This window comes from Elaeis guineensis, chromosome 2 (assembly GCF_000442705.2).
Source record: "Elaeis guineensis isolate ETL-2024a chromosome 2, EG11, whole genome shotgun sequence".
Lineage (NCBI taxonomy): Eukaryota > Viridiplantae > Streptophyta > Magnoliopsida > Arecales > Arecaceae > Elaeis > Elaeis guineensis.
In genome coordinates, this window is record NC_025994.2 from 93972913 (window position 1) to 94045001 (window position 72089).

Genomic DNA, 72089 nt, shown 5'->3' on the forward strand with positions numbered 1-72089 from the left:
CTGAGACCTGCTCGCAGCATCATCCTGCGGCAATAGGAATCTTACCTTGCGACGTCGCCTCTCGTCCTCCTGAGTCTCCTGTCTCGTGCCCGATCCACCTCCTGTTGCTCCACCTCGCTCTGGGCTCCACCTGGCTCCCGAAGCTCCACCTCGCACTGGGCTCCCTGCTAGGTAATAATGTCTTCTGTTCCCCTTCTTCCCCTCCAGCACAATCCTATTGCCGCGTAGCACCCTCAGGATTCCTCCACCAGCTACCATCCTGTAGCCTCTCGAATCCAGTCTGCTAAGTGAGATAAGATTCCGCCTGAAATCGGATATGTATCGGACCTCCCCCAATCTCCTCACTGCACCGTCATGTGTCCTCCAGCTGACCGTCCCAATGCCTCTAATCGCACAGCTCGATCCATCCGGCAGATATACAGTGCCCTCACTGTTCTCCAGGGAGTCAAGCTGCTCCTCTCTGCAACATACATGATGGGGGCATGCAGAATCTAATATCCACTGCTGGGAAGAAGCAGATACCTCGTCAGATATCTCAAAGACATCTCCAATCACTGCCGACCGTCGCTACAACAGCCACCGTCCGATTTTTCAGTTGAGGGCAATCTCTGGCTAGATGCCCCAACTCTTCACACCGGTAACATCTGGTTTTGCTCAAGTCCCTCCTGGACTTAGACCGCCCTCGTTGCGATCTTCTGTCGTTCCGTCTACCGCCTCCTGCACCTCCAGAAGCCACCAAAGCTGAGCTATCGCCACCTGAGCTCGAAGCTGGGTTCTCCCTCATGAGAACCTCGTTCTGGAGTATCGCCGCGGTGACCTCGTCCATCTTGATAGTGCTCTTCCCCACTAAAAGAGCAGTCACCAAGGACTCGTATGAAGAGGGAAGCGACGCCAGCAAAACCAGCGCCCTGGTCTTCTCCTCAACGTTCTCGCCAACGCTGGGAAGGTCGGTGAGGATCTTCTGGAAGTGGCTTAGATGCTCCTGCACGCTCTGTCCCTCAGTCATCCGCAGTTGGTAAAACTGCCTCCAGAGGAAAAGAGTGTTGGTGAGAGACTTCGCCATGTACAACTCCTCGAGCTTCGACCACAGCACCGTCGGGGAAGTCTCGCTCAGCACATGGATCACCACCTCATCTGCCAGGTACATGCGGATGGTACTCACCGCCTGCATCTGTAGCTGTTTCCAATCCCGCACCTCCATGGTGGTCGGCTTCTCGTCGCACAAGAGAGCATCGATCAACCCCTGTTAGATGAGCATTTCCTTCACCCTTGCCTGCCACAAGGAGAAATTGCTCTTACCATCGAACTTGTTGATCTCCATCTTGATTGTTCCTGTTTTCTCCATCTTCAGTCTTGCTCACCACCGCTGCAATCTGCGTCCTTGTACCGCCTTGCTCTGATACCACTTGTTGGGTGGATGTCTGGCCAGGACACCACCTCCCAAGATCCTTTCAGTACCACGCGATGCAGCAGGAAGAAAGAAGAAACAAAACAAAAAGAAAACAATCAAAATACGTGGATCAGCCACAAAAGGGCTCGCCTCCACGGGGCATGCAAACTTCACTATGAAAAAGAAATTTTAGAAGAGGAGACCTCACCCTCAATCCTTGTACACCCAATTCTCTCTCATCTGAAGTTTTCCTCACAAAAGCTCTCTCTCTCTTGGAGACCCCCCTGAACCCCTGAAGAGCCTGGCGACCGCTGTCCAAGAGCCTCCAGCTCCTTCTCTCACAGCAGCCTCATGCCTCTCTCTCTCTCCTCTGGTTCGTACGGCCTTCGTACGGCAAGAAACCCGAGCACCTCGCCTTCTCTGTTCGTCTCAGGCCTTTTTAAAGGCTTAAACGTAGGTTTAAACTTGATTAGAGAGGGATTAGGAGTCCTAAACAAAGCCAAAAAACCCCCCGGACCGTCGGATCAAGACCGGGAGCCCGCTGGATCCTTAGATCGTGCTTCGGTCCACGGAATAGTTCCGTGGACCGCGAGAAATGCGTGGGAAACGCCCACGCGGTCCACAGGCCGCACCGTGGACCACCCGGTCCACGGTGGACCGGGGCAAAGGGCCGCGGGCCTGGGTCGCGCGTCCCGCGCGGGCCTGGGCCCGGGTCGCGCGTCCCGCGCGGGCCCAGGTCTCGCGTCCCGCACGGGCCCGGGTCGCACGTCCCGCGTGCCACCGCCTGCGGCCGCGCCGCTGCCGCCCGCCGCCGGATGCCGGCGGTCCTCCGCCGCCTCGATTCTCGTGCCAACTTCAAAAGCTCGTATCTCCTCCATCCGAGCTCCGTTTCGGGTGATCTTGGTCTCGTTGGACTCCGTTTTTCGCCGCGAGCCTCGCTGTAGGCTCAATGTGGGCTGAATCTCGAGGTATCAAATCCTAACAATGGCAAATATAAAAAAAAGTGAGGAGTCAGAGAAAGATGAAGAAGAAAAAAAAGCAGAAGGGAGTGAAGATGAAGATGAGAACATGGCACTACTCACTAACAGATTCAAAAAATTTTTCATGAAGAAAAATTTGAAAGAAAAAAATGAAGAAGAAAGATAAAAAAGAAATGTCACTTGCTATAAGTGCAACAAGAGGAGACACTACAAACTGGATTGCCCTCTACTTAATAAGAACCCCAAAAAAAATAAAAAGAGTACAATGTTAGGCATTTAGAAAAATAGTGACATCTCTATTTTGGACGAAGAGAAGAAATTGCAAATCTGTACCTTATGGCCAATGATAATGAAGTATATCTTGATGAAAACTCTTTCAAATTTATATTTGATGAGTTATTTGAAGCCTTCAATGATTTAGTGGATGAATTTAAAAAGTTGAAACTAAAAAATAATGAACTTAAAAAGTTTAATATATTTTTAGCTAAAGAAAAAAATAAAACATTGATTGAAAAAGAAAATCTCTTGAAAGAAATGAAAGTGTTAGATGAAGAAAAAGAAAATCTTTTAAAATCTAAAAAATCTATAATGAAAAAAAATGCCAAACTTAGAAAAGAGAGTGAAACATTAAAGCCTATACTTAAAAAATTCACTATTGTCTCACAAAAGCTTCAATTAGTTTTGAATAATTAAAAAACTATTTTTAATACAGTTGAAATTGGTTTCAACTCATTAAAAAAATAAAAAATAGTCAAAAGTGTATTTTTAAGAGCTTTTCATGAAAATCATTCGATTATTTGCTATAGATGTAACAAAGTAGGCTATAAAATTTTTGAATACAATATTAAGAAAATTAGTTATACTTTGGTTAAGCAAATTTAGATTCTAAAAGAAACCTTGAATACTAATTCCAATGAACCCAATATGACTTAGATATCAAAAATCAAGAAGTAATTTTATAGATGTACCAAGCATCTAAGGGTACGAAAAGAGTTAATTCTTGAAGATAGATGCTTTGGATTTGAAATAGATGGATGGTAATGTTTGATAAAAGCTAAATCTTTTTTACATCATACCATCATTACTTGCTGAATTTACATTACTTGTTGATTTTGATAAATTTTTGGTGCTTACAATAATCTAACTCTATAACTTGAATGCTTGAATGTATTGATAAATATGATCTCTTAATTTTTTGTATTATTTTAGTTATTATGAACATAAATTTTGCTTTAAGTTCAGCATTCTCTCTTAACTTTTTGTATCACATTATTATTTGAAAAACTTAAGTTAAAATAAGCTTGATTGCATATGAAAATGTTTGACTAAAAACCTTATAAATTAAATCTTGGGCATTCTCATAAGATATGTAATTATTGAAATATCTCAAAAATTGCATGATCTAAGAACTTCAAGATAAGCCATCTATTCGTAAAGAATCATGTACTTGATTTGTATGATTATATCTTAGTTTGACCCTTAAGGATTTGAAAATCTTCTGGTTGAACCTAATGTACACTTAGAGCTATTATCTAGTTTTTCTTTGATTTGATCTTATTTGATTTGATTGATTATCACATCCTTAATTGATTAATTTTTAATCTCCCAAATTGATTTGAATATCTTTCTTGATCATTAATTTGATTTGCCATTAATTCATATTCAATTTGTGTTAATTTTCTTTGGATCTAAACTCCTTAAACTATTTTCTGTATTAAGAAGTCAACTCTTGGATCTAGATGAGTCGACTCACAATTTTAAGAAGAAAAATAGTTCTGTGAGAAGCTGACTTCCAGTATTAATGGAGTCGACCTCTCTTTAGAAGCTGACTTTTAATTTAGCAAGAGTCGATCCATATGTCTGGGATGGGTTTATTAATTGAACATATCCCAAAATTCTGTTCATCCTTTCTCATTTCTTTCAAGCTGAAATCCTTTTCAAATTCCTCTCCCTTCAAAATTATATTGGACCTCCCTTATCCATTTTCACTTGATTCTTATGGTCTTTGTTCTCTAATGGCACCTCGAAAGTAGTTTGCCTGAAAGAGGATGTCCCATATAGAAATTTAAGAATTTAGGACTTTATTCTCCCATGCAAGAAAAACATGCTGATCGCTGTCGTAGGCGGTCAAGAATAAAAATCAACTCAAATTATATAGATAGGATGAGTAGAGATCGTTTCCACGGAGATCTAGGGTGATTATCTTTTTCTTTTTTTAGAAGAGATAAAAAGTGAATTGATTGTAGAAGGATTAACAAAAAATAGAATAGTAAAAAAAATTAACAGTGTAAATTAAATTATGAAAGAAAACAATTCAGAGAAATAACCCAGGAATTCTGAATCCACCATGCAAAGAGATTTATTTTCTTCTTTTTTTTATGTTGCAATATTATTTCTTGTGATTAAGATATTAGCATAGCTTATCTCTAAGGGGTACAGACTGTATCAGTAGATCACAGCTCGTTCTGTTGGAGTATAAACTATCTAAATTTAATTACAAGATTTAAGATTTTAATTTAACATATCACGATCTATCTCTTCAAAGTACGTACCGTATCCAGGGATCACAGCACGTCAATAGAGGGTATAGACCGTGTAGGCTGGATCAATATCTCAAAAAAAAAATAAAATAAAAATATAATTTTATTATATAAAAATTAAATATAAAAATAAAAATAAAAATTTATTTATAAATTTTATCATATTTTTAAATTAAAAAAATTTAATCACGCATCAAATTTTCTAGCTCCGTAACTTTTCCTTTCTCTTGAATCCTTAAAAAATTCTTCCGTTCCCATTCGCTGACCGCTTGTGCTGCCACTCACTCGATTCCCCTCTTCTGTTTCAGACTTCCGTATTTATAGAGCGCAGCATCTTCGAGTTATAGGCGACTACGGACTTTCAAATCCCACCATCTTCTATTTTGATTGGGATTTTAAAACTTCAGGCCACGTCCCAACGTCTTGTTTCGGGCCCGCTTGTAATCCTATGAGAACCGTACCAGTGTCGCACCCGCATACAAAGCCTTTCTCTGTTGCCTTTGAATCCGGGCCGAACCAAAAAAAATTCACTCAAAGCCTCTACCTCTTGTCTTACGTGAGATCCCAGCATCCATCAATACTTTGGGTTCCTGTGGGCCCCAACCATTTAAACCACCAAAGGTCCACTTGATTAGTTCACTCCACACTCACGTTATAGGCCTAATCCATGCTCTCCAGCTCCTGTTGCACCCATCTCTGGCTCACTTGCTTCTGAACTGCCGAAAGTACTCTCTTGGGCCGCAGTTAAACGTTCTTTAAGATCCGCTGTAGATCATGTGAAGACCTTCTTTGGGCCGTTGTTTAGGCTGGCTTTTAAATGATTTTGGGCCCATCTTTAGATCACCATTTAGAGTCCATTTTAAATTCAATTTATTTTTAATTTTCTTCCTTCTAACCTGCAAATCGGGCTCTTGTATTGGTGATCATTTTTCCTACAAAACATAAACAAAAAGCATCAATTCTTAAAAAATAAAAATTAACTAGTATATATTTTGATGCTTTTATTGGGATATTTAATGTACTTATCACATACCCACTATCCTAGATTAGTGAGAAAATTTTATGGTAACATGAAAGTGGAAGTTAGAAGTCAAATTTTCAAAGTGAAAGATGTACAGATTGAGAAGGATATTGATAATATTGGATGCACGCTACATGTACAGACCAATGTGAGTATCTTAAATTGTCTCAAACAGCGACACATTGAAATTTATATTGGATTGAGATGATATCGAGAATATCAGTGCCAGCCAACTGAGTGTGGAGATATGTATATCATATGATCAGTAGAAATTTTTTGTATCACATTCTTCAAAAGATTCTACTTTGTATGCCAGCACTCATGCTACAGCAGATGATAGGACCGAAGAGCCAGCAGACCAATAGAGTAGACAGAGACAACTCTACCTTCATAGATCGGGTATCCAGAGAGCAGCTCATGATTATCTAATAGACTAGATAAGGATGCAATTATTGAGAGTATTTCCATCAGGATCGTTATTTCAGTACTTGTGTAGAGCTTTAGAGGTATACTTTAGAGACACAATAGATGAGGTGAGATTTGTTAGAGGCTTTGTCTTTGGTCAGAGAGAAGTCAGAAAGATTGATTCAGGCACTTACTTCTGTGAGAGTTAATTAGGGACAGTCATTTGGAGATGCTTGACCACCCTCACCCTCTCAATCTGGATCTTCTTAGGGTTGTACTAACTCTTTTTCTTAGAATGCTAGGATTCATTTTTTAGATCTTTAGTGATCCTAGCAATCTATTTTTGATAGAGATATTTCTCATCCTTTTTGCATGCATTGATATTTTTTATCTTTACAATCATCTTTATAATCATGATTTAGCAATCAATAAAATATAACATTCTAATGATATTCAATGTGTGATATGATTATCTGTTTGATATTTACACTTGTATACTTTTTTGATTAAATATGTGCCTTGTTCATAGAACTAAAGGGAAGAAAAATACAAAGCTTATTTCTTTAAAATTGATTGAATATACATAATTTAGAAGAAAATGGGAGAGACTTAAGAAAAACAAATTTTTCTAGCATTAACTCTTAAAAATAAGGGGAGATATCAAAATTAAAAGCAATAATTAATCTCAAGGATGAAACTTTTTTGGAACTTAAAAAGAAATTGCTTTTTATTGCTTGATTTGTTCATCTTTAATTTGAATGTTCATGTGACTTTTGATTTGTCCATTTATACTTTTCAAGTTTTGATCATATCATTACTTTTTGATAATTAACTAATATCAAGAAATCATTTTTTATCTCAAAAATAAATTTATTAATGAACATTGATACTTTATTTTGATTGATTATTTTCAAAAAATTGAATTTGAAAAATGCTCTTTTTGAAAAATATTTCAAGAAAGCTGTCATTTATCTTTAAAACCAAATATTTAAAAAAAAATTAGTTTTAATCAATTGGTATCAGATATCTTACTATTTCTCTTGTATTTCACTGATTTATCTTAGGACAAAAAGAAAAAAATATCTTTATCTCAAATCTGATTTTATACAACTATATATTTTATATGATATTGTTTGAGATAAATTAAAAAGATTTCATACCTTTTGAACTTAACTTCTTGGTATTTCTTAAGAAAAGAAAGAAATAACTTTTTAAAGAATCATAGAAAATCTTTTTATGATTTGCTTTGAATGATCTATTAGTATCAAAAATTGAATTTGATAAATATTATTTTTAAATATTTATTTGGTATCAAGAAAACTTTCAAGCAAGCTATTATTTGATTTGATTTTTAAAATAATTGATATAAAGAAAATTATTTTACAGTTGGTATCAGATAACTCAAAAATATTTGTCTTTAGTATATTTTGCTCTTATACCATATTTTGCTCTAATATATTTATAATATATTTTTTAGATTTAATTGTTTGATACTTATTAAGAAAATGAAGAGATGAGTTTCCAAATGCTTGGCTTTGATACATTAAATTCTTTATACTAAAAAGCTCTATCCTTCTTGATTCCTTGAAGCTCAAAGCCTATTTGTAATTGAATTTAAAAATTTATTTAATATATCAAGTTTATTCTAAAAAAAAGATATATTTTTAAATCTATATTGATTAATATATATATATATATATATTTAGATTGCTACTATTTGAATTGAATCTTAAAATATTTGATATTAAGAAGAATTAAATTGATTATTTTTTATTTTAAATTGACTACTTTTTAAAAAAATAAACTTAAACTTCTTTCAATTGGTATCAAGTAAAATTTTTTAAAAATATTATCACAATTAGTATCATATAGTTTACTCTTGCTTTAAATCCATCGCTTTATCTTTTGGTAAAAGAAAAGTATGCTATATCTTAAATTTGAATTTTTATAACTATATTCTTGCTATTACATTATTTGAGATAAATTTTTATAATATATTTTTGAATGATCTACTTTAGTATCAAAAAGAAGAGAAGTATTTTTTAGACTATATTATTCAAAAAAAAAATTTCTTTATTGAATATTTAAAATCCAAAGTATTTTTAACTAAAATTGAGAAGTATTTTTATATCTATATTTTTGAAAAAAATGGAGAAGTCTTAGTTTGAATTTGAAAGTTAAATTCAAGTTGAAAATTTTGAATGGACGAGAACTCAAGTCAAATTTTAAAAATTAAATATATTTATTTTTGAATTTAAATTAATTTTAATGATATTTTTTAAATCTTTTTCTTAAGCCTTTTGATGCTATCAAAAAAGAGGAGAGTTGTGATAAGTATATGCTTAAAATGAAATAATTGGTATGCTCATATGTTTCTTGAGATCATATGAAATGAGCATCTTGGTATCAAATTTATAATTTCATTGAAGCATTCATGAAATATATGTTCATATGTGGTTATTTCATCACTTCATGATTCATATTAGCAATTTAATTGAAATGTATTATGTCTTATTTATGCATATACTCTAAATTTTATCATCATCAAAAAGAAAAAATTATCAAATTTTGAGTAATTATGATTCTAGTCATATATTTCAAGATTGAATGTAGGATTTTTTAGGTATTCAAAATAAAAATTTAAATTACCAAGCCAAAGCACTTTAAAGAACATATTTTTTCATGTTTGGCCAAGAAGAGTCAACTCTTGGTGAAGAAGAGTCAACTCTAACACGTTAGAAGAAGACTGGCATAGATTCGAGCCAACTCATAGAAGATTCAAGCTGACTTCATTCACAGGACAAAAAGATGAATTCTACATGTCTGAGATTGAGCTGACTTGTAGACTCTATGAGCCGACTCGAGATTATTTCGAGCCGACTCATGATACGGAGATAGTATAATCGCTAATTTTTTTATACTTTTTCAATGATTAGTTTTTATTTCTAACGGCTACTTAGCCCTTTCAACAGCTAAAATTATCTCTCCAGCTAACTTTAAGACTATAAAAGGCTAGAGAATCAATTAGGAAGGTAGCCAAGTGGATTAAAAAAAAAATCATCAAAGCAAGTGAGAATTATTGAATATCATTGAAAAGAAATAAAAAAGAGAGATTTGTGTACTGATTTCAAAGAGTAATCATCTCCTACTTCTTTCACATCTTCTCATACTTCAAAGAAGAAAAGGCAAAGCATCAAAAAGCAATCATTCAGTTAAGGGTAGTAATCAGATCAGATTGAGTCAGATATGGGTCGGGTTAGAAAATTATCAACCCAAATTCGATTTGTTTATTAATAGATCAAAATTTAGACCTAAATCTAGCCTGTTTATTAAATAGGTAACTTGACTTGACCCACTTAACCCATTTTTTGAATAGGTTAAATTAGTTAAATGGATTAAATAGGTTAAACAGGTCAATTTAGCTGGGTCAGAAATAGATTAAACAAGTTTTAAACAAGTTAGATGGGTTATATAGATTATTTGATCTAATTCGATCTGAATATTAAACAGATTAAATGAATCGACCTGTTTATGATCCAAATCCGTTTAACCTAAATCCAAACCTGTTTATGATGGATTGAACACGAGTCGGATTGGTGGGTCGAGTCATATTTTGTCGGTCCTATATTCAGCCTCTTTTTCGTACATTGAAGAGTTTATTTTTAATTTTATTTTTATGATAAAAATTTATACTTATATTTTATTTTTTTTATAAATTTTTTTGAAGAAAAAAACTTGGAGATAGGCCCATCCAAGGTCAAAATTGGATAAGTGTAGGTTTTTAGTTGGTGAGCCTGTAAAACCAACTGAATTGATTATGAATTCAAAAGACAATCAGTGTATACATTGTGGTTGATGATCCTAAAAAATTAATTGAGTTTGATTGTGCTTCTGGCTAAAACAATCACACTATAGTCGGATGATTATAGTAAAATTTTTAAGAAGCTATTGGAGAGTGGACGTAGGTACGGAGTTGCATAAAACCACTATAAATTTCTTTATCTTTATGATGTGATTGCTTTATTTTTTTTCTTGCTTTACTTATTTACTTTATATTCTTGTATTGTATTATTGAAAAATATGTCCTACAACCAATTATCTATTTGTAAACGATTGTGCTCTTTGTAATTTGTATATGAATTATTAATGAATAAAAATTATTTTTGGCATATTCATCATAAATGCGTATCTTTCTTTGAATTCTTATGTTATGATGAAGTCTTTAGAACTATAATATAATCGATAAAGAAAGATTTATTGAATAGTTCTTAAACTTATTCATGACTGAATAATACGTTATTAACAAAAATAATAACATTTATCGAGTATCGATTATTGTGTGCCATATAGATTGATTGTCCTCTTAATCAAAGAGTGTGGAGATATTGGTATGACATACAGGTGAGATGTAGGAGTATATCATCATTAAACGATAACTCATCTACGAAGTACTCTGCTGTCAAGAGCAGCTCACGAAGGATATGAACATAAGCATCCCTCCAACCTGAGATCACCACAGTGACTTGTAAGTAACTCACTGTACTTTGGTATCGGACTACCTGTATTTTTAATAAAGTGATGGAAGGCTACTGAGTACAGTCAAGTATTTATGAAGTTGGTGTGTGAGTTAAGATGAAATTGATCTCTCAAGATTATAGAAGTTAATGCATCACTGTGTCTCAATCTAGTAAAATCTTGATCAGGATAATTTATGTGATCTGTCATAGGATTTGAAAAAAAATAAAATATAATGTGGATGACTAATCTAAGATTGACAATTTAACCCTAGGCCATCCTAAGCATTATGGTCAAAGAGATAAATTATATGATAATCATATATCAAGGTTCTTAAATATTATTTTATAATTATTTAATCTATTCGGACATCGGGTATTATTACTAAATGGTCACTTCGATTAGTATAGGAAGGGATTCCTATACTATCGACTTAGTGTTCGAACCTATGGAGTCACGCACAAAGTCAAACAATACAGGAAAGAATTGACCTAATATCCATGTATTCAATTTGAAAGTATGAAACTTGATTGAACATATAGATTTACTTAATTAAAAATTAAGTTATGAGTTATATGAAATTAAACACTAATTATATCCAACTAGCATTGCACAATGAGGTGCAGATTTGATTTTGGAGATGAATTTGATCGAATCTATGATCTAAAAAAATATGAGAAATTAGATTCAAATCTTAGTTATTTTAGATCAGATCTAATTTAATTGGATTTGATTTTATTAAAACTAAATTGAATTAATTATCCAAATTAGACTTAGACTTAAATTCTAATTAGATTAGGATTAGCAGTCTTTTCAAATTTGGTTCGAATCAGATTCGAATTGGATTCGAATTCAATCCAAATCTGATCGAAATTGGATTTAGTGCACTAAGCCATGTTTTTCTTGCATTCTCTCACCTATTTGGTTGATGAAGATGGAGGAGGGGTCTCTTTAGGTGTGCGGCATAGAGAGAAAAGCGCCAATTGTGCACTAAGCCATGTTTTCTTTGCATTCTCTCACCTATTTGGCCAACCAAGATGGAAGAGGGGTCCCTTTGGGCATGCGGCATAGAGAGAGAGAGGCACAAGTTGGCACCTCTCCTACTTTCTTTAAGAATCCTCATGGTTTAGAAAGTTTAAATTTGATTCAAACTTGAAGTGTTCTACTCCTAACCTATGAAGGTATTTGATTTGATCTAGGACCTCTTATCTATTTAAAAAGGGGTTTGGAGAAGGTGAAAAGCAATTAAGCAATCAACCAAAGCGTGAAGTGTTCTCCCCTTGGGTGTCCCCTCTCCTCTTGGTGTGTTCTCTCGTTGGGCATCCCATCTCTTTAGCGTGGTGGCGTGTGGAGTCCTCCAAGGCATCGAGATCAAATCTCGAGGCTCTCCTCTATTTTTCTCTTGAAGAGTTTTTCATCCCTCTTTCCTACGTTGGTTGGCATATGAGCGAAATAGAGGGTCTGGACATCCGAATCTCACGAAGCAACGATCTTCAAGAATTAATCAGCCTCGATCATCTTTCCACTACACATTGAGGTAACTTTTATAAGAGTTATGAAAATTTTTAAATTAAAAATCTCTTCCTTCTTCTTGGCATGCAATCTGATCAGACAAATTTTTCGTTCATATATCACTACTTTTAGTTCTGCTGCTACACATAGCATGCACTTCATAGATCTTAAGATTGCTTAAATTGAAGCACATCATTGTTTAAATTTTAATTTGATTAAAATTTTTAAAAGAACCTAATCCACCCCCCTCTTAGGTTACTACCTTTTTGGGCAATATTCTCTGCTTCAAGATTCATGTAGGGGAACATTTAGGGATCTAGATCCTGATAAGGAGAGAGAGCTAGAGTCAATGTTTTCATGAGGAAGAGGGATAGAGAGAGAGAGAGAGCTGGAGTCTCAACCTTCCTCCACTCTGTACTCAATGTGAACTTGACTTCAAACCTTTCATATGAGACTTGATTTAACCTATTTGGAGGACCCTTGGGAATGGTTTTTATAGAGAGGGAATGGAGCTCATTGCAATTGGAGTCATGGGACGTATGATGGAGGTTGTTGAGAATAACACATGTATGTCCAAAAGATATGACAAGATGCATATCTCATGGTTGTAGAAGATGTTCTACCATTATGGGCTAACTGTAATCAAGGGGTGGAAGATTCAGACCATTAGATTTTAGATATTTTGCATATAGATTTCAAAATAATTTTGAAAAACAAGCAATGAAAGATTAAATTAAATCATATTTAATTTTACGCATGCATAAATCTAAATCTTATACCTATGGATCTAGTTCATACGATGATAAACAAGATAAAGAGTATCTAATTTTAGAGAATAAACTAACTTTGTGATTGAATTACATACCTTAATCACTGAATTTCTTTAGATCCGGATTTGAGGATGTCTCAGATTCTAGTATAGCCGTACACGTGTCCAATCTCTATGAATATCCACACGAGGTCTGATCTGATCGAAGGTTTGATCTCTTCAGAGTGCTAGCTCTCTTTCAGAGATCACTTCTTAATAGTTGGTTTGGATCTTCTTCAATCTCTAAGATTTTTTCAAGAAAGAAGAAGAAATAGGAGAAAGAAGAAAGACTAGAATATGAGAGAACCCTTCTCTCTTCTCTTCTCTCTAAAACCCAATGCCCAAGGGGAGACCCACACCCAAAAGCCATGCCCAAGAGGAGTTTTTAGATCCTTTTCGACATCCCAAAGCCCCTTTATTTAAATAGGTGGCGTCCAAGAGTTGTAGAGGGTTTAGGTTTTGACAAGGTCAACACCAAGTCCAACTGAGAGTTCGAATCAAAGCTGTTTCAAACTCAAACATGATCAAATCAAAATCTAATCCAAACAAGGGGCTAAGAGGTGGGGGGACACCTTTAGGCTAGTCCTCTCACAGACCAAATCCAATTTAGTGTGGACCTTAGGTGGCGTAAGGAGATTGGGTGGCGCAGTGGAGAGAGAATTCCAATCCAATTGGGATTCCTTAATTTACTGATTTAAATCTGAATTAAATCAAATCTAATCCTAACCAATTTATGATTAGGTTGCACTCAAATTAAGTTAATTTTTAGTCCAATTAAGAATCAAATTAAATCTAAATTAAATCTTAATCTAATTAAAAAATTGATTCAATGAAGTTGTAGTTAAACTAAAAATTTATCTTCTTATGTAATTGGGTTATCTCATAATCCAATTAGGCTTGATCTAATTAAATTTAAACTAAATTAAATTAAATCTAATTCAATTAGATCTGATTTGAATCTCATAGCTCAATCAGATTGAGCCAGACAGTAATCCAATTGCTAATTAATCCTTCTATGGTTCACTAACACTTAGTGAATTAGTAATCAAAATTTTTACATTATCAATTATATTAATAATTAAATTTTATTATAATTTATAATTATAATTCAACCATCTGATCAGTCAAGAATCTATTTTATATGTGACCCTATAAATTCTGTTCTATCTGGTAGTGAGATATATTATGATCTCCATCACAGTATCATTGAAACTCCTTTCAATGGATTGAAATAATTCTAACTGATACCCAATAAGGATCAGTGATCCAGAATAATTCTAGTGAGTTCTCATAATCTACTAGTGACGTCTAGTAGTATGTGATGGCAATCCAGCAGAATAGAAAATAGAATCCCTAAGTGTAATTATCGTATGATTCAGTTTCTCTATCATGAGTTTCGATAAGATGGAGGTTATGAAAACTCGTTTAATCCCAACATCTGTCATATGAAAAATTTGATTAGCTCAAGTCTAAAATATGATACTCATAAAAATTTCTTTCCATCAATCACCTAATTATAGTCATAGACTTATGGATTTAGCTTCTCAAATTTCATAAGACCACTCCTTATCTACTAAGGTCGATAGATCCCTTATAGACGCACACCCTACTCTTACAATGAATCTACTATAGCTAACATATACTACAAAAATTTAAATAGCTAGAAGATCATATTTATGTGCAGTCAAAGTACAGCAATCTCACTGTGAGCAGTTGAGGAACCGCATGTCAAAAAATTACTCAACCACTACAGCATCGAAAAGATCACTAATGAGTGAGTAGACATCCATGTAATCTCTCATATTATCATGCTCAGTGCCGATATTTTCTAACAATCACCTACACTCTCACTCAGTGTCTCTACACTATAAAATCGAGACTCGTCTATCTCAAAGGAAGTGATCCATGCGCTGATTTAATTTGATCAATCACCATCCCCATATTGATCTATTGATCAAAAATAATTTAGGAATTAATTATACATATCTTAAATTATAAACTCTTTAGAATATGTATCTTTAAATTATTAATTTTTTGGATAAGTTTTGGATACATAACATAAGAATGGATAAAAATTATCTATTTTATTAATAAATAAATTATTTAAGTATAAAAATATGTCCTAAAATTTATTACAATATGTTTGTCATATTGACTTCTAGGACATACATCTAACATAGACATCTCCGAATGCCTTTTGGAGTGATCACATGGTGGAAACTGGTTGATCAAGATGACAGTTTCATGGTAGACTCGTGATGAATTCTAATTGATCATTGTGCCACGTCAACTGTGGTTGATTCCAAGATGTATCAAAAATCAAAATAGCTCATCACTTGCATATAAAATTATAAGTGTTGCTGTCAATCTCTCCATCTGAGGTCAGTCACTGAGGTGGATGTGGTCGAGGTGAATTCATCGCTGGAGCTTCACCCAAGCACCTGTAAAATAAATCCACACTGGAGGGTGTTCTCCAGTGTAGACCCTCCGATGCTCAAGTCAGGAGATAGAGAATAATAAGAGGAGAGTGCTAGGAGTCGATTGATTATATATCCTGGAGGGTCCCGAAGTCTTAATTTATAAGAGAGGAGTTTGAGTCGTATCCGTCTCGGAGTCCTGGCAGTTTTCAGAGTTGTCACACAGATTGATTTGGAGAAGAATTTTTTTTTTACAGGAGATTTGATTGCAGAGGAGTTCCACCTTATTTGGACTTTCCCAATTTGGAGGAAGGATGAATCTGTTGGTGGAAGAAATAGTTCGGCCATAGCCGATCTAGCATAGGTCATATAAGCCGACTTATTATAGATCATCATGATCGAGGTACCAGAGTCCATGGAGCGAATACCTATCCTCTTGCTTGTCAAAGTAGGTTGGCAGTGTATGAGCTATGGTATGTCGTTTGAGGATGAGGTGAAGCGGGATTAGACTAAGGAATAAAGACTACTGCCAACTCGATAGGTTATACCAGGCGATCTTTATAGCTACCATTCAACCTGATAAATGCCATCTCCCATAGCTCGACCATACTGAGGTTGTGTTGGTCGAGGTCGAAGTACAGATCTACAACAGATACCCTCCACTCTCGAGACCGAGCTACATATAGGTCGGTCGAAGAGAGTACTAGTTCGAGGTCAAGATTGATACAATCGAGCTATTTTTTGCTGACACGTGTCGAAGATCAGTGTTCTAAAGTGAATCATCTTTAAATTTGGGCCATTGATTCCTCAGATCCATGGGAGCCATGTTTTGACCAATCAAAGGATGCTACTTATCGAACATTGGCTGGAGGAGGTAAATTGATGGGAGATTGGAGCCATCCCAGAGTTCTATAAATAGGACCATGGTAACTTCATTTTTATTGCTTTTATTGTTCAAAGGGGGAAACTCTGGCACTTGGTGATTCGAACCAGTTGCTCGGTTGAAGTCGAGCTAACATTGTTCGTCATGCTCTGGTTGCTTGGTCACGTCTCCTTTAGGTCAGTTCCTTCCTTACCATGAGTGAGTTTAGCTCATCCTTCGGCACTTGGAGCTCAGGTGGTGGCATTAGGAGTGTGGAACTAGAGACATGGAGCTCGAGCAATGATGTTAGAAGTGTAGACCCTGAGTCTGATGTTGCCTGTTCTTCGGATAGACCCAAGGTTCTGGACTTTGGTCCATATAGAGTAGATTCTTTCCTCCTCCCAAGGATTTGAAGGTCATTAGGTTGAAATATCAAATCCCAGCTGAGTTTAAGCTGGAGGTCGTCGTTCCTGGTGAAAGAATTGCTCTTCCTCATCAGGGCCAAGTTGGCTTGTACATGAAATCTCTGAAAGTCAGTGTTCGATTGTCCTTCCACTATCTCGTAGTGGAATTTCTTAAGTTATATAAAATAAGTTTCTGTAGCATCGTGCCAAACTCATGGTGTCAGATCATAGGCTTCTTTACTTACTACCTTCTCCTCAGGGTTGAACCGACCTTCCGTCTTCTTCAGGCTTGCTTCACATTAAACGAGCATCCCACGAAGAGCGGATGGTGGTATGCCTTTCCTCGGAGGGGATGCCGTCTCTTTCGAGATGCTCTTTCCTCAGTACATAACTGGAAAGAGCACTTCTTCTTTATCTCGACTGAGCAACTCTGAAACTTCAGCACATCATGGATAGACCTCATAGATTGGCGGTCAGAGCTCCAATATTGTCTGATGCCGAGGAGGAGGTGCTGAAGGAGATTTTCAATCTCACTCCCCCTCCATTGACCAAGTTCCTCACTAAAGAAACTTTGTTCAAGGTCAGGTTGAGTCTGACCGACCCAAAATATAAGTAGCTTTTCATGCATCTTTTTTAGGTCAGTGCTTTATCCATTTTTACTAACCTTGTATGCCATATAGCGATGAATCCTAGTAACGTTGAAGCTCTTCATTAGGCCATGAAGAGGAAGAAAGTAAGCACGGCCCCAGCTCCAAAATGCAGCCATACTGATGTCATCCTTGCACAGCCTGCTATTGGGGGCTCCTCGAGGCCGAGCGGTACCCCAAGGTGGGAGTCTTTGGCACCTACGAAGGCTTTGGTGCCACTATAATCTGCTGCACCGAGGGAACCTACCCCCCGGCCTTCCGCATCCTCATTCCAAAGGAGCTCGGATAGACCCCAAATTTCAATGAAGATGTCATCGCGCCCGACCAATGTACCGACCTCTTCTCTGATGGTAGTTCCATCAGATGCCGACATCCAAGACACCCGGAGGGGCATCGGCAATTATCAGGTTGGCCAATCTCTTCTTCGATCAATCTTTCTACCAGCCAATGTTGAAGCCTTCAATGCTGAAGGTGATGCATTTTGAGTCCAAGACTCATATGATTCTGTGCTTCTGATAAGTGACAACCTTTCTACATTGTTTGACTGTTATCAATCTTATTATTTAGTACCGATCTTCTCTCTCTCTCTCTTTTTCAGCTCGCCCATCACGTGGATCACTTTGTGGAGGTGATATACGAAGCTCGACGTATCTCAAAAGAGGTCGAGGAGAAGGCTAGCCAGACCAGCAGAAGGGCAAATGATGCCCAACTCGTGAAGCTCAAGGCTGAGGAGGAGGCAAGGTCACTAAAAAATGAACTAAAGCGACTGGAGTTCGAGCTTTCCAAAGTTTAAGTTGAATCTGAAGCTCGACTATTGATTGAGAAGAAAAAATATGAGAAAAAACTAGAGGCCATCATGGTCACCACGATCGAGGCCTTTCGATCTTCGACTGAGTTTCGAGACATCAAGGTAGAGTATGATGCAGCCTCGTACATGCAGGGGGGCCACTGACCTCAAAGAGAAGGTCAAAAAGGCAATTCTTAATTTTGACCTCAGCCTGCTAGAGTTGGATGGTGAGGAGGAGGAGGTCGACGAGGGTGGAGATGAAGGTCTGCGAGTTGAGAACCTCTTCAGCCTGAAGCGAGAAGATAGGGCAGTCGAGGAGACAATTCCAACTGCAACACTAGCCGTCATCATCTTGTCTAACCGTGCCGAGGCTGATGAACCTTGTACCCCTGAGGGAGCTTAAGTCTCCCCTTTTTTTTTCTTTTTGTATCTCAGTTCGGGTCAGTCTGAGCTGAGTGTTTGATCGGTCCCTTTTAGAGACCTCGATGTATACCGAGGTATTTTCTAGCAGGTCGACGAGGGTCCTGTAAAAAGTTTTCTTTTTAATGAAGATGCTTTTTTTTCATCACCTTGTCAACTGTTAAGTTTGGGGTCTGACCTACAACAAATACCACAGGAGACTGTTTGTTAAATTCAATCACCTTTTTGGAGAGCCATATGGAGAACATGTTCCGATCCTCGACCATAGTTGAGGAGCGCATGTTTGGAGAGCTGTATGGAGAAGACGTTTTGATCCTCGGCCATAGTTGAACAGCATGTGTTCGGGGAGCTGTATGGAGAATACGTTCCGATCCTCGACCGTAGCCGAAGAGTATGTATTTGGAGAGCTGTATGGAGAATACATTTCGATCCTTGACTATAGCTAAGGAGTACATATTTGGAGAGCTGCATGAAGAACATGTTTCGATCCTCGACCATAGCCTAGAGCGCATATTGGAAGAACCATATGAAGAACACATTCTGATCCTCGGTCGTAGCCAAGGAGTGCATGTTTGGAGGAGCTGTATAAAAAATATGTTTCGATTTTCAACCATAGTTGAGGAGCATGTATATGGAGAATCGTATTGAAAATACGTTTCGATCCTCGACCATAGTCGAAAAGTATGTATTTGGAGAACCGCATGGAGAACACATTCTGATCCTCAATCGTAGTCAAAGAGTGCATGTTTAGAGAACCGTATGGAGAACATGTTCTGATCCTCGGCCATAGCCAAGGAGTGCATGTTTGGAGAATTGTATGAAAAATATATTTCAATCCTCGATCGTAATCGAGGAGCATGTGTTTGGACAACTACATGGAGAACACATTCCAATTCTCGACCATAGTCTAGAGCACGTGTTTGAAGAACCGCATGGAGAATGCGTTCCCATCCTCAGCCGTAGTCGAGAAGTGCGTGTTTGGAAAACCGCATAAAGAACATATTTTGATCCTCAGCCGTAGCCGAGGAGCCTGTGCTTGGAGATTTGCATGGTGAACATGGAGAACACATTCCGCATTTTGTCCATGGATGAGGTGCATATGTTTCAAAAGAACATATGGTTTAATAAAAAAATACTTTATTATTTGATTTAATAAAAATAAAAATTATAATTCAAGGATGGTAGATACGTAAGTTATCGACGTTCTAATTCCTGAGGATCGGAGTTTCATCCAGTCGGCAAAATCAATAAACTTCCGATTGAACTACTTCAGCAACATGATATGGACCTTCCTAGTTTGATGCAAGCTTCAATCGTTCGATTGGATGAGAGACTTCAGTTCGATGAAAAATTAATTATCCAGTGAGGAATGATTTTTTTTTGACTCAAGAGTTATAATACCAAGCTATCCTTTATTGATAGTTAGCCATCCTGATCTGTGCTTGCTCCCAAGCTTCCTCCAACAAGTCTAGATTTGCCCTCAGGCTAAAGGAATTGCTATCTACCTCAAATTCTTCAACCCGCAATATGGGCAAATCGATCTCAAAAGGTATAATAGCTTTGATTCTGAAGGCTAATTTAAATGAGATCTCTCATGTTGGAAGTCGTCGAGTCGTTCAATATGTCTAGAGTACATGGTATAATTCTGCGACACACAATCCTTTTATTTGATCGAGTCGAGCTTTCAATCCTTGCAATAAGATCCTGTTCATCATCTTGACTTCATCATTACTTTGAGGATGAGCTACTGAGGTTAGCATGTGGTTGATGCCCAATCCATTACAGAATCTCTTGAACTTCAGTTTGTCGAATTATCATCCATTGTCGGTAATAATTACTTGTGGCAAGTCGAATCGATAGATGATCGATTTTCAAAGAAAATCATAAATCTTGGCTAAGGTGATAGTCATCGATACTTTCACTTCTATCCACTTAGTGAAATAATCGATCACAACGAGCAAAAATTCTTTCTGCACTGCTGCCATAGGAAAAGATCCGAGGATATCCATTCTCCATTGAACGAAGGGCCAAGGGGTTGTGATCAGAGCTAGAGAGATTGAAGATCGACACTAAATATTTGAAGTCCTCTAGCATTGGTCACACTTACTCACCAGATCTGTGGCATCTTTCTGCATGGTCGGCCAAAAGTACTCCCACCATAGTACTTTATGAGCAAGGGCCTTGCCCCCCAAGTGATTACCATAAATCTCTTCATGGACTTCTGTAGAGTGTTCTCAGCTTCTGAGGGGCAGAGACACCAAAGCAAAGGTAGAGTAAAAGACCTCTTATATAATTTTTCATCATAAATAAGGTATTGGGGTGCGAGGTGTCTCAACTTTTTGGCCTTGTCTCGATCAACAGGCAACAATCCATCAGTAAATAACATAAGATAAGATCTATCCAACTCGGCTCAGGATCTATTTGCATCACTTCGAGCTCTTCAATGCTTTTCAAGAGTTTCAAGATATGAGGTCCTTTTAAGGTCGGCCACATTTACTGTTGCTAACTTTGAAAGTAGGTTGGGCCACACATTTTCTACCCTCGGTATCTATTGAATGTTCATAGTGGTAAAGCTGGAGGTGAGGTCTTTGACTTTCTGCAAGTACTTTATCATGTTTGGCTCCCGAGCTTCATATTTCTCCTGTACTTGATCGACAACGAACTGTGAGTCACTGTAAACTCTGAGATGCCTAACCTCCAAATCTTTTGCCATCCTCAGTCCAGTCACTAGCGCTTCATATTCGACTTCATTATTGGAGGCAGAAAATTCGAAGCGCAAGGCATATTTTGCAACCACTCCATCTGGACTTGTTAAGTTCAACCCAACTCTCGAGCCCGTAGTGTTGGACGAACCATCTACATAGAGAATCCAGCATTTGTCAGTTGTCAGGGCTGCTTCCTCGACATTCGATTTCTCATTTAGGATGGTGTACTTTATGATAAAATCAGCCAACACCTGAGCTTCGATGGACGGTCGAGGTAGGTATTTGATGCCAAACTCTCCTAACTTGATGGCCCACTTGACTAATCATCCCGAGGTCTTCGACTGATAGAATTGATCTGATGGGCTAATTGATAAGCATGGCGATGGTGTGTGCTTGAAAATACAGACGTAGCTTTTTAGAAGATATCACGAGAGCATAGGCTATCTTTTCAAGCTTCGTGTATCTAGTCTTAGCATCATGAAGTACCCGACTAATATAATAGATTGGCTTCCGTACCTTACCGTCTTGAGAGATAAAGATCGAGCTGATTGCAGACGATGAGATACAAATACAATATTTCTTTGGGTTCAGGCTTACCGAGGAGTGGAGGTGAACCGAGGTATCTTTTTAGATTGTCAAATGTAGCTTGGCACTCTTCCAACCATTAGAAGTTTTTTGCCTGTTTAAGGGCTTTGAAGAAGGGAAGACTCCTTTCGATAGATCTTGAGAGGAATCTATTCAGGACTGTAATTCTCTCAGTTAGGTACTGTACTTTTTTAATCATCTTTGATGGCTTCATTTTCTGAAGAGCTTGAATCTTTTCTGGATTTGCTTCAATTTTTTATTGAAACACTATGAAGTCGAAGAATTTATCAGAGATGACACCGAATGCGCACTTGCTGAGGTTGAGCTTCATTCAAAATTGTCACAGCATCGTGAACGTTTCCTCAAGATTAGCAATGTGATGCTCGTCAACCCTACTTTTGACCAGCATATCATCGACATACACTTCCATATTTCTATCGATCTACTCTTTAAAGATTTTATTGACAAGCCGTTGATAGATCGCCCCTACATTCTTTTGATCAAATAGCATGACCTGATCAATACGAGACAGGGGGTAACTATCTTTTGGGCATGCTTTGTTAAGGTTGACATAGTCAATGCATGCGCACTATTTTCCATTGGCTTTCAGGATGAGGATGATATTGGCCAACCATTTCGAGTAATACACTTCTCATACGAACCCTACCTTCAAAAGCTTATTCACCTCTTCCTATATGGCTTTCTGTCATTCAGGAGCAAAACTCTACTTATTTTGTCTGATCGGACGATACTTTTTATCTACATTGAGTCGATGAACCATGACCTCCGGATCGATGTCAGGCATATCCGAGGCAAACCAAGCAAATACATCAGCATTGACCCATAGGAAGGAAATGAGGTGCTGACAATCTTCCTCACATAGATTCGAGCCGATCTTCACTACTTTGCTTGGATCTTCATCAATAGGCATTGATATTAGATCTTCCATGGGATGTCCCCCTTGTTTGATTTTCTCGTCCTGTACATCTAGCTCATCTATTGGCTGTTCCACAGATGTTCCTCACAGGATTGTCATATAGCAATCCTTTGCAAGCTGCTAATTTTTTTGGAGCTCACTGACCCCGTGTGGAGTAAAGAATTTCACCATCAGGTGATAGGTCGACACCATAGCTTGGAGAGTATTGACTCCAAACCGACCTAAGATAACGTTGTATACAGATAGACTTTTTACTACAAAATTTATTTTCACAACTACTTATTTTGGAGCTCATTCAACTATAGTGTTCAGTAGGATAGTTCCTTCTACCAAGATCGTAGTACCCAAGAATCCGATCAAAAGAGTATTTTTCTTCATCAACAGCTCAAAATTCAAATTCATACGAATAAAAGCATCATAAAATAAGATATCAATTGGGCTTTCATTCTCAATTAGGATCCGATGTATATCATAATTGACAATATTTAAAGAGACAACTACAAAGTCATCATGGGGATATTTTATTCCATCTAGATCGGCTTTAGAGAAAGTGACCTTATTGTCGATCTTCATCTTCTTCACCTTCTTATCTTCAGCTCAGCTTGGATCCGAGGTGCACCAATCGAGCTACCCCCCAGAGATCATACGGATCTCCCCTACTATTGGTTGGTCTTTGTGGGGATTTTCTTATTGAGAAGGCTCGTCACGTGGATTCCTCGAAATCTGACGTTCGTCAACATATCAATGAAGGCATCCCCATCAGATTAGCACCTCAATTTTTTTCTTGAGCTGCCAGCAATCTTCAATGTCATGCCCATGATCGTGATGGTATCTGCAGTATTTTCTCGAATCTCTTTTTTGGGTCAGGGTAACCATCCTCTTCAACCGAGGAAGCCTTTCTTACCGCTCTATCTCCATAAGGATTTGGGCTCGGGGGCTGTTGAGTAGGGTGAAGTAGTAGAACCTCTGCGGAGGAGTCCTAGATCGACGAGTTGCTGCAAGAGACCTAGGTTGATTATTCTAAGGTGGGGTCTAAGAATGACGAGGCTTTGGCTTCACATGTCGATGTTGCACTCGTCGATAATCTTTCTTTATCTCTTAGTCGGGATTTTGATGTGATACTTAATCGAGATTCTCCCCTTGCCAGTCCCAAGCTTCCTCTGCCTGTACATAGTTCTCAGCCTGCTCCAACATTTCAGGGAAGTCTTTTGGGTAGCTTAAGTTGAGCGAGAAGAGAAGATCATTCTGTCGAAGCCCGACCTTGAATGCGATCATCGCCACAGACTTTCAAATTTAGAACATTCAAAGTTGCAGCATTGAATCGGCTTATGTAGTCTCATAGAGATTCGTTCTCCTTCTATTTAATGCTGACGAGGAAGTCCGAGTTACATTGCTGTCGGCAACTGCTGACAAAATATGCGATGAAAAGCCGACTCAATTGATGGAATGAATATATAGAGCCTGACTGTAGATTGAAATACCAGTGACGAGCTGCCTTCCTCAGAGTTGAAGGAAAAGCTCGACAAAGAGTTGCATCATTGGCCCTTTGCAGAAGCATCAGAGTTCGAAAATTCTCCAAGTGGTCTAGCGGGTCGGCAGTTCCATCGTAGGGCTCCATCTGAGGTATTTTGAATCGAGGTGGAAGGAGCTTGTCCATTATCCTCTGAGTTAAGGGTGGATCGATGTTTAACCCCAGATCATCCTTTGATTGCGTCGACGTCTGAAGTGCATTGATCTGTTGTTGCATCTCTCAGCCTCCTTTCCATATCATCATCCTAGGTTGGTCGGCGTCGAGGAGAAACATGACCCAAGATAGAGTCTCTTCTAGAGAATGGGATAGGAGATCATCGGGGATAGTAATGAAGTGGGCTGTGAGGTCGGCTATGTCGTGTGGCCCCCATCCTTGGGCTACGAGGGAGCCGCTCTGTCGATCTTCCTCTAGTAGACTGTGGATCTTCCGCAGTGGGATGTGGCTTTGTATTTTGCTGAATGCCCCTTACTGCAGCTAAAAGCGTTTGCACCTGTTGAACAAGGCTATTGTATTGATCGTGAAAAATCGTTGGTGCTGCTGGTGCTATTGGTGGGGGGTTCTCTTGCACCAGTGGCAGCGATGCGTTGATCGGCTGGATGTTGTTGGCCTGTCGATCGTTGGAGCACTATGACACATTTGATGCCCCTTTGTGTGTTCTCATAGAGACTAGTGGTGAACTCTCTCCTCCCAAAATAGGACCTTAAGACCAGTCTTGATGTAAAACCTCAAAATCAGTCGAAGAGGCCCCTTCCTCTAGCACAAAGTGTTGCTGCCGATCTCACCACCTGAGGTCGATCGTCGAGGTGGGTGTGGTCGAGGTGAATCCACCGCTAGAACTTTGCCCAAACACCTATAAAATAAGTCCACACCGGGGGTGTTCTCTGCTGTAGACCATCCGATGCTCAAGTCAGAAGATAAAGAACAATGAGAGGAGAGAGCTAGAAGTTGATTGATTGCGTACCTTAGAGGGTCCTGGAGTCTTAATTTATAGGAGAGGAGTTTGAGTCATATCTGTCTCGGAGTCCTGACAGTTTTTTAATTTGTCACACAGATTGATTCGGAGAAGAACTTTTCTTTTATAGAAGATTTAATTGCGGAGGAGTTCTACCTTATCTGGACTTACCCAATTTGGAGGAAGGACAAATATGTTGGTGGAAGAAATAGTTTGGCCATAGCCGATCTAGCGTAGGTCGTCTAAGCCGACCTATTGTAGGTCGTTATGATCGAGATACCAGAGTTTATGGAGTGAATATCCATCCTCTTGCTTGTTGAAGTAGGTTGGCAGTGTATGAGCTATGGTAGGTCATCCGAAGATGAGGTGAAGCAGAATTAGACTAAGGATAAGGACTGCTGCCAACTCGGTAGGTCATACAGAGCGATCTTCATATCTGCCATTCAATCTGGTAAACACCATCTTCCATAGCTCGACTGTACCGAGGTTGTGTTGGTCGAGGCTGAGGTACAGATCTACAATAATATGAATCACCTTTCTAAACATGTTCCTGTATATATGCAATCATTTTTTATTTAAAAAAAAAGTAAGACCTAGATCTTCAACTAAAAATAAGAGTGCATAACAATGTGCCTTAGAACAGGTGCAATAACTCTTACATTTTTCATTAGTTAACAAGAAAATAATTTTTTACTTAATAATATCTTTTATTTTATAATTCTAAATTTTTAATCATATGGATGAATTACAATGTCAAGCATCTTTTTATATAGATGCTAACAATGCCATCAATTGGATGGTATCATATATGGCAAACCATACAAATGAATTGCACTATTTATAAAGATAGAAACAGTGCTGCCAAGTAGATGGCATTATATGTGGCAAACTGGAGCTGTCAAAATAGACCAGGGCCCATGGGCTAGCCCATTTGGCCTAAAAATGGGTCAGGCCGGCCCAAAAAATTCTGACCCATTTTTGCAAGTGGGCTTTCTGGCCCGGCCTCTGTAGCCCATGGGTTGAATCGGGTTAGGGCCCAGTTAGCCCATGGGCTAGCCCACTTGATCTTTTTTTTTTGGGGATTTTTCTTCTCTCCTCCAGTCTCCCCCTCCTTCTTCTTTACTTCAGTCGCGATACAGCAACAACGACGCATCGCACTCTGCCTTCTCCGCGCCCTTCCCTCCCTCCCCCGTGGTCCCATCTCCTCCGCGCCTCCCCCCGCCGGCGCGGCAGAGAAATTTCAGAAAAGCTTGAAATTATTTGAGGGCTTTGGAAGGATGGGTCAGCATTTTGAAGTCTTCGAGAATATCGGCGAGGTTCTCAATCTCAAGGAGGGTGGGCTTCTTTTGCCTGGTCCTCTCCATGTCCCCTGTCTCGGTGGCGGCAGCCACGACGGTCGTGCTAGCCTTGGAGACAACGATCTGGGCCCAGGAGAGGAAGCGGAGTCTGATCGTCTTCCTCCTCTTGTTGTGGTCGCCGTCGGGAGAGGACGGCGAGGCAGAGGCAAGGAGGTAACCCAAGGCAAAGCATTCGATGCTGACGAGGAGGGTGGCGGAGACGGCGAGCAGAGAGATGGAAGACCCATGAGGAACGGTGTAGCCACAACTGGCGGTGGTGGATTCGCACCACCGGCAACTGCAAGATGGGCGAGGTCAAAGGCTTGATCGCTGGAATGGAGAGGGATCTAGTTGTCAAGTGGAGAAGTCAAGGGTCGAAATGTATCATCCCCGCCGGCGTCTCCCTCTCCGATGCTGCCACCTCCTCCCCGCGGGTGGCATGCTGCAGGGGGGTGGGTGCGGGTTGACCAATGGGGCGAAGGATCAGTCGGGGTTGGGAGGTAGGAGTTGGGAGGAAGGGAAGGAAGAAATCGAGAAATGAGAAAAAAAAAAAAACAAGTGGGCTGGCCTAGCCCTAACCCATAGCCCACGTGGGCTAGGGCCGGGCTGGGTTTTTTCAGCCCATTTTAACAAGTGGGTCGAGCCTGGCCCGGCTCCCATACTCACAGCCCACATGGGCTAGAGTCAGGTCCGGTCGAACCGATCCATTTTGACAGCTCTATGGCAAATTACATGAAACTTACTATATGAGATTTCTCGATGGATCTTTTTATTTAATTTGATAATATTTAATCCCTTAAATCTTATAGATGTATCTATTACTGTCTAATTTAAATCATTTGATTTATCAAAAAAAATCATAACCTTTTCTCAGTGCATATAGTTTATTCTATCTATATTTATAAAAAAAAAACAAAAATCATGCGTCCCGTTATTGCTGAATTGGTTAAACCATGTAAACGGTGGTTTGTCGGGGAATAAGCAACACTTGATCTACATCAACTCCCTCGTATATTGCATCAAATTCCTAATAGACAGCGATGATTTGATAAAAGATAAATTTTAATATAAATTTATATAATAATAATAAAATGATAACAGATATTAGAGATGATGTTCTATATTGATATATAAAATTTTAAAATAATTTTTTAAAATACCATATGTCAAGATGCTTGAGGAGTCTCAATTAAGTGGAAGGATTGAAGTGGGTGAAAGAAAAGCTTAGTGTCGGTGCATGTTGAGAAAATATTCGTTGCAACGGTGATACCATGTTATTGTTGTAATAAATTAATAAAAAATTAAAAATAAATAAAATATATAGAATAATATAAAATATTATTTATAAAAATTAATGTAATATATGATAAAAATTAATATAATATATGATAATTGATAAAATATAAAAATTTTTATTGATTTGTTATAAATTTATCGTGATATTACCGTTGCAATGAATATTTTTTCGTGCATGCTCTTGATCTCTGCCGTCAGCCGTCAGCCGTCAGCCGCCAGCAGCTATCACTCCGCTGCATGCCGCTCCGCATTGTCGGCCTCCGCCCCGTCCCCGAGCGCGTCGAACAGCGCTGAGTAGTAGTGCAGCGCCCCCACGAACCTCCCAAAAAATCTCCACCATGGCTGAGGTCCTACTCCACGATGGTGACGAGCTTCGGCTAGAGGGCTTTGAGGAGGCGGATGGTGCCGAGGTCAGAGACGATGACATCGTAGAGGCAGTGGTGCATCTAGTGGATGATGGTGACCTTGCGGCGGTTGCGGGGGGCGAAGACGGTGGGGTCGGTGACGTGGCCGATCTTGCCCTTGAGCTGCCGGAACTCGAAGGGGAGCCCGAGGCCGACAACAAAGTCGGAGAGGCAGCGGCCGGTGGCTTCCAGGAGCTCGAGAGAGGAACCGAGGCCGGTGATGCAGACGGAGCGAAACTTGGCCGGGCGGGAGGTGGGGATGTGGAAGAGGCCGGGCCACTGGGGGCCCTGCATGATGTTGAGGTTGATGATGTGAATGCGATCCTCGCCATCGAGGGCCTTAAAGATGGCCTGGTTGGCAGTGAAGTGGGAGAATTTGACGAGGGGAGCGATGGGAATTGTAGGCCTGCCAGGCCTGGGAGATTCTCTGGTTTTGGGCGAGGGTCAGGGATTTGAGGGCTAGAGGGGAGTGGCGCCGAGGAAGGAGCTCACGATCCGGGCATGGAGGGCCTCGGTGAAGTAGGCGGCCACGCGTTCCGACGAGGAGCCGAAGGGGGAGGCGCAGAATTCAGGGGCTCGTCAAGAAGATTGACTACTAGAAGACTCACCTATGACTCTCAACTCACCTCGGTTTTGAAGATAATTAGTCCCAATGGTTTAGTTATCACATACCAGTTCAAGGTTTGTGAAGCAGCCGAGTGGCCCCCTAGACTGATCATGTGTTGTTTTGGTCTCTTCTTTACGTTGCTATATATTGTTTCGGGTCTGCTAATGCACTCAACCCCCATGTTGCATTGTTTTGGTCTCTTCTTTACGTTACTATATACTGTTTCGGGTCTGCTAATGCACTCAACCCCCGTGTTGGAGTTTAATTGATAATAATAATAATAATTTTTTATGCTATTAATATTAGTAAGCATGTACCAAACGACATCACAACAAGGTATTATTATCCATTGCTAGACTTTAATACTAATATTAGTAAGCATGATTGCATGGGGTTATTAATTTTTTAATAAATTATTTATTTGTAATTTGTAAAGCATGTGAACAGAAGCAAACTTCAACAGGTTGATATTACTTAAGGAATCAAAGTTGATAGAACGTAACATTTTTTGACTAAGTATATACATACTAAGAAAAAGAGAACAATCTGACCTGCATCCAGTATAAGAGGACTTCTTTAGCTTCGTCCAAGTTCTGGACCATGCAGAAGCCATGGATTAGAGCCTTGTAGGTAAACTGGTCTAGAGCCAATCTTGATTCCAGCATCTTATTCCTAAATTTTCAGGCAAAGTTCATATTCTATTAGGAACGTACATTGCCTATATATCATGAATATACAGAATATTAGGAATGTACATTGTCTAGAATATTTTTTTACAATGGCATATTACAGAATATTAGGAATGTACATTGTCTAGAATATTGTCTAGAATATTTTATAATTACTATGACATATTTTTGAATTAGGAAGATCACGTGATTGATACCGTGATCTCTCCAATTTCCTGCCTGTTTCTCTCTTCTTCATCTCTATATATGGATGTACATATCATAGTGAAATATAAGAAAAAGATATCTTCTCCACTTTTTTTTTATGTTTCTCCTTTTCCTGCATCTCTCAGGCTTTTCTTTTACATGGTTTCAGAGCAGGGTCGTCATTGATCCAAGTCTTTTTCTCGATTAAGCGCTTATAGTAGGTTGTTGCTGAAGCGTCCTCTTGCACGTAGCTGGAGGCAAATAGTTGCTACATTTTGTCCTCATCAACATGTCCGATCAAATCGATCAGAGCACCACAATCGAATCTATGGTGGATGGTTCGTCATCGACCTTAAATGCTGCGCATGATCCGGCATCTTCCTATTTCATCTCACCTTCAGAGAATCCTGGGAATGCCCTTGTGACATCTCTACTCAAGGGACCGAACTATCCTGCATGGCGAAGGGCCATTATCACTGCTCTTCGAGCCAAACGAAAAATTCGGTTCGTTGATGGGACACTTGCACGACCTATAGATGGATCGCGGGATCATTTTCTCTGGGATACGTGCAATTCAATGGTGATGTCATAGATCTACAACTCTGTTGTACCAGAAATCTATGATAGCATCTCTTTTTTTGAAAGTGCTCGAGATATTTGGGTCGATCTTGAGGAAAGATACTCTCAAGGTAATGCTCCTCGCATTCATGAGTTAAAGACTCAAATCTGGAGTTTCAGGCAAGGCAATGATATGACTATTGCCGCTTATTATGCCCATCTTCGTGGCTTGTGGGAGGAACTTACGGCTTATTCCAAGGTGCCGACTTGTTCGTGTGGAGCCACTAAAGAGATCCAAGTTGAGAAAGAAGAAGAGAGACTACATCAGTTTTTTTTTTGTCTCAAGGACTCCTACGACACGTTGCGAGATCAGCTGCTGTCCATGGAGCCATTACCAACAGTTAATAAGGCATATGCCTTATTGATTCGAGGTGAAAAGCAGAAGGAAGTCGCCGCTGTTCAAACTTCTCAACCCGAAGCCACGGCTCTCGCTGTTAAGCCCATGACAGAAAGGACGAATAAAGAGATCGGCTCCAAGGAAAGGAATAAAAAATATTTTCGATGCGACTACTGCAAGAAGACAGGACATACCCGTGATAGATGCTTCGAGCTAATCGGGCACCCACCTGGATGGCAATCCAAAGATCGAGTTAAGGGTAGAGGCAATGGAGCCGAGACCGGTAGTCAGCACCAAGGATGGGTTGCCGTGAATGCTACTACACCATTGAATACGGACAGAATCTCTCCAATACCGGATCTTTCTCCTACACAATATCAGCAACTTATTTCCTTTTTTAGACAAGATAAGACTCAAAGTGCCGTAAATTTTGTTGGTAAGGCCTCTCTTGATTCTTTTCATCATTCTTGGATCCTTGATAGTGGTGTTTCCGAACACTTAACCTTTTGTAAGTCCTTTCTTCATGATATTGAACCTCTTGACAATGCACTCCCAGTTACTTTACCTAATGGAGTCAATATGCCTGTACATTCATATGGTGATGTTACTTTGACCAATGATATTACCTTGCATCGTACTTTATATGCTCCTAATTTTACTTGCAATCTTGTTTCAGTAAGCAAACTTGCTCGAGAACTTAATTGTGCTGTTCTCTTCTTTTCCACATTTTGTGCTCTACAGGACCTTGCCACGAGGAAGCTGATTGGATTGGGTGAACTCCGGGATGGTCTTTACTACTTCAAAGGCTTGGCAATACGTCCTGCACAGACAAATAAAGTCAATGTTTTGATTAATCTCTGGCATGCTCGGTTAGGACATTGCTCTTACAAGTGTTTGAAACTTGTTCCTTTTCTTTCAAATACTTCTTTTGATTCCATAAATAATTGTTGTGACATTTGCTATCGTGCAAAACAGACAAGAAAGCCTTTTTTCTTGAGCATTAATAAATCTGCTTCACCATTTAATTTAGTTCATATTGATATATGAGGACCATATCGCACCCCATCACACACGGGAGCTCATTTCTTTCTCACCATTGTTGATGATTGCACAAGGGCTACTTGGGTTTATCTATTACAAAGAAAATCTGAGGCATACCAATGCTTTGTTAATTTTCATGCTATGGTCAAAAATCATTTTGATGCCAACATTAAACACATACGTAGTGATAACGCTTAAGAGTTTGTAGCCGGACCATTGAAATCACATCTTCTAGAATATGAGATTATATCACAAACTTCTTGTGTTGGGACACCAGAACAAAATGGGATGGTTGAGCATAAACATCGACATCTATTAAATGTTGCCCGTGCTCTAAGATTTCAAGCCAACTTGCCAGTGTCATTTTGGGGAGAATGTGTTTTGACTGCCGCCTATTTAATTAACTTGACACCTACATCAAAATTGAATGGCAAGAGTCCCTACGAACTCTTATTTCATAAACCACCCACCTATGATCATCTGAGAGTTTTTGGTAGCCTTTGTTATGTGCATGAGACGTCCAGTGATAAATTTCAACCTCGTTCTCATGCTTGTGTGTTCGTTGGATACCCTCTTGGTCAAAAGGGCTATCGTGTATATAACCTTGAAACTCATGAAATATTTACTTCACGTGATGTTATCTTTCATTAGAAGATGTTTTCTTATTCTCAAACATTACCTTCTTTTTCTATTATACCTTTTTTTTCACAATCAAATCAGACTGATTATGATGTGGGATTTCCTTTGGCAACCAATAATTTACCTCATGTACCTAATTTGGGTCAGACCCAAGGACAGATTTCAAACCCTATTCTTTCTCATGAGTCAGATCAAACACAAACCAATTCCATTGATTCGAACCAAATGTCAAGTTTGAACAAGACTCTTGATGCGATCGACGCTATCTCTCCTGAGCAGGCTTCACCTTCTAAGACCATTGGACCTAATTCACGGCCCGTCAGAGATAGGAAGCAACCCATTCGATTATAGGACTACATAGTCGATGCCCCAAGAGTGGAGAGACCCCGGACACATCCGCCAATTCAGTGACCTCAGGTAAGCCTTATCCTATTTCTTGCTACCTTACTTATTCTAAGCTTAATGCTTCCCATCGAGCTTTTATTTCAGCTATTACCTCTCATAAAGAACCTAAAACCTTTTCTCAAGCCGTTAAGGATCCTAAGTGGCGAGAAGCAAAGGGGGCTGAGCTCACTGCTCTCCAGCAAAATGGTATTTGAACTTTGGAGCATCTACCACTCGGAAAGAAACCCATTGGATCGAGATGGATATACAAAATTAAATACAAGGCCGATGGTTCTATTGAGTGATACAAGGCTCGGTTAGTGGTAAAGGGATACACACAAATAGAAGGTCTTGACTATACTAAGACTTTTGCTCCGGTGGCTAAATTGACTACAGTACGGTGTCTCTTAGCTATTGCTTTCGCTAAATATTGACAGTTACATCAGTTGGACGTCAACAATATTTTCCTTCATGGCGATCTTCATGAAGAAGTATACATGACACCTCCGTCAGAATTTCTAAAACCAAGTGACACACGTGTTTGTCGGTTGCGTAAGTCTCTTTATGGACTCAAGCAAGCATCAAGACAGTGGTTTGAAAAGTTCTCCCACTCCTTGCTCCAATATGGTTGTACTCAATCTAAAGCCGATCACTCTCTGTTCACCAAACAGGATGAGGACTCTTTCATTGCCATTCTTGTTTATGTGGATGATATGATTATTACAGGAAATAACCCTTCGAAATGTCAGGCACTGAAACAATATTTGCAAGACAAGTTTCACATTAAAGACCTAGGCAACTTAAAATATTTTCTTGGATTAGAAGTGGCACGATCACCTTCGGGCATATTTGTATCACAACGAAAATATACTCTTGACATTCTCCATGAGACCGGAATGATTGGGACCAAGCCCACAAAATTTCCTATGCAGCAACATCTCAAGCTCACGATGGATGATGGAAAACTACTTGATGATCCAGGTCCATATCGTCGATTGCTGGGACGACTCATTTATTTGACTATCACTAGGCCTGATATTGCATACTCGGTGCATGTTCTGGCACAGTTTATGCAATCTCCTCGGCAACCACACTTAGACGCAGCCTTCCGTATTTTGCGATATTTGAAAGGGTCTCCAAGTCAAGGCATATTTTTTCCAAGTGTCAACACCTTTCAGTTATATGCCTATTGTGATGCAGACTGGGCAGGATGTCCTATGACAAGGCGCTCTACTACAGGTTTCTATGTTTCCTTAGGAGATGCTCTGATTTTTTGGCGTGCTAAGAAGTAGACAACAGTGTCTCGTTCCTCTGCAGAGGCCGAATACCGGGCTATGGCACACACTATTAGTGAATTACTATGGCTTCGAGCCCTCTTATCCGACCTCAGTGTTTCACATCATGGTCCCATATTCCTTTATTGCGATAATCAAGCAGCTTTACACATTGCTGCAAATCCTGTGTTTCATGAGCGGACCAAACACATAGAAATTGATTGTCATTTTGTCAGAGAGCGACTACAATCTCAAGACATTGCTACACGATATGTTCCTACACATTGTCAGCTTGCAGATATCTTTACCAAAGCTCTCGGCTGTGATCATTTTCAAGAGATTCTATGCAAGTTGGGCATTCGAAATCTCTATGCGCCAACTTGAGGGGGACTATTAGGAATGTACATTGCCTATATATCAGAAATATACAGAATATTAGGAATGTACATTGTCTAGAATATTTTTTTACAATGGCATGTTACAGAATATTAGGAATGTACATTGTCTAGAATATTGTCTAGAATATTTTATAATTACTATGGCATATTTTTGAATTAGGAAGATCACGTGATTGATACCGTGATCTCTCCAATTTCCTGCCTGTTTCGCTCTTCTTCATCTCTATATATGGATGTACATATCATAGTGAAATATAAGAAAAAGATATCTTCTTTACTTTTTTTTTATGTTGCTCTTCCTTTTCCTGCATCTCTCAGGCTTTTCTTTTACATGTTCCCTCTCTTGCAATAAGAATTAATCAAGGTATTGCATCTGATGTTGTCAGGTTGAACCTTCCTCTCATCAATCTCATTCACAAGATCATTAACAGCTTTTATTTTTCCTTCTTCGTATAACTTACGATTGATTGAATTATAGGTGGCTACCTTGGGATACAACTCTTTAGCCTCTATTTCTTGATGCAAACGAAGCGCCTCATCAAGGTTGTTCACTCTGCAATAGCCATCGATGAGAGTGGTGTAAGTTACATGGTTCTGACGATTGTGACCGTACCCTCTCCACCCGCCCCACATCATGCTCGTGACTGTGACCGTACCCTCTCCGCCTGCCCCATGTCCACTCTAGTTGCCGCCAGCATCCGAACGCACTCAGCAGGAGGTCGCGTACCTTTGCCAGGTGGTCCATCACCACCACCTCCGTGCACTCGAGCAACACTAATCGTGCATGGGGGTTTTGTGTTAGGTATTTTCCTAATTTTTTTTGTATCTTTTTTTTTCATTGATTTTTTCTATGTTTTCATCATTATTCCTCTATTTTTCAATCGGATGGGAGGCTTGGAGCGGTCAAAAGGAAAGCTTAGACAGTCGCTGGGGCTTTGTGTTGGGTATTTTTTTTTTATTTTTCATTCTTGAGAGCCTCAATCGGGTAGGAGGGTGGGAAAAATCAAATATATTTAAAGATTTGAGGCTCAAATCTTCTCATCCCCTGAATGAATTTTAATCAAAAAAATATAAAATGATGATATTGAAGATATTTTTCATATTATCAACAAACTATCTATTAGGATTTTAGATTAAGATCATAGCCTACAATGTAATTCAAGATTTTAACAATTACATAGTGATTAAAGTATTCGTTCCAGATACAAAATTAGAAGTAGAATTCACAAAATATAAATAACTCCAGATCAAATATGTATTTGATGGTTTATATCATCAATAAGAGATTGATTTTGAAAAAATAACTAATAAAATCATCCATGAATGCCAACCATCAATCACATTCAAACAGTCAAGAAAAAATATAATCATGTATTCTAATAATGATTGAATAATCTAAAATAAAATATTATATACTAAGATTCTAAGATTATGCTTCAGAATTCATCGTACCTACTATATTCTAAACACCATGTTACTTTCTAAATAATTTCATAGTTCCAGTTCATTTTAATTTAAATTATTATTTTGAATATTTGATTTATTTTTTTATTTATTTTAATTAAATTATAAATTAAATTATTTTTTTTATTTATTTTAAGTTGAAATTTATTATTATGATAGTCATTTTTTTGTATTTGTAAAATCAATAGTTTCAAACAATTTTTGTTTGCCATGTTTACTATTAGTATTCATTTTCATCTGCCATGTGTGCCAATTTCCGCATCAGTTTACGGAGACCTGGAGACAATAAAAACGAGGAAAAGAAGGGCGTGGGATTGTCATTCTGGAGTCGGTTTGCTTTTGACTTTTATCGAAGTTTACCAAGTGAAAAGGAAGGGTGCAAGGAATATAACGTATGACAATACAAGTGTAGATGTTACTGCCCAAAAAAAAAAACACACGAGTGTAGATGCATCCAAGCACAGATCAAATAATCAGAGGATAACTGATCAATGAAGTATTAACAGTTGGACAGTGATTTTATCTTCATTCATTGAAAAGATTTTTTTTTTTTTATTTTTGTAACTAGGTTGGAGAGTCTGCAAACTATTTTGGACGCTTGGAGTTTTGATTCTTAAATTCTCTTAAGGATGAAAAATATGATTTTCTTAAAGATTTTTCCCTAAGAGGATATTTGGTTGGGGGGAATAGAGGTTTGAAATCGGAATCGGAATGGGTGACTCCCATTCTAACCGTTTGGTTGGGAGGAGTCTCATTCCGATTCTGATTTCAGGATGGAATGGGAATGGATCAATCTATATAGAACTCAATCCCTACTTTCCTTTATGGATTCAATTTTTCATTCCAGTTTTGATTCTGATTTCGATTCCGATTCCGATCACGAATCAAATACTTCGAGAGATTTGATCATTCCGATTCTGATTCCAAGCCATTCCCATTCTCATTCTCATTCTCATTCTCATTTTGGTTCCAATTACAAACCAAACACCCTCTTACATTATTCTTTCAGATTAAGGCTGGGTTTGGTTCATCTACGAAAAGGCAAGAGCAAGATATCAGGCAACCATATCACATGGATATCACTTGGTGAAGGGGAAGTCAAGTCATCCAATGGAGGACTATCTAGTGGCAGAATTCAAAAAAGTGGGTGATCATGAGTTGGGTCTGTTTGCTATGTTGAACTAGAATTATTTTCTTAATGTATCTTGATAATCCTCTTGGCAATTTTTCACAGCTCCAACACAAAATTGTAGGTTGTTTAATGTTTTGAATATTTTGTGTTGCTGCAGCCTAAATTTTGGGGTGACACGGGAGGTGCCATTAGGAAAGCATATAAAATAACTGGCAGTAAAATATTGGAGAAAGCAGTTGAGCTGGGAAGAGGGGGTTCTACTGCAGTTACAGCTATATTGATGGATGGTGTGAAGCTTGTGGTAGCCAATGTTGGAGATTCACGAGCAGTGATTTGCAGCAATGGCGGTGCTACACAACTTTCGGTTGATCATTAACCAAGCAGGGCGCGTCAAAAAATCGAGGACAAGGGTGGTTTTGTGTCAAATATTCCTGGTAACTAACTGCCTTTAATCTTTTTTGATATATAATTGCTGATACACATTGAGGTATCACATAGTGTATGAAATCTTTACCACACTGTTTAGTTAACATTGTAGCAGTAGTGAGCAATCATGTTATGTGACTATCAATCTCATGTCATATCCTATTAGTCTGCCCAGCCATGGAAGTACCTGTGTTATTAGACAAACTTAGATATGTCATTTCACAATTCAGCTCAAACTATTTTGCAGATATTCATGTGTTGGGATAAACCGACTGACCTACGTACACCGATCAATCTTCGATGCAATCCAATCGACATTTGACTCTGGCCTACTAAATAGAGACGACCCTAAAAATGACTACCGACTGAGTATCGACTAAATAGGCCAACGCTACTCTCAACCGATCAACCGAACATCTCTCACCAACTCCAGATCAATAAGCGGTCGATGTTCGGACTCTACAGACAACAGACTACTTCGACCGTTGGTATTTCAGAATTATTAACCGATGGTCGACCCCCGATACATAGTCGGCCGACTCATTCAAATATATCATAACCGTCACAGACGGTTACTCCATTAATATCACGGCGTAATCTATGGGGATTAATAACCCACTACGAGATTACCATCCTGTGATTCTACGTCACTAAATGGAGATCATATTCGATGGTTACGACCATATACTCTATAAAAAGGGATAAGACAACAGCTTCGGTAAGTCATTTTTATGCTGTGCTCTGCCACCATTTTCATTCTAATTGCTGTTATCCGGTCTCTCTTTGTGACTTAAGTATCGAAAGGTCTCCGTCGGAGATAACTCCGATCAGCATGGACTTCATTTTACAGATACTCGTTTCCGACGACAGACAACGAGAGAGTTGACCGCAACACCATATATCATATTGTTAAAATGAGCTGCAATTTGCCCTAATAGTCATACCTATCTGATTAGCAACCAGAGGTTCTTGATTCGAATCTTGGATGATGCATCCCCCAAGTTTTGGGACCAAAATAATTATAGTGCAGGTGGTCATGGGCCGTCATGGTGTAGATGATTATCATGACAATTTAACACACTAACTGAAGGTCTCCAATTCAAATTGCAATGATGGCAGGTCATTTTGCTCAAAATTATTGTACGGTTGGTCTGCTTTTCGTTTCTCTCAGAAAACTTGGTAACTGTTAAATAGCTAAACACGACTATCTGGCACAAAAACAAAACAAGGTAAGTGCTCCCCACTGGTCATTGGTATTATCAAGAATTTGACATCAAGCTATGGAGGATAGATGTCCGGTGGACAGCTATTTAGAAAAAAAATGAAGAGCCTCTAGTTAAGAAAAGATAAGGGATCATTGGAAAAGAGCTAGTGGATGATGAAATCGGAGGAACATATTCATACGTTGAGAAGGGAAGATTAAAGAAGAATCCCTCTCACATAGACTGCCTAATGTTTCAGTTCCCCTCCTATCTCAAGAACATTTTATTGAAAGCAATCTTAGTTCCATCACAATTAGATGTACATTATTTTACATTTCTTAATACAATCGATTGAAAAAATTATACAGTAAATAACATTATTTATGCAGATGCTTCCTATTACATCTTTGACATCTCAGCTACCTCGATCGTCTTAATTCGGTATCTGTCAACTAAAGGTGGAAGTAATGTGAAGGGATTTATAATGCTTTCCATGTTGAAAAACCTAGTCTGGTTAGAAACAAAGATGAAATGGGATCCATGAAGCCAACCCTAGATTAATAGGACAATGCTTGTTGTATTAGTCAGAATTAAAAAAGAAACATTACCCAATGGTACCTACCATGAAAAAATTCAAGCTTCTGTTGTCCAGATTTTATATTCTCACTTCCCATCTGTGACTTACATCCTCTGCTATTTCACCCATCTGAATTATTAGAGCATGCTTGCTTAAGCAACTTGAAAGGAATGAACACACAGAGATGGGATTGCAATCTAAATTTACTCTAAAATTTTTTGTATGTACTAGATAGTTATGTATATTAATAATTATCTATTACAGACAATAATAAGCAGCTTGATTACATTGCTTAAAAACTCTCCATCATCATTCTTGGATTGTTGATTTTATGTCCTATCAATTTCTTCTCGGGTAAGATATATTGGCCTTTTCTGTATTAGGTACATCTAAAACATGCAAGGACTTGCATGCATCTTTTTGAACTTCTTGCAACTTCGAAGTAGTCAGTCGATTTGTGCAGCAGTTTAATTAACGGACACTAATTAATGATGGATTCACAGTAACACGTTAGCTTTTGGTACTTGCATAATAAACAGATGCACACAGTCATGTTTATTTTTCTATATGTACTAAAAGTGTTCCATCATTAAGTTGTTCAGTTTTATTAGTTTAATTGTGGACCAAGCATTGAATCATCTATGTCAGGGAAATGTACTGTATTGCAGAGAGCTCAAGGTAAATTGTACCTTGAAGCATTTGTGAATCTGTGGCTTATTATAAGGATGTATATTTGGCCTATTAGTTGATAAGTTTGATTTTAGTACATTATAATTCCGAAAATTAGTTTTGACACATTATATGATGGCAATAATTTGCGAGTGCTGAGTACAAACTTGGCTAACCATCTATACTTTCCACCATTGTTTATTGAATTCTGGCGAACCATTTAATTCGGAGCATATCCAACCAGTCCGATTGATTACTGGCATGATTCAGCAAATCAATTTGAAATAAAGAGAGAAAAAGATAGAAAAAAAAAAAAAAAATGAGAGAGACGTCGGTGGAGGTGAGAGAACTCAAAAGTTCTCTCGATCTATGAGCAATGAGTTTCTTTATTTCAATTTAAAAAAATATATATTTTTTTTTGATTCATTTGAAGTTGAAGTCGGTACCGCTTGTTAATTTTATGTAAAATTGGGCAAGCATTTGCCAACTGTAATTCTAAGTTAGCAAAAGAAATGGGCAAATAGCTTGTCGATTGAAATCCGTTAAAAAAAAAAATAAAAAAAAAATTATTCTGAAAATAATATAATTTAAATTTGTACCGTATCATACTAGTTGTTGTCTGATATGAACTCCGATACGGATTCGATAAATCTTATTTTCTATCTTTGGATGACTCTTATCGGCTCTTATGAAATGGTACGTTGTTGCCAAACTTCATTCTAAACCAATAAAACTTTCAAAGCTGCATTGAATAGATAATTTTGAGACAAACCATAATCTGGTAAATTTGTTACACGTAGCAAGTAGTGGACAGATTGCTATGTTACGTTCCTCTTTCCTTCCCATGGTTGCATAGTTATCAAAATGACCATTCGATCAAGGGCAAAAAAACCCAATTTGCCCTTTTTTTTTTTTTTTTTTCTAAAAGAATGTATGAATGCTTGATCATAGATGCCTTTCAGTATCTTGTTTCCACGCAAACCCAGCCCAAGCTACTTTTTTTAGCAATTTATCTCCGATATGGATTTTGACTGCATCTCATTGGCATGTCAGGATGTCATTTTTGGTCTTTGTAAAATTATTTATGTGCCCATAACTAGTCCAAGTAGGATGGGGCCCTCCTCACCTTCCAGGCTTCCACCACGGGTCCACAACTTTCCTGCGCCGTTATTGTTTTCGTTGTTCCACTCAAACTTTATCACTCCAATATATCCAACCTCAACCGTTGATCTGTGCACCGGTGGGCCCCACACCAAACCTCTATATATATATATATATATACCAGGCCGGTCTCGAGAGAGGGAGGCCATACGAAATACTGAACCCCATCTCCCGTTCTCCTCGGAAGGAAGGGTTTCAAGAAGAGAGAGAGAGGTATAAAAGATTAAAAACCCTGGCCCTCGTTCTCAGAAATTTTTCCTTCTTCTATCCTTCTATCCTTCAACTAAATGATCGTAAAATAATTAGAAGGATAGATCGAATGCCGGCTTTTTTACCATGCGCTTTGATGTAATTTTCTTGTGTATTAGTTCGTTGATCAATCGTCATATGTTTAGCTCGAGATGCTTTCTTCCTTTTTTTTTTCTTTTCCCGAAATTTTACTCTAAAAATGGGGTTTGTTTCCTTTCCATCTTGAGATGTTAGTTGCGATTTTTTTTTAAAAAAAATTTAATTGCCTTTTCGTTCGCTTGTTTTCTGGTGAATCTTGGACGTTGGGATAGGGATGTTCAGGAGTTCTGAATCTTGATTAATGTAATGTATGTGGATAAAGATGTCTGTATTTTGGGCAATGCAGCATTATTAAGGGTTTTCAATGGTAATCTTGATGGATAAACCGTTGGGTCTCATTGATTCTGATCCTGCCCCACTGCTTCTTGTTTGTAAAATTTTGTGTATTAAGTCTTTCGATAGCCTTTTTTTCTTTATATCTTTTTTCTTTTTAATACTATGATCTCATTGATTCTGATCCTGCCCCACTGCTTCTTGTTTGTAAAATTTTGTGTATTAAGTCTTTCGATAGCCTTTTTTTCTTTATATCTTTTTTCTTTTTAATACTATGATTTGTTGTGAAGCTTGAGGTGCTGCAAGATGAGCATCAGGAAGATTGGGCTTGAGGAAGGATGGCAGTACCTGGAAGAGGGGATTGCAAAGCTCACGAACATATTGGAGGGATATGATAGCAGAAGCATACTGACAACATCTGAACTTATACATCTTTATGAGTATATTGTCTTCCCTTAAAAGAAATTAACGTTTTTCTTGATGGTTTCAAGTTTTTGATTGTAATATAGACAAAAAGTGCAACCGATCATGTAAAACATATGACACCTTCTCCAGTTGTGTCTACACACTGTGTCTACAGAGGCCCAAACCCTGCCAAGAAGTATATTGTAGATTCAAGATGTCACTGGACCGAGCTGTCTCATCATTGGTAAGATTGAATTTAATATTCATTCATATGCTTAGTATGATGTGTGATGTAAGGTGAAAGGTGCACTTGGGGTTCTTAGATTTTCCAGGGTGCTTTCAGTTTGTTCATTGCATTTTGTGATTGCAGATGAAAACAACATGGCAGATTGCTAGGCTTTATACTTGCCAGATTTGATAATCTCAGTTTGCTTTCTTTTCCTTTTTCATATCTGTTTAACTCAAAATATAGGTTTAGTAGATGTGTTGAAGGGGAGACATATATATATATTTATATATATATATAGGAACTTAATTTAAAGCCACACGAGTAAAAACTACTTTTGGAGGTGCAGTTTGGAACAGATGTTCAAATTTATGACATGTCTAGGGTTTTGATCTCATGCTGAAAAGTTGGCAGTGTTTCTTGTTTCTTATCAAAACTTGTTTAGAGGCATGAAATAGAAGAACCTATTTGTATAAGTTTTAGTTATGATTGGTGCTTTAACATACAAAAGGTTTTGCTTTTGGCTTACATTATTAAGCCAAGCTCAGGGTGGGAGTTGTTGACCTAAACCTAGCCCAAAAGCAACTGTAGTCCATAATGACTTACCACAGTTAATTTCAGTCTTCTATACAATATGATAAAATATAGTCTCATATTATATGCTTTATCTAATTCAGTTTATAAATAATCATCTTTCCATGGTTCATGTTGACCGGTGGGATGCCTTACATTTTCTGATTTTCACTGGCATAGTGCTCATGCATGGCACTTGTTGTTAACCCCGATATTATTTCAAAATGCAAGCCTTTCCTTAATTGGCCTAGCATATCAAATCTAGTTTCTGGGTCGCAACTCATGTTATTCAACTTGTGTATCAAATTTTAAATCTTCTAGATAATTGTATCAACTATCAAGTCATGAAATTTTTTTGTCTGTTTTAGCCATTTTGTTATGCACACTTTTTTGTGTTAAGTGCAATTTTAACAAAATACATATGGTAACACCAGATACAAATTGAGAAACTTTTTTAAACATTCCAATGAAAAGTATAGGCATGGTTTCAGGCATGACAGTTGCATCAAGAATTGAATTAATTCTATGTGGTTTAAGCACCTTTATGTGCTCAACTGGTTTGGCATTCACTATGTTGGTTACGATTGTTATCTAAAGAAATGTTAGCCAGAATATTACAAGCACATACTGGAGAAAAATTGTGGACCACTTGACATAATCACTAGAGTGATCTTTAAAATATGTTTTGTGGAGACTGAAGATAGTTTTCTGAAGATCATATGGCAGATATAGGACAACATGGTCTCTTAAAGCCATCTGACTTGAGTTCAGTCTTGTGTATCTTCTTGATATTTTAACCTTCCAAGCTTTGATGTGGAGGAGGGTTGTAATTTCTTGGTGCGCATTCATTTCTCCCCTTTTTTTGCAAAATGATGAAGAGTAATATTTAATGATAAAACAATAACTGGAAGAAGAATTTGGGGTAAATACCTAAAACTTGGATCTTTCAGGAAAAAAAAAGGTTTTCAGAAAATACTGAAAGGACTTGAAGTCATGCCTCCTTTTCAATACAAAAAATTGATGGCGGTTGATTTTATTAGCTGGCTTCATTAGGGTCCACATAAAATGACCAAAACAACCCTCTATATGTATCTAATGTTTTTCAGTCTGTTCCTTGTTTTGGACTAATCCTACTTCAGCTATGTTCTGTAAGATCCAACAGATCTGCTATTTTGTTTGGAAGCTAGCTGTTGGGAGACCACCGAACAATTAAAAGAAACATCTAAGAAGTAAGCACAGTTCCATTCTTGAAAATATCTTGTCTGTCTGTATAATTCATCCAAAATGTTTCGAACTTGTAAAATAAGCAAAACAGGACTGCTTATTCAAATCCATGCTGTTTTTTGATCAAACTTTGGTAATCAGGCTGTTGGTATAATGATTGAATGATTATGATGAAGTAAATGTTCGGTCCTCTATCTATAATCTTATAATTATATCCTGCTGATATGATCTACAATCTTGAGACCACATGTAAGAAAACTCATCTTACATAATCAGCATGCTGTGCTTTTGATCCTTTGTCTACTTTCTCTTTCCGTGGATTTGGCCTTTATGATGCAAACTTATGTTTGCTTGCTGCACGGCTCTGAAGTAAATCTTCTGGCCTTAAAATTTTAAACCTATGTTTAATAAGCTTGTTTAACCATTTGTTCATATACACACCATCCTTTAAATTGAGGTTTCACAATACCGATTTCGGTAATTGTGCTGGCACCATGTTGGTACAGTATTGGTATGGATCAGTTCAGCATATCTACACTTGGCACACTCCCCACATTGAGCATCGGTTTTGTACCTATGCAACATGGTATGCCTAGTACAGAGCAGTACATACCAGTCTAGTGAAACTTGCTTTAAACTTCCAATTTCAACCTCCACTACTTAGGTCATGCAAAAATTTAAATCGTTGCAATTGGTGTTTCTTAACTCCTTTTTTGATATTTGGATCTTCATACCTTGTGTGGGGGGGGGGGTGGTAATGTGGGTGGAGGTGATGAGATTATTGCATTTGATTGCACTATGGTGATCTTACATGGTAATGATCCCAAATCATTCCTGCTCCTCAAATCACCGTCTAATCCAGTGATAGGATACTTGTCCTTGAGGTTGGAAATCTAAGATTACTCTCAGGTAGTGCTCTTGGACTGAAATTTGAGAACAAAAATATCCTTCAGTCTAGCAGAAAAATTAGTATATCAATATACCATTAATTTATTATATCAATATTATATACATGATATTATATTATATTAATATTATATATTATATTTATGATATATATTATATTATAATATATTATTAATCATATTATCGTCATATTATGATTCAATGATAATTTTAAATTAGAGTCGAAATATCTTATTATACTTTATATTTATATACTGAAATTATTTAATATATTACTTCTATTTGCCTTATTTTTCTAATCAAAATAAATATTAGTACTAATAAATAATATATTATAAATATAGATATTAATTCTATAATAATAATTAGTATATTTTTATTGGATTAAAAATTTATAGGACTAATAAATATATTTTTATAGAATATATTGATAAAAATATTAATAATATATTTTATATAATTAATAAATATATTTTTATGGAATCCATAAGGGATAGTTTTGGTATTATATGGTCGGTGATCTTGGATTCTCATAGAATACCAAATAGGTTATTTGTGGATACTTGGAGATTTTTAATCATTGGACCATAGCCTACCAAACACAATGATGTTTGATCACTGGGGATTAAATCACCTCAGGATTCAGATCACCGATGATCTTAGATCACCATGGTGATCCTATTTGGGCAATCAAACGCCACCTAAGAGTAGTCTTTGATATCATTTAGGGGTAAGCATGGACTACTTCAACTTCTAGGTTGGGAGGCTTCTTTGTTTTTATGTTTAGAAGTAGTTAAGAAAAAGTAAATTTGCAACTTACCCTTTAAATTATGTATCAGCAAGATTCGCCGTCCCGGTATCGGATCCCATACTGCCACCATCCTATTACAATGTTGGTATGTAGTTTGGAATGGTACAACAATGTCATTACAGTATGGTGCAGCATCTTGATACAGTACTAGTATCGCATATTGGGCAGTATGGGGCAGTATGGCAAACCTTGTGTATCAGAGCTTCAACAAATCTAATTCTTCACTATATGCAATTTCTTCATTTTCTTTAAAGATGTGATCTTGCTGTATTCCATGCATTGCACATTTCTTCTCAGTTTTCCCTCATTTCTTTGATATGTTTTCTTTAAGTATCATTTGAAATTGGCTTCCAACCTCTTCCTCCTTGAAACACTTGATTTACTCTCCAGCTTTTTGAAGATACCAATTTTCCAGCAGCCATTGCCAACAAAATTACTGTGTATAGGAGTTAGACCAATTTGCATTTCATGTTGATGCCAGCCAAAATCACCTTGCAATTTTTATTCTTCTGCATATTTTTCTCTCTATTATTTCCTCTCTTGGCATTCAGATGCTGAATGTTGTTTGTGGCAGAGATTTTGCTCGTGACTGATTGCTTTTGACCAATTGTTTCTCGGGGATAATTGATATAGTTTGTTCTTGTTCTTGTTGATGTTACATGGAACTTGTTTCACAATGATTGAATGTTGAATAGAGAACATCATCTTGATTCATTTACATTATTAACAAGGAAATATTTTTTTGCTTGCAATGTAGTTGATTGCTGCAATTTTTATATTTTCTTCCAAAACCTACAGATATTGAAAGTGTATCTCTATAACAATGTCCAGTTGACTTTTTTAACTTAAATTCATTTATTTTTATGCATCACTGATCTTGAAACAATACTTTCTAGGATGGCAATCTTGTTGTTGGATTGTTCATGTAAACCACCAAGATGTAGAGATGATTTCATCAGCCAGTGTTGCACTGTTGCACCATAATGCCGATGTACTTGATTCCTCTTAGTTTTTCAACTAGTTTGTGTAATGATAGTCTTCTTGTTACCATTTGGCAATGTCTCGTTGCCTTGCGTCGTTATTCTTTTATAAAGGGGAGACAAGGTACTTGCACATACCTGCATCAAATCCTCTTTATGTCTCCACTAGTTTGGTTTCCAAATTGATTCTGCAATAATGCAGGAAACATCCTTCTATATCTCCCTAATAGTCAGAAGTTATTCCTCATTTTGGATTAGCCTTATTCCAATTGGCACATAGATGACAACTTTTCAGTTTCAGGTCTGTTACTCTTTGTGGCTAGCTGTTGGAACAGCAGATATTGAGATACATGCTTGCATGGCATGAACACAACAAATCTCATGGTTTTCTTATTTTGGCTTCAATTTCTAAGCAAAATGTTTCAAGGCTACCAGTGAAAGCAATAATGATTACTAAATCAGTTTTGTAGCTGGAAATTGACTAATATTTTGAAAACTAGACCTACTGTAGCACTTGACATGTCAGGTTCGCAATTTTTTATCCATCTTTTGTTGATCTTATCTCCATCAGTTTCTTAATTAGGCTCTTAGGATGGTTAGGATTTAGAAATAAGGAATAATTGTGCTTTTAATTGTTAGGCTAATGCTTGTTGATTGATTTTGTGGAACTAAACTTTGCTAGTTTGGATTAAGTTACTTGCTTAGCCAATATCATTAAATTGTTAAAAGATGAAATTCCAGTCTCTTCTGAAAAGGTAGATCTGTGGATGTGGTTCGGGATGGTGTTGATGTGGTCATCTGACAATGGAGGTGGAACAGGATAACTTGCTAACTAGAATGTTGTTTAATCAGTATGGGTGTGGATTGATGGGAGAATAGTAACAAATTGAAAATCTGTCATAGTCTTGCTCAGGACAAAACCTTGTAGTACAGTAATATTATAAAAGTTATTTTGGAAAACATAAGATAGTAGAAAACAAGGAATAGAGATATAGTCAATTAAAAATATTGGAAACATTCTAATAAACGGGCAAATTTATCATCTCACCTCTATTACAAAGCATTAACAGAAACCATGATATTACTGTAATTGTTGCCAAAAAGTTGATGGAAGCATGATTTTTAACAGCAGAAACACAGAGTAACTCGAAAATCTTCAGTGAATCCAAAAACTTTGCCCAGGATACTTTGCAGAAGATTTTGTTAGATATCCATAAATTCCTCATCCATTATTCTCAATTTTTTTTATCATTCCATGATTTTGTTTTTTACCCTAGCCATATACATCTTTGAGAAATTCTGGGTTCAAACGTTAACTTAACCTTGATTATTGTATTTTGCTTCATTAGGTTTTGCCCTCTTTGATGGATAAAGACAATGAGGCTTTGTTGCAAGAGCTTGTTAGAATGTGGTTGAACTACCAAGTTATGGTTAGGTTGCTGTCAATCATTTTTGGCTACCTTGAACGTTGTGATACAATCCAGGTTCCAGTTCCTCCACTAAAAGATGTTGCTGCTAGTTGCTTCTGCAATCTGGTAATTCTTACACTTTAGGCTTTTTTGTTGTCTATTATTTACTGTTAGATAAGGATAATGACTTTTGTATTTATTTGGTGAATTTAAATTTTCTCATCTATGATCTGCATTATCTACATCATTTACTTTCAGGTCTGTCCAGCATTAAGTGGCAAAATAAGAAATGCTGTGATTTCTATGGTACATCGCTGGCTGCATTTATGTCTCTAATTTGTGATTATGAGCTATTCTTATTTAATTACATTGTTGAGTAATTCTTGTATTTCAGATTCATCAAGAACGTGAAGGACAGAAGATTGATGTTGATCTATTACAAAATTTTATGGGTTTCATTCTGTATGCTGGAAGAGTTCAAGGTTTTTATAAGGAATTTGAAAAAGCCATTTTTGAATGTACTCTGACTTATCATGTTCAAAAGGCTTCTGAATGGATCATGGAGTGCACCCTAGAAGATTACTTGCTAAAGGTAATTTTGATGTGATATTTGCCAGAAAAGAATTTGGATTTGACTACTCAGGTGAACAAGGATGGACTTTGGTAATCTTCAGGTTGGAGAGTGCTTGACGAGGGAGCATGAGAGACTCTCACGATATTTGATTTTTAGCAGTTCCTTTACCACACCGACTTCACTGGAGGTATGTAGAACAATTCCCTTTACAGGATGTGGTTGTATCGCTGTTATCCTAAACCCTACAATGGAAGCCTGCGTACCATGATTGTTGTCAATTGCAGGTGGAATACCCATCAAAATCATAATTCGCCTAGATTTTTGGCAACTAGATTTTTCATTTACTGACCCGTGTTATATATGAAAATTCATATGTGGTCCCATGGGATCAAGAAGGCTAGCTTGTCTAGATATATGGCTAGTTGAGGTCATAATAGAAGATGATGACACTCACTGTTTCATCTGATTTTGAGGAATCTTTTTAGGCTTTGGCATGTGACATAGCATAGAAAGTTTAAGTAAATTTTGTATAAATTCTAAATCAACTTTTGGTTTTCCTGCAGGTTGTTGAGTCGCAGTTGTTGAGCGTGTATGAACACCATTTAAAAGACAAACAGCTAGATGCCAATATCTCGCTTCAGACATACATGGTGTGTCTCGCAATGTCAGATGTTTGAATATATATTTCAACTTTATATATATAAGCATGTCAACATTATCTTTTCATTTGCAGCATTAAACTTATGCTGGACTAACGGTATCAATGCTTCCTCTTGATTATATGTGCTATATATATATACATATATTTTTTTTTGACAGGATGTATATAAGGAACTATTGCCTAGGTGTTCCAGCTTGACTCTCGGTGATGGAAACGTGGGTGCAGCTCCATGCATGGATATGGAGTCGAAAAAGACTTAAAACGGCATGCTTATGAATAGATCTAACTTTCTTCCATCTAGAAAGTGAATGACAACTATGCAGTCTGCAGATCTCACTATGACTTTGCATATGAAAAGGAAATGGATTTAGCAGAGGCTTTGAAGTAACCGATCGCTTGGACTTTGTTTACTTTGGTGGTCAGACAACTTGTCCGCGTTTACAATCTTTCCAAAGTTTCCTTATCATTAACCGTAATCGCTACCTTTTGTTGCTATATTCTCTTCGATCCTTTTCTTTATAGCTGGTGAGAATGCCCTCAAAAGTCTTGTTTCAGTGAATTGTGTGAAGTCTTTATCATTAATTTCATAATAGCTCACTAAGCATATGAAAGACCAACTGAACATATTAGCTTTTGAACGTATGCGGATGGCTATTTGAAATTTTGAACTGATGAATGAATGAAAACAAGTGCAAAATGAAGCTAGTAATTTTTGAAGAAAAAAAAAAAAGAGAATTTAATTTCTAAAATTTGGAAAGGTTTATTCATATAAGTTGTCACTATACATTTGTTTCAGTACCATATAGCCCATTGGCACATATTTTGCACATGTGAATAACACAATGGAATGATAAATTTGTATTGTTTAAAATCAATGAGAACAAGCATTGGGAAATGGTAGTTACTTGTAAGCAATCTAGGGCAAACAGTTTGTAAACTAAAACTTATAAAATATTACAATCATAAAATGATGGTTTGCTTATATAATTGAATTGGTATTCAGAACGCAAATCTTTGGTTATAAGGACCCATTCATGTTGCAAGCATAATCTGTTTTAGTGAAATGTCCTTTCCCTTTTCCTGAAATGCATCAACAGGCTATCCGTTTTAGTGAAAACTGGAATGCTTTTGGTGAATTATTTGTTCATAGCTTATCTAATTCATTATAGTCACATTGGTGGGGACTGCTTGATGGGTGCAAAATGTGCATAAATGGGCTGCTTGTGCTTTCTCTATCATTTCCTTTTGATTAACATGACCACAATTTGACTGATATTTGCAAGTAAACTTTAGTATCACGAAAAAATTACATTCCAAAAGAAAGTTATTTCAGTATATAGAAGAAAATGTGGATGGTAACATGTGATAGTTAAAGCAATTCAGAGATGGAAACATCAGTAAATTGTGCTGGATGGAGACCAAAAGCAGTTTCTAGTTAAAGAGGTCTAAGACTCTGAAGCAGGTTTTCTTTGCTGAAGTTTGCACAAATCAGGAATCAAAAGCAAACATAGAAGCAATTGTTTTCAACTTGGCTATGGCATGAAAGAAAAAAGTCATGTGGCATGCTTTAATTTTGTCTAACAATTTCATGCATGCAAGTGGGTGTTGTGGGTGGAAATGATGACTATAGTGATGATTTTCCCCCTTTTCCGGATAATGGTGGTACAGATGGTCTAACAATCATCACATACTTACCAACCTTGTCTACCTGGAACCCTAAGCAGCAATGGTCAACCAAACTTGAAAGCTCTCGAGCTAACATATCAGTATTCTGAACTGCTGTTGTATTCGACCAAGGTCTTGGAAATGGTGTAACCTGCTGGAAAACTGAAAACATCAGACACCCTCTTGGGTACCTCAAATGAGTGAGGTGCAACCCTCTAATGTTTGCATAGATCCTGAAAACATTGGAAAGGGAAGAGGGAAATGTCTTTTGCAGAAAGTTTGAAGCCACAAAGTAAAATTAAAGAACAATATATGCAGTCTTGTTTGATTTTCTTTTACTAGATCTATTTCCTAAGAGAATTTGCAGGTTTTTTACAGAGTTTATAGAAAATAAGGTTGTTCATACTGCAGAAGATCAAGAAAAGGATATTGAGATGGATGGTTCAGTTCTTAGTGGTCTATTAATTTAGGCAAAATCTACTTCCATTTCTTATCTATGTTTTCAATTTCCAAACAGTTGAGAAGGAGCTGACTCCTTTATTTTCCCATGAGCTAGCAAAACTGCTTGCATGTGCTAGTAGTTCTTTTAATAGTAGTTTGGGATTTCATAAAATATTAATTATTGCATTTTATGTAGTAGTAGTGAGGTGTCTTCATTCATATAGATAGCCAAAATAGATTCCTTTTCCCTCATTCAAGTTGATTTCATAAATCAAAATTCTTGGTAATTGTAGTTAATCACTTCTGATTTTCTTTTATAAATACAAATTCTAAAACACTTGACAGGGTAGCAATCATTAGATAGGCTTAGATCTAGGAGCAATGGCATTAAGAGAATTAGCTTGAAAATTGTTGAAAAAAAAAGAATTCAAGGGGGTAATCAGATTATTGTCATTTCTTTCTTTAACCACTGGATTTTGGTTTTGATGGTATAATCTCTTGCCTTTTTGGTGAGAGGTGGGGGTTTAGTTCTGCAGGGTATTGGATTCTATGAAGCTCAAATCATGCGGGCATTGGCTAAACTTTTCCAAGGGATTGGATTCTATCTTGAGAGGGATAGAGTGGTATAGATTAGAAGATGGGGAATAACCTCTCCCAACTAAGAAAATAAAAAAGTTTTTGCACTATATTTTATTACAATGAGTAAGTGGATAATGCAATGTATATCGTCTTTCCCGTATCGATGCTTGTTATATCACCAAGCTCTATTTAAGGTTGGATCAAGGATGAGCATTTACATAGGAAGATTTTATACCTAGGTTGGAAACTTTGTAAAGCAAAATGTGTAGAAATATCCAGAGACTACATATAACGATTCATATGGGGCAAGTACAGCATAACTAGCGGGGTTTTCTTCCTAAGCGCAATGCCAACATTAACTTTGAATGAATTATGCACATAATTATCTGGTGAGCGGTGAGAGCAGGTAATCGGTGGAAGGGATTGATTTATTTTTTTTCCCTTCCCCTCGTTCAAGGAAAACCTTCAAAGTATATATTGCTGCTCTCTTCGACGGGGTTCGACAACTGAAGTTCGTTCGCTGAGTTGAAGCAGATAGGTGCCGGTCGGAACTTGGATCATCTACAAAGAAAGTTAAATGTGTCGGAGAAGACGGTGGACGTTCACCAACGAAGAACCTTCGATACTTAAGTTAGTGACAATTGGAGAGAGAAAACAGTGAATAGATAATGAAAACAAGAGTCTAGCCATTAGATGTTAGAATTCCCTCTGCATTCTGCCTGCTTTTTTCCTTTTATGAGGATGGGCCTGTCAAGTGGTTGGTCGCTGCTCGTCGTAGTGGATTGCCGGCTGGTTAATAAAAGTAAATTTTAAAAATAAAAATAGTAATACCAAACATGTTTTTGTCTTGATTTGTATAATTTTGTTTTTAAAAATAAAAAACAAGCACCGAAAGTGATACCAAATACATCCTTAGTATACAAACTTTGATGTGACCAATCTTGCAAAAAAAATAAAAAAACATAATCATAATGTATAGTTGGTGTTAGATGATTTTACATGCCAACTAAGTTATTTTGGTATTTTATCTTGACAAAAAAAAGACATAAAGGTTGCTTTTACTCCAAGGGTACTTAAGTTTAATCCAAATTAACTTAAGCCTAGCATAACAATTAAGGACAACATCTTTTCCCTCCTAAGTAATAGGAGGAACCATGACATTTGGACCATATTTGAGCATTCATAATATGATGAGTATGTACCATAAAGAATGGATTGAATTAAGATAGAATCAAGCTGAGGTTGACCAACACTTAAGACTTTGAAAAGGCTCTTAAGTTGTGAGACTTGATCAACATAGTTAATGAAGTTCTTTTCTTTTTCCCTATATAGTTGGTGTAACCACCAAATTGGCTTGTTGCTGTAGTCAACTGACCCAACCCATTAGGCATACATTTTTATTTAAATTAATTATAATCATATTAATAACACTTATGATAGAAAACTTAATGATGTTTTTCTCACTCCTTTGAATCACTTTGCCAAATAGAAGGTATTCATTTTAATGTTTCAAAACATCTGAATAGTAGATAGAAGAGAGAAGAAATCAACATCCTATTTAGTACAGCATAGGAAAGGCTAGAGAGGCAATGTTATTTTTGTCAATATATATCCAAGTCCCACACATCACATTTGAATACTTATAAAATTTTATAGTTGCCACTTCTAAACATTTGTGGATGGTTAAATTCTTCTAACACTGAGCTTCATTTTTATGTTAGAAATAAGATCCATTCTTTTGTTAATTGGTCGGAGATGCAAGTATTGTAATATTTTAGAAAATATTATTTATATTTTTAAATTAATTGAAGATTTTGAATGAGAAATATGTTTATCAAAAAAGCTTAATAAACAATATCTTCTTTATATCTATCTTTATTTATTTATTGTGTAGAATGATAAGAATTAGCACTTTAAGAAAGCATAGCCCATTGAGTCCTCCAACTCCCTTAGAAGGCTGTAGTGATCGTTCCAAATGAAATTGTTCCTATAGTAGCAGCACGACTAACCATAGAATCCACTGCATAATTTTTTTCTCAATATGCATGTGAAGCCTTGAAGAAAGACAACATGGAAGATCATTGCTAAATATCCATTAGAGGTAGATGGGGCTCCCCAGACCTAGGGTTTGATTTGGAGTTGCAACATACCTAAGATGCTTAGATTTAATTAACTGGATAAGGTCTATAGCTAAGCATCTAGTTTAATAATAGAGAAGTGCTATAGATGCACCCCCAACAACCTCCTCTAGAGTTGTCCCAAAGGAAGATTTGTTTCCTAATCCATCCATGGTGTTGATGCATGCATGGTAAATAAAGAAAAATACAAAAGATGAGAGAGAGGGAGGGATTTAGGGGCCCCATGCAACTTTGAAGCATCTTTTTTTCCTTGGTGGGTAGCTAGTGTTGGATTAAGATTTAAGGCTCACGTTATAGAGAGGAGGAAGAAGGAAAGGATTTGGTGAGGCTCAAGAGAGGTGGAGTTTTCTTAGGATTATCCAAATTCTAATCTAATTCTAAGAGTCTTTTTCTTCTCTCTATTTTTTATGATTTTCTTCTATGGACTTCTTGTTGTTTTAGGGAAGGAGATGGGTATTTACATAGATAGAGGTGCGGGATCTTAGAAGTAGGATTTAGTAGGGGTGAGTTTGTCCTAAATCTAAGAATTAAGAGAGGGAAATTGAGTGGACCATGTGGGCTATTTGATTTGAGGGGAAATTTGTGAGCTGGCATAAAATTGGAAATTAAGGAGAGTATATTTCTCTGTATTATATTTTTTGAGAGGGCTAAGATTGTGCCAGTAGATTTGATATTGTCAAATGCTTACTAACACCGGTCATTCCATACTTTGGATATATTTTCCTCAACAATTTAAATATTCGCCCACAGACCAATGTCAACTAGGCAACAAATTTGCTGATATACTAAATCCTTTCTAAGAAGCCTGTAATCTCTTTCTTTGTCTATTGTGTTGGCATATCAATGATCACCTTTATTTTTATTCAATCAAGTTCAATACCTTGATGGCTAACAATGAACCCAAGCATCTTTTGTAAATTGGCATGGAATATGCATTTGGTTGAGTTGAGCTAGAGCTTATACATGTGAAGTTGCTGGAAGAGCTTCTTAAGGTGCATAAGATGTTCCTTGGATATTCTAGATTTGGTGATCATGTCATCTACATGGACCTCAATCTCCTTGTACATCATATCATGGAAAAGCATGGTCATTGCTCTCTAATAAGTGGTTCTAGCATTGTTCAACAGAAAAGCATGACTCTAAAGCCAAAGACATCCTAGGAAGTAGTAAATAAAGTCTTCTCTATATCTTTCTTTGCCATTCCAATCTATTTGTGAGTGGAAAATCCATCCAGGAAAGACTATCTCATGATTTGCTGTATTATCAATGAAAATGTGCATCATAGGGAGGGGAAAATCTATCTTTGGGGTTAACTTTATTCTCACCTTTGTAGTCTATATGCATTCTGACTATTCCATTTTTCTTGGATATGGAGATTATATTAGCTAGCCACTCAGGATAATTGGTGACTTTCAAAATTCCAACATATACTACTTATTCACCTTCCATGTTTCTATAAGACAATTTGGGATCCCATTCTTCTCAATTTTTGTTTACTTGGCTTGGCTCCAGGCTTGATTGGTAAATGATGGACCACCATGTTTGGGTTTGGTCCTGGCAAATCTGCAAATGACCAAGCAAAGGTGTCAATGTTGGCTTGCAAACTCTAATCAGGTTTTGTTGCATTTTAGGAGAGAGTAAGGTTTCGATCTAAGTCATCTTCGAGTCATCACGGGTTCTATGGTTTATGGTTTCTATGGCTTCATGAGTATACAGTTGTTCTTTCCTATTATTTTAAGACTTCCAAAAGTTCAACTTTGGATCCTGATGCTCATCAACTTCTTTTATACCATAAGCTTAGAAATCTAACTCAAGATAGAAGTTGCGTGGTTCAAGCTTCAGACTAGGTTCTTTATCCCAGAAGATGACATGCACAAAAAAAAAAAAAAAAAAAAAAATTTAAAACATGTTTAAATTTTATGGTTTTGTTTAGAAGAACACAAATCAAAGGGGCAAAAAATATTTTTACAATTTTTCTTTTTTGAAGTTTTTGTGGATTTTTATGAAAATCAAAAATGAATTTGACATTTTTTTGGAGAAAGGCCTCAATTAGGAGACACCTTCAAAATCTTAGATCACCAAAGCAATTCCGCAAAAGCAATAATTATATCTTAAGTTTTTCATCTAGTAGAGCTATAACATTACCATTATTTTGTTTCGGTGGTCTTACAACATAGCTGCTTTACATCATTTCATATTTCAAATATTCACAAAAGTAATTATTTTAATCTTTCAAGTCAAAATAATATTTTTTATGTAGACATTAGTTAGAATCATCTCCTTCATTAACCTTACAACAATTTGGATAAATAACCATATTGTTATCCATTATTAGTCATCATAAATATTATTATTTCATAATCCTATTTTATATCAAGTAAATATTATTGTAACCAATCTGGCAATTAATAACAGTTTTGGTTGGATGTTGTTATTAAAAGGCAATCATGTTATTTCATAAATAAAGAGCCCCAACTGCATTGGCGGATGAAATATATATTATGACAATTTCTAGTTTTGATGGGTCAAAGGGTCATAGACGATCTTTTCCCATGTAAAAAGCGTAAACAACCTCAAAAGATGGCCAAATTGGTAAGTTGGACACTTTTTTTTAACTTGTGTATCTTTTTTTTCAAATTGAAATGTGTTTACCTCTAGTTAAAAAATGTGTTTAAATTTTTGTAGACTTGGGCCTATTTGGTATCTCTTTTATTTCTTATTTTTTATTTTTAAAGATAAAATTAACTATGGTAGAAAAAATGTTTGATGTTGTTATTTTATTTTATTTTATTTTATTTTATTTTCAAATGTTATTTTCATGGAGCATTTGTTGCCCCATCCTCTGTACCTTCATGGCAACAGTTCTACTCTTCATGAAGTCATCTAACATTCAAGGGTTATGATATGTTAAAAGAAAAATTAGCCCACATGTCAAACATCGATATTTGCCTCATTTCCATCCCATCTAACATGAAATCAATGAGCCCCATGCATCAAATAAGCCAATACCTGTCTCTTGTGTCTTTTGGTGAGGCTTTTACTCTCGCAATGGATCCAGACTAAACATTGAAAGGAATGATCTAGTTTGGATTAGGTAGCTATGGTCATCAAAAACCCAAATTCTCAAGTCATCTTGTTTGTTGATGCTTAACTCAACATGAAAGTCTTTTAACTGATAAAATACCTATATCTGGCCAAAGGAGCAACCAAAGTACCATAGTTTCTAATTTTTCTCCCTCAATCCAAAATTTTGAAAATCAATAAAAACAAATAATATCAATTTCAGATTTTAGAAAAGTTCTTGAATCTAATATTAGTTAAGATTTATTTGAAATTCAAGTAAGGCCACCGCCTTCATTTTTGACTTTTATGGTTGCCATAATCACTCTCTCTGAGGAGTTTGTGTACCGAGTAGAGATTTTTTTTACTTCTCATAATTAATGCAGTTGGAGGTTCATGGTGCTACCATGTAGAATAGGAGTTGTGGGCATGATATGGGATGGAGAAGAGAAAAGTATCAATTTATTCAAAGAATGAAGCTCATTAATGCAGTTTCAAATGGAGCAGCAATAAGGTTAATATTGATCCCCCATGTATGGACCTTTTTTTCTTACACCTTATTAATGCTGCGAGCCATGTAGCTTCATAGGGGAGAGCGTCAACTAATAAAATATAGAGGATGTGGGTGATAATGCACCATGAAAAAGGCCACTCCTATAAGATTTGGAATTTTCATTTATTCTTTACATAATTTTTTCAAGTTTTATCCAAATATTTTTTATTTCAGTTTATATTACATTCTTAAGATTTTTTAGGTATTGATAATTTTAACAGTAAATCAAAAGTTGCTAACAAAAATGTGATTTGAATGATAAACTTTATCCTAAGTAATTTGATTTAGGATTTATTTTGTGAATTATTTATTTATAATAAATTAAAAAAGAAAAAAATATGTAAACATTCAATGATGATGTTATTTAGGGGAGCAACATCTTTTATGGCACATTTTCGCTTGCATCCCTTGTATCATTAGGTAGCTTTCATAATGTTACTCAATATGCTTACAGTAACAATGTATCAAAAAAGGGCTTATATATTGAATACGGTCTATATTGGCCTCATTTCCATCCCCCAACATGATAACAATGAACCTTGAGTATCAATATATTGATACCAATCTTGTAATCATCTCATATATTGGTTGCAACTTCCCTTATCTTTTTGTAATCCATATTGTTAATAATGTCAATGCACTGGCCTCTAATTATGTCTATGAGAATTGGTAGCAATGTTTAGATCACTCATAGCCCCTTCGACAGAGACAATCATGGTGATACTAGTGAAGTCTAACCTAAAATGATAAATCCAACTAAATTTTAGAGAATTTTTATAAATTTTGAATTAAAGTATTTTTCTAAAATTTAAGATCAAATGTCCTTTATTGGCTTTTAGAATTTAAGATGAAGCAAGAAAAAAATAGAGAGGTTGTGATATTTTGGATTCTCCATCAATCAAATATCCATTTTTCATTGACTACAATTGACTTTGTTGGATTTAAACACAAGCGAAAGAGAGGAAAAAAAAATCTTATAGCTATTATGTGTTTGAACTGAATTGGTAGTTTCAATATTTTAATCTTGTTTCCATTGATGGGGGTATCCATTGGTGGCCTGATTTGGTTGATCATGTGGATAGCCAAGGGTAGCTATCTTCTCCCTATATTTTGGGGTAGCAATAAGATGGGTATTGACTTATTTAACGTCCAAAGCTCAATGATATTGTAATAGATGGAATGAAATGGGGTCACTATCGATGTCCAACAATAGCTTATTTTTCTCAATATCTTGTTAACATCCATATATTGAGTGACTTTATGGAGAGTACAACCATCTATCTGATGGTGCAAAAGTTGCAATTAAAAAAAATGCATGGTGAATAAGCACTCTAGAGTAAGAAACTCTAGAGAACATAAAGAGCGAAAACACTGAAAACCCCCTCTCAACCCTTATGCCCGCAGCTGCCCTCTTGCCCCCATCCTTCATCTGCTTGCCATCCTTACCAAACCTTCATCGCACCTTCTTACCAAACCTTCATCGCACCTTCACGCTGTTTGCTCTTCATCTCCATTGGAACCAATGCCAAGATTGTGGGCTCCTACTCTATCACCTGGTTTGACCGTGAACCTATGGAGATAATGAACCCCCAAACATGTGCATCAATTTTCTGCCCCCTCAAACTTCCTACCATCATTGAAAAAGTCTTTTGTCAATGGGGCAAATTTAAATGGAAGCTTGTCAGGAACTCAAGCACCCCAAACCTTACCCCATCGCCATAAGAGATTCAGACACTATGCACCCAAGACGACAGTCAAAGATCAGTAACAAAATGGCAAGCAACAACAATACTGAATCAGATATGAAAACACTTACAGCTCTACGGATCACTACAATAAACCTCCTGGTGCACACTTTCCATCATTGAGAATGATGGTGAGAAGATATGCTACTTATGCCAATGCCCTTAGGCTTGGTGACCTCTGCAACCCACGAGTATATCCTACTCTCTGCAGAGTGCCAAATGCAAGCCTAAGCTCTTTGAAAGAAGATCATGTTTCTGATGCAGGGATAAAGACCACTTCTGAAGTTCTTGTCGTCATCCTAAAATATTTTTTTAATTTTTAAAATTTAAAATTTTTGTAAATCACCAACCAATTTTTGATCGATACCTCGTAAAGTCATCGTTTATCACTATATTGATATATTTTCTTTCACTCTAAGGTTGAAGGTGTTGCTGTCGTTGGTGGTAGTGGTGGTCGAGAGTGTGAAGAAAAAATCGAAATAAAAAAAATCAAAATAAAAAAATTTAAAAATAATTTAAAATAAAAATAATAAAAAATAATAAATTTATCAAAAATTTTCATGAAATCAAAATTATCAATCTTCATAAAATTTATCTGATAACTTAAAATTCATATTATACATAAAATATAATTTTTATTATTTTAATTATTTTTAAAATATATATAAAATAAATACAATAGAATATATAAATAAAATAAAATATTTTTTAAAAAAAATTATATTTTATACATTGTACAGGGTCATGAGCTAGTTTATTAATAATAAATAAAAAGCAGGCCTAATTATCATGACGCCAAAAATAAAACGAGTGCCCTACTACTTCCGTAGGTTTCCAGCGGGCAACGCATCCGTCTTTCGCGTCTCCCGATAGCAAAATCTTAATTCTGCTCTGTGCTGTTTCGGCATCGCCCTCCGCCGCGGCAATCTAACCAAATTAGGGCTCCCATCCGATCGAGTGTAACGCACACCTCTTTACCATCCCGTCTCTTCTCCGACCATCGCCCACGGTAAGCTTCGTCCGCTCCTCTCTCTCTCTTCCTTCCACTTTCCCTATCATTTCCCTCTTCTCTCTCCTTTCTTTCTCTCTTGCAGGTTCTCCCTGGCGTCGCCGTCCCATGAGGACCGGATTCTCCTCAAAGCACTCCAAAAAGAATTCCGACGAGGTGCCTCTCCCCTTCTCTCTCTCCTCCCATCCCTTTCTTCAAGAACTTCGAATTCTCATTTCTTTCTAACCCCAATTACTGGCTTCGTCCTTATCCAGGAACGGAGCAAAAAGAAAAAGATGAGATCTACTAAGCGCCGCCGCCATGACTCATCATCGCCCTCTTATTCCTCCGGCTCAGAGATCGATGCTCGCTCTCGGAAGAAGAGAAACCAGCGGGAATCCAAAAAGCCGGAGAAGATGAGGAAGGAATCCAACAAGCCCGTAAAAAAGAAGAGTCGCAAGACCCGCTATCGCAGGGATGCCAGCGTGAGTTCGTCGAGCAGTTATGCGAGCCGGAGTTGCTCTACTTGTCGGGGCCGGAGCAGCTCCTCCGGGGGAAGTGAGAGCGACTCTGGGAGGTCGATGAGCCGCGCCCGTGGTAATAAAAAGGTGAAATTGAGGGAGAGGATTAGGTCGAGGAGCCCGCCTCCTGCTGATAGGAAGGCAAAATTGAGGGGGAGGAGCAGGTCGAGCAGTCCTCCGGCCCGTGCTGATAGGAAGGTGAAATCGAGGGACAGAAGCAGGTCAAAGGGAATGGAGATGGGGAGAAGTCGGAGGAGTTTGAGGAGGATGAGGTCCAAACGGGATGGTGGTGGGTATCTAGCTCGGAGCTGCTCGTCTTGTGAGGGGAGGAGTCGTAGCAGCCGGAGCTACAGTCGGAGTCTGAGTTATAGTGAGGGGAAAGGCAAAGAGGTGGATCAGCCAAAACGGCTTAAATCAGCACTTGTGGTAACCAAAGAATCAGAGGAGATGGAAACACTTGGTAGCAGGAGTTACAGTGAGAGTCATAGTCATATTGAGGGGAAAGTTAAAGAGGTGGATCAGCCAAGACGGCTTAAATCAGCATTTGTGTTAACCAAAGAATCAGAGGAGATGGAAGGACTTCGTGGTAGGGATAAGATCATTCAGGGTTATGATGATTTGGGGAGGAGTTTTGATGCTTATGAGCAAGCCTTAGATGATAGGCAGGTAGAGTTAGGTGGGGAAAAGCATTCTACCGGTACTTGGGTTGAGGATACTGCTTATGTTAAGGGAGATAAGTATGTTTTGACCCAGCTGATTACAGAGCCTGCCAAGAATGCTGATTTTGGCAATTATGATTCCACTAGGAAGAACAGTAGGGATGCAGTGAATGCTGGTAGTTCAGAGCCAGAGGATTTGGAAATGCTGTTGAGACAGAAAGCATTAGAGAACTTCAGAAAGTTCCGAGGTGGGTTCTTGGCACAAAAAGGCACAAGTGGCAATCAGAAAGATGAGTCCATTCAGAATGAACCCTGCACGAATGCTGGTAGATTTGTCGAGGCAAAAGACACTATTGTTTCATCAAATTGCAAGTCCACCAGTTCTCTTGAATGCCAAGGAAGCGGACAAGGGGGAATTCCTATGACTCAACCCAGAATTAGATCTATCGTGAGTATTCCAACAGAAAATGGTGATGGAAATTCTATCATTTGTTGTCAAAATTCTAGTGAGAGTTCAAGACCAGCTGTTGACCCTATCGTTGCTAGTGCTGCTGATGGCCAAACTGCTCCAAATCATTTAAAGAGGAAAGAAGAGCCTTTGGACAAAGTCTCATCAGGGAAAACCCTGTCGGCCAAAGATATCCAGAATGAGAATGCAGTTGCTGAACCTGGAAGTAGTGCCACTATTGGGGATGAATTGAAAATAGCGGATGGGTCAGCCTCAGGGGCTTCTGCTTGCCTTAATGTGAAAAATGGAAATAAACTTGCAGAGAAGAGTACTACTGGGTCTCATTTTGAGCAAAAAACATTTTCTAGAATGCATGACGGGGAAATGGTGCAGGTGAGTTATGTGTTGTTTTGATCGAATTGATTGTTGGAGTGCACAGATCAACCTGTGCAAAAGAGATTTCCTTCTCTTTACTTAGTTCTGATTATATTTATGTGTTTGGTAGGTGAGCTACAAGGTTTACATTCCAAAGAAAAGCCCAGCCTTGGCAAGAAGGCAACTGCAGCGGTGAAGGATGTGCAGTAATGTTAAGTCTTCATGCGCTTCTCTTTTGAGGTCTGCAGCAGTTGACTGAGCTTTGATCTGTTTTCTCTATCGTTGTAGATCTTTTAAAATGCATTAGTAGATGGCAGATGATGATATGTTCTGTCTCTCAGGTTTATTTTCGATGCTTTTATTTCAAGCTTATGATATGTTTTACTTATTGTATGCTCGCATCAAACAATTTGGCACTTTTGCTTATCCATACAAATGCAGAATTCCGATACTGTCATGTCTGTGCAGTATGAATTGCTAATTTCTGTTGGAATCGCATTGTCAGTTATGAAAATATAATTGATTATTACCTTACTGTCTAATGAGAGGTAATTCTGCTTCCCATAGTTACTGTTCTGCAGGGTGTTGTGATCAACAAATTTTTTAACTGTATTTGGTCTGCACATTAGTTTTTTTCCTACAACTGAAGGTGGTGGCCTCTTTGAGAGTAAGGAATTATGGAAATTAGTCTCAAAGAGGTTTCTGGGTGATTCATATTCTGGCATGATGTTGGTGAAGTATTTTTGCTTGGTCTTTGTCAATTACTTGTTAGTGGAGAATCATCTCTTTTGGAGTTGCTTCATAAAGGTTGTACAAAGACATACATGGCTTCCCTGGGTATCAGTGCTTAAGGTTGGCTTTGTTCTGTTTAACTTTATTTTCAACATGCGTAAGTTATTCTTCTCTGTATATCTTTGTTGCTTTCTAGGTTTCCCATAGTTCATTGCTTCTGTTAGTTATATCTTCGAAACAAAATTACTGATGCCAAATTGATGGGAAAAATTCTCTTCTTTGAAAGCTAGCTCATATGATAATTTATATCTTCAGATACAACAGTTACAACTTTTTGATATGTTTTTATACAGTTGCAGGATGCTTTAATTACAACTGTTACCTCCCAAAAGGTAGAATGGGTAGTTCATATTACTTCACAATTTGATGTAAATGATAGATAGTTATGCTAACCTAAAATCAGAGTGGTTTGCTCTTGTTGGATAGGTAGTTGAAAGAGAGGACACATCTGGTCTAAGTAATGACTACAGTATCATATGCTAGCACCAAAGAGTAATGATAGAACAATAAACAATGTTATTGTGTTATGAATCAGTAATCAATTATTAATATATGTTTTGACAGTTGCTGTTATTAATTATAATTTCAGTTTAACTCATTGCCTGGTTACTGTTAGATCAGGCAACAATCATAATGTTATGGCTTTGGAGTTTGGAATGCAGAATTAAGTTGAGAATGGATCTAAGGATTCTGATTATTCTGATCTTCTTGTGTCATAATGTAGAATTGCTCTGGGTGGTATCACATCCACTGGCCAAGGTGATTTTCGGGAAAGGTAGTTAAGAGGTTCTCTCATGGACTCCATGTTTCAAGCCATAATTTAGAATTGAAATCCAAGAAATTAATACTCAAGAACACAGCCACTTAAACCGGAAGAGTCCCATGAAAATGCATTGTATATGGGATCTCAAATAGATGGATGGCTTATGCTATCTTCATTAATAGTTTTCCTCCATTATCATTAATGAGGCTTTTTGAAAGACTACTAGGGTCCGTTTGGTTGGAGATAATTTAGCATGGAAAAATGAATCCCACGTTAGATTACCATGTTTGGTATAAAAGGTAGAAGAGAGAGATGGTAAAAAAAATTAATGGGCTCCATATTTATTTTTTGAAGAGAGAAGGTAAAATAAATACCATGGGGGGTTGATATTTGGTAGATTTTCGAGTTGTGGTAATCCATGCTTGTCAAAAATACTTGCAATAAAGCTGCATATGTAATCATTAAATTTATTCTAATGTCTTTCCAAATGCATCCAATAAAGAGTTTTGCAAAAAAATTAAGATGGAGATGGCATTATGTGAAGGGCTCTGTGATTATAGTCATTATATAAAAACTAATCGGACGTGACAATGTTATCTTAGTATTAAAAAATTATTTTATGTTCAAGGATATATTTGTAAATTTGGCCATGTTCGTATATATATTTACCTCCAACCAAACGTAGTAATCTTTTTTTAGTGTCATTTTTTGGAGTAATTTTTCCACCAACCAAACATAATAAAAGTTATTTTCCTCCACAATCATTTTTTCAGATAAATGATTCCCAAAAATTATCAGATTACCTCATAATCCAACATACCTCAACCAAACAGGCCCTTAGGGTTATTGGGGATCCAAAATAGGTGGTGCATATTGCATTTTATTTTTTTTAACTCTAGCAGAAGAATAAGTTTCATGTGCCATGTACTCATATGGCAACCTTGACTGTGCAGCCTGTGCTATCCAAAGCAGGAATTTAGGTGCTGGATGGTATCAGTTTGTGTCGGATGCTATGCACTAGTTGGCCAACCAAGTGCGCTATGTTGGGGGTATCTCTATGTCATAGGTTTTGGTCTATGTCATTTTGAGCCTGCCCATGCCATTCTCAGGCCCCTTTTTCCATTTTTTTTTCCTTTTTCTTTTTCTTCTTCTTTTTTTTGATGGAAAGGGCCTGTAGGCAGTGGGCTACACAACAGAGGTAGCTCCCTTGTGAAGGCATGATTTAAACATGTTCTTCTGGTAGAACTGCCAAAGACTTCATCTGCTTAATAATTTGGTACCTCCAGCTCAGGCCCTTTTCCCCCTTATTTTTCAAGGCTTTTCTGTGTATTAGCACATGACAAAGAACAGTTTTGTAATATTGTGCCAGCTCTTGTTTGGCATGAACTTGGCAGGTGGTATTGTAATCCTTAATGCGAATGTGTCATGCCAGAATTTGCTAAAGCCATTTACTGAAGCTTGTCATTAAGATCGATGAATCATTCACTTTATCTATGCTTTATTTATAAATGGTGCTGGGGCTTGCAGTCATTGTTGATAATGGCTCTTTGCTGGACATAGTGCAACTTGAGATTGCGAATGGGATGCTGCAGTCCTGAATTTCTACCCTGAAAAGGTGTAAATCAATAATTTCCTAGGCATTGGAAAGTCTGTAAGATCAGACTGAAGTCAATAATGTTGACTCTTTTTTGAAAGGTAGGTAACTTTCATAGGGAGTTGTTAACATGGTTCATAGTTGTCACTACTGCTGACATTGTCTGTAAAGAGTTGGTTGTAGTGGGAACTTGAATGCAGAATTTAATTCACAGTACTTGAATGTTCTCAGATATTTTGGTTGGCAGACATGTCTTGTGACCTTTCCCATGGAAGATGTACAAACAGAGCCCTGTGATACTATGATGTCTTGAGATGAATTAGGCACATATATTGCTTGGTCAGTGATCCAATCAGATCATATACATCTCTGCAGAGTTGTATAAGCAAGCACAGATCTATATGATAAAGTTGGATGACATAATCATATTGAAGTTGTCCCCATATGATTGTACAGGAAAGCACCTGTTCATAAGATGAATCGCTTAAATTGGGTATGAGTTATTTTCTTCATCCATGTCTGTGAGAAAATATTCTCAAATCTAATGGGATCTTAAATTCAGATGAAGAATTCATTTAGCAATGAGCTTCAAAACTCCAAAAGAAAATGATGTAGAGTGCACCTGGGATCGTGTGGAAGCAGCTAAATCAATGATCTTCTGTAATTGTCACGACTAAAGGACAGGTTCTACCATTTGAAAGCAGTTTTTGAAGAACTTAAAACAGCCTTGATGAAGAAAAAGTGCCTGATATTGGACTAAACTTCTATTGTTGGCTGTAATCAGCACTTGTCAGATACCAGCCATGTTCTCGGTGTCAGCTTGTGGGAAGATCATACTTTTGTTAGGTTTCGGTGAACTTGGATTGAACTAATTCACTGGAGGATCAATGATTTAATATTTTTGTTGCTTTAAGTATTTGTAGGATAAATTTGTTTTTTAACCATGGTTTTATTGTATCATTGGAGTCAATCTCCTCATATGAAGCTAGGTCAAGGTTATCTTCGCAACATCCTTAATATTGAAGAAGTAAAGAAGCCAAGATTGAGGTTATTTCGTACTATGTTGAGAATTGAAGTACAAATCTTTTCCTTTCTCTTGTAATAACTTATGTATTGCTGTGGATTGTTGCAGATAAACTTGATTTGCTCATCCCAGATAAACTGGAATAAGATCTCTCTGTAGATTTTGACTAATTCTAATTTCATAGTTTTATGGTGGTGGGCACCAGTCCTTCACCCTGTTGTCTTTCATTGTTCCAATCATTTATTTTTCTATCATCTTTATGGCCCACCATGATTTTCGTGTACATTCCATCAAAACTCTAATCAAATTTCTTTCTAATTCAATATTGGTGTTTTGCATCTGGTGATTGGGATAACTGTTTTCCTTAGGTTATCTTTGCTGGTTGGTTAAATGATCCTACATCACCAACCAATTGCTGCCACCACTTTCCATGTCATTGTCGACTGCTGGCATGGTTTTTCACTTTAGCTGTTCCACACCACCACAGCCCCCCTTCATCATTGGTGCTCTCTTGTTGCAACCAATCACTACAGTCCTACACTGTAACCTGCTCACCTATAGGCCATTATGTCAGTGCTTGAGAACTTCTGCAGGTATGCAGGACATCAATAAGTAGAGACCATAATCGGTTAGGGTTTTATTTTTTGAAATGAGATGCTATATAGGAATATTGTTAGTTTGTCAGATTTCAATAATGTTACAAGAGATGACCTTTATAAGACTTACCCTGGCGTTACTATCAATTTCTGCTGACTTTGGGAAGGATGTATTGATCCGACTAAAGCCTTTTTTTTTTTCCCCTTTTTATTGCTTACCATCCAAGGCTGAGATTGTTATACTGTGCACTTTTTGACTTTCTATGCTTAATGTTTGAACCTTTTGATTTACAAAAAGAGAACCGACAAGGAGGGAGAAACTCAGAAGAATTATTATGAATAGCAGGGTTTAATTAGGGATATAAATGACTCAGCAAGTAATGTAAGAAGAGTGAATGTGAAAGCAGGGATTAAGTAGAGATAGAAATGAATGAAGAAGAGGTGGATATGTCTATGAATTTTCATCTGACTGTGGATAGATGAGTATCACTGACCTGTTTAATATCTCTATGATGACTCTGGTGTCTCACTGCAGTTCTTTTGTAATGGCTATATGATGCAAATTATACAATATTATATTGAGTTGTATATGTGGCTATTGACTAAGCTTATACATCCCTTTGAAAAATGTTGGAGATGAAACAGAACGTATGTTGATGGTTGCATCATGTTTGATCTTACCTTGTTAAGATTGCAGTATTGCTTACTTCTGTCACCTGATTGCTAATCTAATCCAAGTGACTGATGAAACAATGTGATAAGCTTGAAGTAGGTGTTAGTAACTCCATCAAGATTCATATTTATGCAACTTTTTGCATCAATTAATATTTGAAACTTTCAAATCTCAATATGTAAAGTGAACTGAGTATGTGGAAATTATTACTTGAAGGGGTTGGCTCTCTTCAAATTTTCAGTGTGACAAACACTGTTTGTAGGAGCAGTGCTATAATAGTAGAATTTCTATGATTTCAACCAGGAAACCACAAGAGAAAAGTTCCCCAAAATCCGTAATTGCTTCAGCTATCCAGAAATGCACAAGTTTTTGAGAGCTTGCAGCTTGTTGCAAATTACATGGAAGTAATATTGGATTTATGGTTCTGGTGCAGGTAACAGCTTGAAGATTATATTACTCCCTTCACAAAGACGGCCGTTCTGGAAGAATATGACCTATGAGGAGCACAATCAGCTGATTACTTAAATTTTTGACGGCCAAGCTGGTATTTGGAATTTTAAGGTGGCAGCTCGTAGCGTGCAGATGGTTCGCAAAGATCTTTTGGCTGGAGGATCCCCGTATATTTGTCCACATAGGCATAATCTGTAGTACCTAAAGAAACCGTTCTTATAGCACAAAAGAAATTGGGGATGCCTTGGCTAATAAATTGACACTAATAATATTCTATATAAATTCTAAGGATTCAGCTCATACTATCAATTTAGTTCCACAATTTTCACTCATACTTGCTAACAGGATTATCAGTTACTGTGGTGAAGCATAATCTGAAAGAACCTTGGTCTGACAAGGCTATTTGAAGAAGCATATTATGGCCGTGTCATCCATTTCCTATGGCCCTTTTTTGTTGTCTCTGGTCTTGCATGACCACGACCGGAACCAAACCTCATTTACCTGGCGCCGTTCAAACATGCCCAGCCATTTCTACCTTAATTAATCTGGCGAATGCCTTTTATAAGTGGAAAATTGGAGGTTGGGTTAGATTCGCTGTGAGTTGGCTTCAGAATCACAATGCAGACAAGCAATTTCATGGACACGTGAGAAGTATAGTAGCAAGTTTGGTGTTCCCCTGTCCGCTCTACTTTGGGAATTAATTTTAAGGTTTGTAAATAATCAAAGAATTCTTAATGACTTGCAATTAGGGGTGCAATTGAGCAGAGCCGAGCTCAAGTAGTTAGAAGCTCGAATTCGACTCAATTTAAAATAATCAAGCTCAAAATTTGATTTGAAATTGATCGAGCCTTAATATTTCAAATTCAAACTCGAGCCAAGCTCGATAAAAAATAATAAAATCTAAGATTGACTCAATTTGATTTAAATATCAGTCAAATTATACTGGAGCTTGAATTCGACTTAAATCAAGTCTTAACCTATGGATATTAAAAATAATAATATTAAAATATACATAAATTTGAGTATGTTTGCAAGCTTTCGAGTCAAATATTCTGTTAGTTGAGTTCGACTTCAAGACTATTTAAGCTATTCGATCTCAACTTGAGCTTGATAATAACTGAATCAAGTTAAGTTTGGAGTCAAGTCAAATTTGAATAGCACATGAGCAGCTTGATTCGTTTGCACCTCACTGGCAATAGTAGCTTGAGTATACGATAGTTTGGGTGCCATCATAATTGTTTGGATTCTGTGTGAACCTTTGCATCTGCCCACACCCAAAAAGGTTTCAATTTATTTGACTTGTTTTACACATTTTCTTCTTCTTCCTCTTCTTCTTCTTCTTCTTCTTCTTCTTCTTCTTTTTTTGGGTAAAGTGGAGCCATAGGCTATATATTCAGATACAGAGAAAAAGATACAGAGCCTGGAGCTCCCAGGATGAGTTTGTACGTTACAAAAAAGCAACAGAAAATTATCCCAGACCAACACAACAACAGTGAGACTAAAATACATATAGTTACAGATGGAACCATGGAGAAAACAACAAACATATACTGACGGGTACTGCCAAAATAAAGTAAGATAGGAGAGGAAGCACTGGGATTAGAGGAGTCAGCTCCATCCCGCCGAGAGTGCAATAGAGTTGAGCCACAGAAGACACACCCTGTTAAACAACTTAGGAGTAGCTCCCTGCAACACAATAGCAGTTTACAGCTGAGAGACATGAAACGCTCCGACTGCATATTATCCCATATCCAGGCACCAATAATTGTATCATAAATAAAAGCATATGGCACAACTATAAGGTAGATCTCCCCATCAGGCAACCCCAATATATGGAAAAGAAAGCACACTGAAAAACAGCATGATTCCCCTTGCTGAAAATATAGTATATAAATGGAGAAAGGTTTTCCGAAAAACAGGTCTAACAGTATAGAGGAATCGAAAATATCAATAATATTGTAATTGAACTCAGTGCTGATGCAGCGAAGCAAAGGATGAATAGCCTCCCAACATTTCAGCATGCTATAACAGCACAAGAACTGATCTGGGAGCATCCAAATAAGATTTTCAAACCATCTTATCAGAACAACCACATTAAAATCCATCAGCATCATCATCGTTCATAAAAGGTCCCCCAGGAATCTGCTTGAAGGATATTAAGCAAATGGACCATCAGGTCCAATCTCAATGTAAGACAAGATCGCTGAACTTGCAAGAAAGTCAGCAGCTCTGTTCCCTTCTCGAAAAGTATGAGTAACTCGAAAAGAATGAAAACGTTGCTTCCAAACCTGTAAATGATGAAGCAGGGGTTCTGCTAGATTAGATGCACCAGATTTAGAAAGCCATCGAATAACCACAAGGGAATCTCCTTCCACCCATAAATCTTTCACCTGTAGCTGGTAAAGGGCCACAGCCACCCCAGCCCAGGCAGCTACCAGTTCAGCAAAGGAAACAGAAGAGGTTGCTAACCTCTTGCCCCCTGCTCTGATAAGCTTACCTTGATAGTCTCTGATCACATAGGCAGCTCCTGCCTCCTTAGAAGAAAGAGATGCATCAAAATTTATTTTCAGAACGCCCATGGGAGGAGGGAGCCAACAAACCAAGTTGGTATCTGTAGGTGCCGGAAGAACCGACCTTATAGCTCCCCAGTTCCATGAGCAGTTCTGCCGTAGGAGGGCAGTATTAATACAATTGAAATCAGGTAGGAGAAATAAAGCACGCCTATATACCTGCGTCGGAGTAACAGTAAGATTCCGGAATAGCCGGTCATTTCGAGCTGTCCAAATGGACCATGCCACACAAGCCACAGTGAATCTCAACCTGTCCTCTACCTGGGACATTAGATTGCAATATTCTAACTCCGGCAAAGAAGCAGATTGAAAATTGAAACCCAAGACTTGAGCACAGACCATCTAACAGTTCTTAGCGAAAGAACGTTCAAGTAGAACATGATTAGAATCCTCAATATAGTTAGGACACAGATCACAGAACTCTTGAGAATTAGGAAGGATATTTTTTCGACATAGCAAATACTTGCAAGAGAGTCGCCTCCAAACCAACTTCCACCAAAAAGTTTTCACACGCATTGGCACTTGAAGAAGCCATATATTTTTAAATAAATAATTATTATGCAACCCGACTCCCTCATCTTGCAGCTTTAGTATGTCCTTTAACTTTACTGGCTTGCATCTCGTACTACTCCAGCAGAGTTGATCAGGCCAATCATGATAAGGCAAAGGAATGGCACTTGTACGTCGCACCATATCTGCAGAGAAATGTTGCTTCTGCTTTGCGTTGCACTTTTACGTTCAACTTGCACTTGTAGTCCCCAACACCAACCGGATTTGTTTTCTTGGGAATCAGAACTATAAATGTC

At 37.4% G+C, this 72089-nt stretch overlaps 3 protein-coding genes and 1 pseudogene across 7 annotated transcripts; 2 read left to right on the forward strand and 2 right to left on the reverse strand.

Moving 5' to 3' along the window:
* Positions 1-28276: 28276 nt before the first annotated feature.
* LOC109505970 (scarecrow-like protein 23) lies at positions 28277-30314 on the reverse strand (annotated as a pseudogene).
* Positions 30315-41403: 11089 nt separating this feature from the next.
* Positions 41404-50203, forward strand: LOC105050747 (cullin-1). Its single transcript, XM_010930884.3, has 9 exons — positions 41404-41472; positions 42171-42320; positions 42436-42529; positions 48355-48540; positions 48673-48720; positions 48809-49006; positions 49089-49175; positions 49552-49638; positions 49808-50203. Exons 2-9 carry the CDS (start codon positions 42187-42189, stop codon positions 49907-49909), a joined length of 936 nt encoding a protein of 311 aa, XP_010929186.1. The 5' UTR covers positions 41404-41472; positions 42171-42186; the 3' UTR covers positions 49910-50203.
* A 10448-nt stretch (positions 50204-60651) lies between these two features.
* On the forward strand, positions 60652-69013 carry LOC105050756 (uncharacterized). Of its 5 annotated transcripts, XR_012138711.1 has the most exons (6): positions 60652-60995; positions 61094-62839; positions 62952-63061; positions 64338-64388; positions 65330-66071; positions 66202-67164. XR_012138711.1 is itself a non-coding variant. In XM_010930904.2 (5 exons), the coding sequence occupies exons 2-4, from the start codon at positions 60948-60950 to the stop codon at positions 63015-63017; spliced, it is 1860 nt and encodes a 619-aa protein (XP_010929206.1). In that variant the 5' UTR covers positions 60652-60839; positions 60925-60947; the 3' UTR covers positions 63018-63061; positions 68697-69013. The 5 variants fall into 5 exon arrangements, 3 of the variants coding, with proteins under 3 accessions (XP_010929206.1, XP_010929197.1, XP_010929217.1); XR_833088.3 differs by having other exon boundaries at positions 65330-67164; XM_010930904.2 differs by lacking the exons at positions 64338-64388; positions 65330-66071; positions 66202-67164 and adding an exon at positions 68697-69013 and having other exon boundaries at positions 60652-60839; positions 60925-60995.
* A 1856-nt stretch (positions 69014-70869) lies between these two features.
* Positions 70870-71625, reverse strand: LOC105052474 (uncharacterized). The gene has a single exon (XM_010933292.1). It carries the CDS (start codon positions 71623-71625, stop codon positions 70870-70872), a length of 756 nt encoding a protein of 251 aa, XP_010931594.1.
* Between the last annotated feature and the right edge of the window lie 464 nt (positions 71626-72089).

Excerpts from the sequence above, each read along its gene's own strand:
- LOC105050747 (XM_010930884.3), top strand. The coding sequence starts at position 42,187 with ATGAGCATCAGGAAGATTGGGCTTGAGGAAGGATGGCAGTACCTGGAA. Across the intron at positions 48,721-48,808 it reads GAAATGCTGTGATTTCTATG|ATTCATCAAGAACGTGAAGG; the intron begins GTACATCGCTGG and ends CTTGTATTTCAG. Across the intron at positions 49,007-49,088 it reads TAGAAGATTACTTGCTAAAG|GTTGGAGAGTGCTTGACGAG; the intron begins GTAATTTTGATG and ends GGTAATCTTCAG.
- LOC105050756 (XM_010930895.2), top strand. The coding sequence starts at position 60,948 with ATGAGGACCGGATTCTCCTCAAAGCACTCCAAAAAGAATTCCGACGAG. Across the intron at positions 60,996-61,093 it reads CCAAAAAGAATTCCGACGAG|GAACGGAGCAAAAAGAAAAA; the intron begins GTGCCTCTCCCC and ends GTCCTTATCCAG. Across the intron at positions 62,840-62,951 it reads ATGACGGGGAAATGGTGCAG|GTGAGCTACAAGGTTTACAT; the intron begins GTGAGTTATGTG and ends TGTGTTTGGTAG.
- LOC105052474 (XM_010933292.1), bottom strand. The coding sequence starts at position 71,625 with ATGGTCTGTGCTCAAGTCTTGGGTTTCAATTTTCAATCTGCTTCTTTG.